The 72,089-nt window shown below is 38.3% G+C and overlaps 5 long non-coding RNA genes across 5 annotated transcripts; all 5 read right to left on the reverse strand.

The window, feature by feature from the left end:
* Positions 1–21,526: 21,526 nt before the first annotated feature.
* LOC139686671 (uncharacterized) lies at positions 21,527–26,675 on the reverse strand. Its single transcript, XR_011700525.1, has 3 exons — positions 26,539–26,675; positions 25,597–25,790; positions 21,527–21,639 (listed from the first exon to the last, which is right to left on the reverse strand). It is a non-coding gene; the product is annotated as an uncharacterized lncRNA (long non-coding RNA).
* Positions 26,676–28,335: 1,660 nt separating this feature from the next.
* Positions 28,336–31,988, reverse strand: LOC139686672 (uncharacterized). The gene is made up of 2 exons (XR_011700526.1): positions 29,032–31,988; positions 28,336–28,895 (listed from the first exon to the last, which is right to left on the reverse strand). It is a non-coding gene; the product is annotated as an uncharacterized lncRNA (long non-coding RNA).
* Positions 31,989–32,013: 25 nt separating this feature from the next.
* LOC139686673 (uncharacterized) lies at positions 32,014–37,162 on the reverse strand. The gene is made up of 3 exons (XR_011700527.1): positions 37,026–37,162; positions 36,084–36,277; positions 32,014–32,126 (listed from the first exon to the last, which is right to left on the reverse strand). It is a non-coding gene; the product is annotated as an uncharacterized lncRNA (long non-coding RNA).
* A 1,664-nt stretch (positions 37,163–38,826) lies between these two features.
* Positions 38,827–47,642, reverse strand: LOC139686674 (uncharacterized). The gene is made up of 4 exons (XR_011700528.1): positions 47,506–47,642; positions 46,563–46,756; positions 39,523–42,604; positions 38,827–39,386 (listed from the first exon to the last, which is right to left on the reverse strand). It is a non-coding gene; the product is annotated as an uncharacterized lncRNA (long non-coding RNA).
* Positions 47,643–50,001: 2,359 nt separating this feature from the next.
* LOC139686680 (uncharacterized) lies at positions 50,002–58,130 on the reverse strand. Its single transcript, XR_011700529.1, has 3 exons — positions 57,994–58,130; positions 57,052–57,245; positions 50,002–53,093 (listed from the first exon to the last, which is right to left on the reverse strand). It is a non-coding gene; the product is annotated as an uncharacterized lncRNA (long non-coding RNA).
* Between the last annotated feature and the right edge of the window lie 13,959 nt (positions 58,131–72,089).

Here is a 72,089-nt window from a genome sequence, read left to right on the forward strand (position 1 = left end):
ATGTTTTCCATTCCACAAGTCACATAGAAATAATAACACTAGTTCAGTTAATTATAAAAAACACTTCCTTGAGGTGTCACTCCCTCAAGATGTCATGTAAAGTGGAATCAGAAATATTAACATAGTTCCTATTGATTGAACTATATAAAATTGTATAAAATGTTTTCCTACATCTCTCGTTTTATATGTACCATTGACTATAATCAATAGTCCACCATTTTCATGATAAAAAACACATTTTTAAAACCTCCAATCATTAGCACATCGACACAATTTCCGAGGACAGAACAAAGCCTCAAATGAAACTCATTATTTCACTCTTTGCAAACAGAAGTCCTTCTTACATATAAAAAATCCCTTCTCCTTAAGATGTTCCATTTACATTATTATAAACATGTGATAAGCATATTAAGCGTTTAAGAAAATACTTAATATATTTCCTAAAAACTTGAGCAAAAAATATTGTGTAATGGAGAAAGGTCCTAATTTAGATTATATTATAAAATAGTCCTTCTTTTGGTTTAATAATCTGATGTTCTTAACCACCAGTAGGTAAACATTCTCTGCATTTTTATATAAAATACTTCATTTCCTTCGTCTGTAAGAGTAATAGAAAATTTTCAGTCTTATCAAAATACTTTTCCCATTCCTTCAAATATTGGTCCGTTCTACCTTAAACACAAACAACCAGTTTCTCTACTTATTAATTTCCAAATGAAAAAGGAGAGAAAGAGCCAATTTCTTTTCTTCTATGATGTTCATACAAACATTTATGGACTAAATTTCATCCACTCATTCCCCTATGAATATTACATGACAATTAAAATCAGTGGAGAGCATTGCTCGGTAAATAAAGAGTTTATAAAAAGTACAATTAACTTACTAATGCCAATTTATTCTGTTCTAATGTCTCAGTTCAAACAATATCAGTACTCTTCATGAGACAGGAGGGTAGGTCGTTGAGTAAGTGAAACAAACATTAGATTATCCCCTCCCTTTTTTCATTTAAACTTTCATTTGCATTATCAACAGGCTGCAGCACTTCTTTTTCCTTTTCATTGACACAATGTTTACATCTAGCACCTGCCATCAGTGTAAGATGTCCAGTGATTTGCATTAATATACACAAGAAGACAGTCCAAGTAATTGTACACAAATAGAATAGCTTTCAGAGACATTTGATTGGGAACTATTGGTACAACACCCACCGTACTTGGTCGTGCCTTAGCCCCCAGTGATTCTCATCTGCTAGAGTCCCCAAGGAATCATTTTAATCCCCATAGAGGTTACCTATTGGATACAAAGGCCAAACAAAGACTTCTCTACGGCTGCATATCCAGGTATTATAAAGGGATAGGATGAATGTGTCTGAGTTAAGATGGTGGACAATGGGAAATGATAAAATATGCTTTTTGGGAATTTTCTTAAATTATTAAAGGCTCTGTCCAGTGATGTGTTTTATTCATTGAATTAACCTCACGTATATATTTCATCATATTTCAGGTTTGTCTATTTTTTCAATCATAAATTAGCTAATGATCAATTCACATATCATGATATAAATTATATTTGGGCGTGATACGTGATGTGACCCGCTTTCTCAGATAGTTCTGAATTATCTTCTTCTCTTGCCACCCTTTCACCGAAATTCATCGTTAAGTCAATGAATTTCAGATTGAGCACTTCCTGTTTGATAACCTTTATTGAGTGATCCACATCATTTATTTGCTCCTGAACAAACTCCATGCAATCCGTAAATCTTTTATCAGTTTCAATTCCGAGTCGAAACTTCTCAATTGCCTTGGAGAATTTATCCTTCGCGCTCTCAAGTTTTACCTTTGCTAATTCATAACTCTCTTTCTCTCTCAGCTCCTTTGCATCTCTCAAATATTCCAGCCCTCTCATTTGGTACTCCAAGCCTTTATTGAAAAGCTCATTGCCTTCCTCTTTCAACAGCACAAGTCTTTCGTATCGTTTTAGACTTGGATCATCGGGACATATCCTTAAACCCTCCCTGACTTTACAGAAGACTCTCCCAAAGGTTTCCTTGGCCTCTTCCGATCTGTCGTTTTCCTCCACATCATTCTCTATATCCCAACCAGCTTTCCAAAGATCCCCAACTGCAGATAAGATGTTTATAATAGTCTCTGCTTTCTCCTTGTTCATTGCATGCAAGCTCTTCTCTTTCGAAATTTTACATATTTTGCATGCGGCCTCATATTTCTCCAGAGCTGCCTCGTACTGCCATTTAGCAAACAGCTCGTCTCCCAGAGACTTCAATCTCATCGCTTCTACCTCACTCTTTGCCTCGCTTAGTCTGCTGCAGTATTTGTTCTTCATTTTGCTCACTTGGGACTTTGAATGGGCCGTCTGATACTGGACCAATGCCTCACTATACCTCCCTTCATTCGACAGCTCTTCACCGCATTGACATGCAATCATTGCCTCTAATTCCGTTTGTGCTTTCAAAATATTGTCTTGGTGCAGCGTTCCCTCTTCTTTACTTTTCTCACGAGCAAGAGTGTAATTCTCCAGGGCCTCTCCGTACTTCCCCTCTGAAAATGCAACAGCACCTATTGCACTCAGAGCAACACACATCCTATGCCTGCTATCCCCACTTTGCGCACTTACACTTAAAGCCATCTCAAACTTCAGTACCGCGTGTTTATATTTCATTATTTTCAAATCAACATCTGCTTCTCCATCGCCTTCAACCATTAATTGACAGCCGTCCTCATGATGTATTCTTGCCTGAATTAATTCACCACTCTTCTTGTATTGTTCACGCTGACTTTCTACCTCAGACTTTTCAAATGCTTCTTTAATACTACTTGCGGCCTCCGCTAACTTACCCTGTTTGAGCAGATTTTTAGCCTTGTCACTCAAAGCAATGGCATCCACTTCGACCTGAGCTCTGCACACATTTCTTCTGTACTCATGCGGAGCAGTAAGGAGTCGCATTATGAAATTATCACCCATCTTGGCAATGTTGGAAGTGTGCCATGCCTTTTCGTATTTTTCCTTTGCTTTTGCAAATTCAGCAGCCGCAAATAAAGCATTTCCCTCTTCGTTGAACGCTGCAGCATCCAACTCTGCCTGCGCCTTTTCAATACACCACCGATAGTGCTCTTTTTTCACTTTCGAAGCATTCATTGCATCTTTATATTTATTCATTGCTTCCGAATAATTCCCTGCAACATATAACTTCTCACCTTGCTCGTACATCTGCTTTGCTTTTATCTCCACTTGGGCTTCCCTCATTGATTTTTCATAAATACATTTCTCATTTATAAGCTTGGACTTTCCATGAGCTGCCTGAAAATGTTTCAAAGCCCTACTATACTCTCCGATCCAAAATAATTCCTTGCCAGCCTCATGCGCTCTTTGAGCCTCCAACTCATTCTGGGCTTGATTCTTGCAAGTCTCATATCTCATTCTAAGAATTTCAATTCTTGATTTACCAAAGGCTTCTTGATATTTCCTCATGGCACTGTCATATTTACCCTCACTATAATCCTTATCTCCTTCTCCTTTCAAACCAATTGCATCTAGTTCGCATTGGCATTTCTCTGATTTTTGTGCAAAACATTTCTCATTTCTATACCAAACGGTGCATTTTTTATCAGCTTCCTTGAATTTTATTTTTGCTCCTGCATAATTACCTTGTTTATATAAAATTTCTCCCAACGAATTAAAGGTCTCTGCAAGATTATTCTTGGCATGGTCATAATTGCTGTCAATTGCTAATGCCTTGTCAAATAACTCTATCGCTCTTGCATAATTGCCTTGCATCCTGTGGCAATTGCCTTCATTGCAGAGATAACATTTTTCTAAATCTTTCCTATCGCTAGTGCATTTATTATATGCCTCTCTGTATTTCTCGGCGGCCTCTGAATACTTGTGTTTTACCCACAGTTCATGTCCTTGCTGGTTCAAATCCCCAGCCCAATCATTGAATGTGTTGTCTCGATTATTCTTGGCGTAGTCATAATTGCTGTCAATTGCTAATGCCTTGTCAAATAACTCTATCGCCTTTGAATAATTGCCTTGCATCCTGTGGCAATTGCCTTCATTGCAGAGATAACATTTTACTAAATCTTTCCTATCGCTAGTGCATGTTTTGTATGCTTTTCTGTATTTCTCGGCAGCCTCCGAATATCTGTCTTTTTCCCACAGTTCATTTCCTTGCTTGTTCAAGTCACCAGCCCATTTGTTTTTTGCATTATCTCTATCACGCATAAATCTTGACTCGTTGCAATATCCACTGCTGCACGTTGAGTAGGCTTCTTTGAATTTTTCATACGCTTCTGCATATTTTCCTTGTTCGAGCAACCTATTACCATCTCTACTCATGTCGTCAGCTCGTCTATTCTTACTTTTCCTATCCATAGCTTCACTAAAAGATATCTCTTTTTCACTGTGGGCATCAAAATAATGCGTTCCTTCCCTGGTACATAAATCACCGTCATTGAATACTTGATCTCCAATGTAAAGTAGACCTGGAATCACCGTCAATCCACTTAAAAATGCCATTGTTTTTTTAATGTCGATACGATAGTGAATTCGAATTACGCCGTATTCCGTACTACGTTCATATTTTGTCACATCGTGACCAACGGAGTCGTGATTACTCATCCTTGATTTTATTGCGTCCTTGCTGTAATAACTGATATCGCTCATTTTCCTTTACACGTATTTCCAACTTCACAGGAACCGCCCTGAGTATTCGCGTTTTGAGCTTTGTGCCTTCGCCGTCACACTTGGTTACTTGCCTTGAACCGAAGCACCGGGTGTGGCCAGATGCGCGTTTAAATGTATGTTGCTTCACTATTCGCAGTCGCCAACCGAGTGAGCTTTTTTCGGAGATTTTTCAAGGTCTCTCGTATCGCATGAGGATTACGAACCACGACTGATAAGCGGAGTGAGGTGTATCTAAAAAGTGCGATTTAAGATCGGTAAGTCTCTTTTCTATTGGCGCATGAGATGAGGAAATGAAGAGTATTTTCGACGTCATATAAAATATAATGGAAAGTTCCATCGTTTAAATCAATGCCTTACCCACTTACACAACTCCTCATGATGAAAATCATTCGGCTCTTCTCATGAGATTTCTTCCTTGGTATATCTCTTACAATGTTGTGCCCGTGTCTGGGTTGGGAATGCAAGAATTTGGGATTTCATAATTTTTTTAAAATGTTTATTTTAATAATCCAAATTAGGGCAACAAATATTAACAGAAGAGAAGTCCTCTGCCACCTCTTTACGGCGTTTTTTTTAATGAAGGATAGTGTGCCCTTTTTAGATATGCTGACATTCAGCAGTTTATTTTGCAAAATCTTTGTACAGACATAAATGTAAACAATACAATCCGCCAAACCTCCCGCTGATAATGTGGAAAAACAAGAGAAAAACGATATTCGCAACGTGTTTATACTTCTCGATGCTTGAATGAATGGCGGAATATGATAAAGTCTTCTTTATAAGACAAATGCATTATGTGCTAGCAAATTAAGTATAATTAGCGAAGGCTCAGCCGAAGATTATTGATATGGATATTTGTGAAGAACACGCTAATATCAATTTCGCTATTGATGTTGCAATATGAGATTTACTTCGATTTCTTGTAGGAGGTTCTAAACTTCTTCCTCAAGAATTTAGTAACTACTGCTCAGAATTATCGTTTTGTGACAGTGAATTGATAACCTAACTATGAACGTCAACCTTCTTCTGTATTAATTCTCTCCACATGCACCCTGACTTAGAGAGAATACAAATTTCCCTCAACATATTTATGCAAGCGCGTGCCGCAAAGAGTTGCCAGAAAGTGAAATTCTAACGAGGAAAATGTATGTTTCTCAAAGATGGATATTGAATTATTTGTTACTTCAAAATTATTTTCGAATGGGAATACAAATTATGCTATTCCAAGTTTGGGCGTTCCAAAGACATTAACAAAACTGAGAGGGCAGTGATTACGATTTATTGGGTTTAGGAAGAAATAGCGACTTGTCTGAAGATAATAGAGATTCATTACAGGCATTGAGTGCCAACCTTGAGTAATCTCATCTTCATGAAGAAGAAACGGGTTGTTCTAATTTATAAGGTAGACACGGAAAATGGCTTTCGTAGGGATAATATGCATGTCTTCATTCAATTTCTTAGGTATTTAAAGCAGTTGTGATCAATTACACGTACAGAAGAGTTGTTTTCATCAACATGACCCCATTGGATAGATGAACTTTATTATTCCGTGAGACCTTGCTCAATATCGCAGGCCCTCGGTAAGTACTTCTCGTATTCTCAGTGTGCGTTGGTTGATATCATTGCCGAACGATGTTCGTTTGCCTTTGAACTGTCACCCCTAATGTTTAGAATCAACAATACGATCTCCGCGATTTACGGTGGATTTCGATGCGTATCGATATACAACATCATTAGTATGCTATGGGCGAAGGGAGCGTTATCCCATTTTAAAGAAACACTTCCTCTGCCAGGGACGAGAGTAAACACTCCTACCTCCGATGAGTGACATTCGCGGATCATCCCACAGCAGCCCTGTAGTTCCCTTGGTGGGGGAATTCCCAAGCGTTGCCAGCTCTTCCTTAACCATACATCTGGCAACGTGGTCATTGTGGGAATTGTAAAATGTCACTCCTCTATTACCAGGCAGCACACAATTAACGGAGGTTTGGGATAAACAAATCATGACAAGTGCTATCAAAAGCGATTAGGGAAATATATTTTATTTTTCACTCTACAAACGCTGTAAGAATATTAATATTATCACTGTGCAGGGTAATCAAGAAAAGCTGAGCTCAAATGTGTAACGCAATGGACCATTTTAAATGCCTCACATACACACAAAATATGCACACGCATTTTGGTATGTTATTGGAAGAACATTGACACAAGGATGCTCAATATAAGAGGAAATTATGTACAAAGTTATAAAACAAAATTCACAAAAGAAATGTGAATACATGGGGCACAATTACATAGATCTATCAATTGAGGTAACGTGAAGGGGAACGTGCTTTGTGGTTATTTCACGAGATTCCATCCATTGCCAAATTTAATCTTCACCGTGTACATATATGCAAGGACTGGCAATGCAGGGCACTGTCTGAAATAACCACAAGGCAACACAATCTCCACTGAAACTTCATAAAAACACAAATACCTTAAACATATTCTAACAGTAACTAAATTCAGTCACCCAATAGAAACACCATTTCCCAACCCTTGTCTCCGAAGGAACTTCATCAGTGGCCGTGTCATGAAAAAAACACTCACTAAGCAGTCACACGGAACTTAAGAGAGCCTTAGGATGAGAAGGCATAGGATGTGCGTTGATCTGAGTGCAATAGGTGGTGTTATGTTTCCAGATGGGAGATACGAAGAGGCCCTGGAGAATTACACTCTTGCTCATGGGAATAGAAGAGAGGACGGAAAGTTGCACCATGGCAATGTTTTAAAAGCACAAACAGAATTAGCGGCAATGATTGCTTGTCAATGCGGTGATAAGCTGTCGAATGAAGGGAGGTATAGTGAGGCGTTAGTCCAGTATGAGGCGGCTCATTCAAAGTCCCGAGTGAACAAAATGAAGGACAAATACGGCAGCAGACTAAGCGAGGCAAAGAGTGAGGTGGAAGCGATGAAATTGATGTCTATGGGAGAAGAGCAGTTTGCTAGATGGCAGTATGTGGCAGCTCTGGAGAAATATGAGGCCGCATGCAAAAGATCTAAAATTTCAAAAGAGAAGAGCTTGCATGTAATGAACAAAGAGAAAGCAGAGACTATTATAAACATGTTATCTTCAGTTCGGGATCTTTGGATAGCTGGTTGGGATATAGAGAATGATGTGGAGGAAAACGACAGATCGGAAGAGGCCAAGGAAACCTTTGGGAGAGTCTTGTGCAAAGTCAGGGAGGGTTTAAGAATATGTCCCGATGATCCAAGTCTAAAACGATACGAAAGACTTGTGCTGTTGAAAGAGGAAGGCAATGAGCTTTTCAATAAAGGCTTGGAGTATCAAGAGAGAGGGCTGGAATTGATGAGTGATGCAAAAGAGCTTAGAGAGAAACAGAGTTGTGAAATAGCCAACGAAAAATTTGAGAGTGCAAAGGATAAATTCTCCAAGGCGATTCAGAAGTTTCGACTCGGAATTGAAACTGATAAAAGATTTAAGGATTGATTGGAGTTTGTTGAGGAGCAAATTAAAAAGGTCGATAACTCAATAAAGGTCATCGAACAGGAAGTGCTCAATCTGAAATTCATTGACTTGAAGATGATTTTCAGTGAAAGGAGGGACAGAGATGATGAATTTCCTGAACTTGGTGGAATTGGGAAGCATTTCACGTATCAGGCACAAATATAATTTATTTAACGTTATTCAAATGATTATTTGTTGAATAATATTACAAAGATATAAACACGCCTAAATTATTATTCAACTGAATAAGTAACATCCCTGGACAGAGGCAATAATAATTAAATTAATATCCTGAAATATAATATACATATAACGTTTCCACTTGTCCACCGAGTACACTCAGAGACACTCCTCCCATCTCTGTAAGATTCCTCGATAGACAGGAAAATTCAAATGCAGACAATAACTACCCAACCAATTCATATTTATTTCATTTCATATAAAAAATATAATATTATCACCCCAGAAAATAAATACATAGTCACTCCGGCTAATTTAATTACAAAAGAAATAGGATATTACAAATTGTAGTATTACATGTCATGTAAGTAATTTAATATTACAAGTGTCAATGCAGCATACATTACTTTGTACTTTAATCACAATTGTACAACCTGCTGCTGTTCATTTGACTTTAACAAATGTCAATTAATTTTGATATTTAAAAATATATTCTATAATTGTTAGATATATTAAATGATACATTTGTTATTTGTTTATGATGCCATACATTTTATTAATAGTTGATGCAAAAAAGTATGAAAAATAATGTCATTTACTATACATATGGAAAATTAACAAATATATTTACTACATTTGAGAAAAATACAAATATAACCTTTTGATACTCAACAAATTTAGTCATCTCTGCTAATTAATGTTTACTTACAAAAGTTGTAGTTGCAGAGGATATTTGTTATCGAATGGAAGAAACAATTCTTCAGCTGAAGAATGGCAATAGAGACAGGAGAAGCACTCGGGGTCAAAAGTCTCGGAATACTTTTACTCACGACTGAGGGCAGTGACGAGAGATCACTGAAATGAGAGCAAACCAAGGGATTACAGCATTGCAACTATTGGCGGGAAAGAATCAACATTTGCGCAAGGCACGCAACAGTTAATTGCCTTGTATGAGCCAGACAAGGTCTTCATTCCACTGTAGAGGTGTCTGTTGCGTTTATGTTCCCCAGAGAACAAGAAAGGTCATTGTGGGTGAGATCCAGTGACTGCAAGATGTCAAATCTTTGAAGTTCTCTCCATGAGGGTCCGCCCTATCGATTGGGGGCCAATGGCAGTGACCTGGGTGCCAAGTGTGGTTCATCTGGAATGGAGTAAGTGACCATTAATGAAGACACATACGTAGACTATGGACAGCGTCCAGGAGCAACCCCGAGGGAGGCTGCCCTTGACAGAGTCCAGAGAGACGAAATGAGGATAGTCACTTACTCTTTCCGTTCCAGGAAGATCAAGGAGAGTAGGTTGCTGCCCCTTTGCTCCGTCAATGAGATACTGGTACTGATGACTGGCCCTGTGTAATTCCAGCCTGGTGTTCTCCAGGAGGCGCTGGAAGGTGACCTGGAGATCCAGCTGAAGCCATAGCGAAAGCTCGCCGGGAGGGAAGCAGGAACGAATGGTCGTCCAGGTTCACGCTGAGTGCTGGCTGTGTGTTCTTCTCGGGACGAGAGAGCGTGTTCCTTGTCTCTTGCGTTGCCGTGTGCTCATTCCTCCAGGAAGTGAATGCATTCAGACAGAGTGCACCGTGGGCATAATGTGGACGTCTGGACGTAGACGTGGATTGGATCAAGGGAGGGGGAGACTATAAGCAGAGTCCTCTTGTCCCCTCGCCTAAATGATACCTCAGGGACTTCGGGACTTGGACATTGAACAGTGGAAGATCCTGAAGAGATACTGTATCTTTCACACAAGACTGGATCTGCTATTAAAATGAATTAGTCATCCGTGAAGGTGGTATGAAGTTTAGGTACATGCTTGAAGCACAGCATTTGTGTCTGAGAGCTGGACCGCCATGTCTCTACACTCATTCAAGGTTCAGTGACATCCAAATTGCTTCTTTTGGTAATCTGACGTTTGAGTGGAAACCTGTGCCTATTGTGTACCTTTTGAAACACAGAAATTGTTGAAGTTTATAGGGATGAGCAGTCGTTCTTGGCTTTTAAGACAATCTGTCATTCTGGCAGAGGTCACTAAGAGTCATGCAGAGTAGGGATTATCAACCATTCCACACTTCTTGTCAAGAAGAATACTGCTCACAGATAGATTCCTCCTTTGGAGCAGATGGAGGATGATCACTTCGGTGGGTTGGAGTTGACACATTCACTCACAGATATCACTCCATCCACTGCCAAGGGGATAGATGCAACCATGAAATGGTAATTGGTAGAGGGATATTGACAGGGCTATCAATCACAGGAGGTTCCAAACGTGAACTGTCCACAGAGTGACACTAAGGGCCCTTTATTGCATGGGAAATTGTTGGTGCCGGCTGATGGAATGGTACTAACACTCACAGGAACAACACTGGCACATTGTCAACTGTTCACCAAGAGTCTTCTCTGGAGATTGACCCAGAGGTCGCACTGATTTCGGAGAAGTCCAGGGCATTGCAGTCACAGGAAGCATTAAGTGGAGGAGTATTTATTGTAGAAAACCTTTCCTTCGCACCTTGACCTCACTCGGTCAAGGTTGAAAGGAAATTATGAACTGGAAGATACATTAGATCTCCTAATGATGATTTCCAAGGGCATCTCAACTCTCTCCTTCCAACCGATTCCATCAAAGCCTCTTTGCCTCCATTCCCTCTCCCTCTCTTCATTCCTTGACCCAACTCCAATCATAAATGCAGTTTACTCATTCAGTTCCCCAGTCTTCACTCGAGGATGAGACTGAATGCTCAGACATGCATTGAATCACAGTTATTATTACATTACACTTGCAACATACAACAGTTTCATGATGCTTTTTGGTACTTCACAAACACTATGAACAATATACTTGTCTTACACATGTCTTAATACCATCCGTGTGATAACTCTGGATTTTGTGACCAAGACTGAATACATTTCAAAGAAAACCAAAGCATTTCAAACATTTTAGTTCCTAAAAAAGTATATACCAAGGGTTATTACACAAAAATATTTCGAGGTGTATATTATTAATACAAATTTTACATCCTGGGAGAACAATATCAGTGATTATTCACAAAATGAATCTCCTTGTAATCATATGACCCGGAGTATAAAGTTTCTATCAAGTTATTTCCATTTTTCAATTCACGTTTAGTTTCCAACAAATATCTTAAAGCATGTAAACAAACAATATATATAAACATACAAATCTGATCATCAACATTGCATTTTGAAATTTCACATATGTTAATTCATATACTGTATCATCACAATATTATAAATAATATAATAATATTAAATACAAACAAAGAGTCTCTCAAATACAAGTGTGCAGTGGGCCGTAAGAACACACTGTGTATTATCTGTTAGGCCTTAGGTCAGCACAGAATGCATTGGAATGTTAGGACTAATGCCCTAAAATTATAATTATAAAAAACAACAGAGGTCGTGGCGAGACTAACTTTTGAAAGAATCTTCCGAGAATAAGGATTACATTGCAATGACATCAAAGCGTAGAAATCATTTGCATTGATTGGGGTCATCGGAATAATTGGCCCATCCTTGTCAAGCGATAGGATTTGTACGCTTTGTAATCATTGCAATGTTTACATAAACAACTCGCACAATTTGTCTCAATTTGGACCAAAAGACAGATTGCATTTCATTCATTTGTTTTAAATCAATCAGATTATGGAATACAACGCTAAATGCATTTTATTAAAAATATATATCTTTCAAGAAGACTCAATAGACACAAAGAATGTCATTCCGTCACCACACTGTAAGTATATACATGGCCATAGTCTATAAAGTAAAGAGAAAAGGTTATCTGGAATACATTTCCTCCAAACGTTCACACTTTGTGTCCTTGTAGACTTAATTGCCCCAATGGAATCCATCATCCAGCGGCCATGGCCACCAAAAGTGAAAATGGAAGCACTTTTTGGAAAGATATATATTTTATTCTCCAATTAAAAAACGTTGTAAGACTAATACTATTCTCACTTTGCAGGGCATTCAAGAAAAGCTGAGCTCAAATGTGAAATGCAATGGGCCATCTGAAATGCATCACAGACACACCAAATACCTAAACACATGTTGGTATCTTATTGGAAGAACAGTGACACAATGATTCTGAATTACTGAATACATGGGGAAATGTTGTACAAAGTAAAAACTATAATTCACAAAGGAAATAGGAATACATTGGGCACAATTACATACCAACGAACAATAAAACACTGAGCTCTGCAATTACATTAAGGGCAAGGCACTCAATTAACTCGTTATCAATCGAATTTATGTTTCCCAATTCAGCACAGGTAACTTTGATATATTAATAACATGGTACAAACTTTATAAAACTATTCTATATATAGAATCAGAATCATTTGTTTACTTTCTATTGATTAAATGATATCAAAATGTACCCAAACTTTATCCTACACCTTTTTATTTATAGGAATGATTGATTATAATCAATAGTCTACCGTGGTCATGAATAAAACCAATTCTTTGCCCTCCAATCGTGAGCCAACGAACAAAGTCACTCAGGAAAGAGCAAAGCCTTGAATTAAACCCATCATTTCACTCTTGGCAAACAGCAATAGTTCTTATTTATATAAAACCCCTCCTTCTTTAGCAACGCTCCATTTATATTATTATCAAAATGCGATTAAGGCATCATATGTTTCAGAAAATATGAATTGAATCTGCTGAACAATTCTGCAATCAATATTATCTAACGGAGGAAGGTCCTTATTTAGAATATATTAGAAAATAGTCCATCTTTTTGTTAATTAGTCTGAACTACTTAATTAACAGTAAGTAAACATTCTATGCATTTTAATTTGAAATACTTAATTTCCCTAATATGTAAGAGAATTACAAAACTATCAAAATACCTTTCCCGTCCCTTCTAATGTACGCCCATTCTACATTACACACAAATAAACACTTCCTCCACTTGGATTTACAATTAAAAATGAGACCAAGGGCCCATTTCTTTCCTTTTAAGTCAGTCCTAAAAAAATATAACATCCACTTTCGCCCGATCTTTATTCCCGAGCATCGGATGTCAATTGAATCTCTTGAGAGCATTGCTCTGTCAATAAACAGTTTACAACATGTAATAATTATTTAAATAATGCCAATTTATCCTTTTCTGATGACTCTATGCAAACAATATCATTACTCTTCATCAGATAAGAGATTAATCCATTGATAGGTCACTAAAGTCAGATTACTTCACACCATGTTTGTACCAAATGTCAAGACATTATGCCAGCAGAGCACAGCTTATCTTTTTCTTTACATTAGAGGCTCCATTGGAATATTGCATTGCATGACAGTATTTTGAATTAATGCACACAAGAAGCGCAGTGTACGTAATTTTACACAGGAGGAACAGCCGTCACTATCATTCGATTGGGAACTGTCTGTACAAAACCCACCGTACTTAGTCCCAAATTGACTCCCAGTGATTCTAATCCATCTAGGCCGCTATTAAAACATTTGGATGGCCATACAGGCCAATTCAAACCAAAGACTTCTCTGCTGCAGTCCATTGAGGACTCGTTAAGAGATGCGACGAGTGTGTCAGATCGTACTGGGTGGACAAGTGGATATGTTATATACATATCACATTTCAGGAATTTACTTTTATCATTACAGCCTCCATCCAGGGATGCGACTTATTCAATGAATCAACTTCCCATACATATTATTATAACTCAGGTTTGTCTATTTTTTCATTTATTAATTAGCTGATATTCATTTTAAACAATATGAAATTAATTATATTTGCGCATGATACGTGACATGTTTCCCAACTCCACCAAGTTCAGGAAATTCATCGTCTCTGTCCCTCCTTTCACTGAAATTCATCTTCAAGTCAATGAATTTCAGATTGAGCACTTCCCGTTCGATAACCTTTATTGAGTTATCGACCTTCTTAATTTGCTTCTCAACAAACTCCAAGCAATCCTTAAATCTAGCATCGGTTTCAATTCCGATTTGAAACTTCTCAATCGCCTTGAAGAATTCAACCTTAGCGCACTTTAATTTTTCTTTTGCTAATTCATACTTCTGTTTATCTCTATGCTCTTTCGCATCTCTCATCAATTCCAGCCCTCTCTCTTGATACTCCAAGCCTTTATTGAAAAGCTCATTGCCTTCCTCTTTCCACAGCACAAGTCTTTCGTATCGTTTTAGACTTGGATCATCGGGACATATCCTTAAACCCTCCCTGACTTTGCACAAGACTCTCCCAAAGGTTTCCTTGGCCTCTTCCGATCTGTCGTTTTCCTCCACATCATTCTCTATATCCCAACCAGCTTTCCAAAGATCCCCAACTGAAGATAAGATGAATATAATAGTCTCTGCTTTCTCTTTGTTCATTGCATGCAAGCTCTTCTCTTTTGAATTCTTAGACGTTTTGCATGCCGCCTCATATATCTCCAGAGCTGCCTCGTACTGCCAATTAGCAAACAGCTTGTCTCCCAGAGACTTCAATCTCATCGCTTCTACCTCACTCTTTGCCTCGCTTAGGCTGCTGCAGTATTTGTTCTTCATTTTGATCACTTGGGACTGTGAATGAGCCGCCTGAAACTGTTCCAAAGCCATACCATACTCTCCTTTCCTGAATAATTCCATGCCAGCCAAATGCGCTCTTTGAGCGTCCAACTCATCCTGGGCTTTGTTAATGCTGGCCTCATATCCTTTCCTGAGAAATTCATCTCCAGATTTACAAAAGGCTTCTTGATATTTTCTCTTGGCACTCTCAAATTTGCCTTTTTTGTAATTCTTATTCCCTTTTCTTTCCAAACGATATGCATCTAGTTCGCATTGGCATTTCTGAGCATTCTGTGAAAATATCTCCTTATTTACGTAGCTGGCGGTGCATTTTTCAAAGGCTTCATTGAATTTTATTATCGCTCCTCCATAATCACTAAAGGTTAAAAAGATGTCTCCCAAAGAATTCAACGTCTCTGCTAGATTATTCTTGGCATGGTCATAATTGCTGTCAATTGCTAATGCCTTCTCAAATAGTTCAACCGCCCTTGAATAATTACCTTGCATCCTGTAAGAATTTCCTTCATTGGAGAGATAATGTTTTTCTAAATCTTTCCTATCACCAGTGCACATTGAATAACTAGTGCATGTTTCGTATGCCTCTCTGTATTTCTCGGCAGCCTCCGAATATTTCTTTTGTTCCAGTAGTTTATTCCCTTGCTCGTTCAGGTCTTCAGCCCATCTGATTCGGGCATTATGTTTTCCAGTAATAAATTCTGACATTTTGATATATCCACTGGTGCACGATATGCTGGCTTGATTGAATTTCGTATAGGCTTCTTCATATCTCCCTTCGAACATCAACCGATAACCTTGTCTACTCATGTTCTCGGCCTCACCATTTCTACTGCCTATTTCATTAGCTTCATAAATAGATATCTCTCGGCCACTACTAGCATCAAAATAGTGCGTTTTTTTGGTAGTACAGATGTCACCGTCAAATAATGCCTTATCTACCAAGTAAAAGAAACCTGGAACGATGAGGAGTGCGGCGAATGCTTTCATTGTGTCTTTTATTTCGATACGATAATGAATTTTAACCACGCCGTACTCCGTACTACGCTCATAAGTCGTCAGTTCATGACCAATGGCTTGGCGTGGACTCATCCTTGATCTAATTGCATACTCGCTGTAGTAACTTATATGATTCATCTTCCTTCACACGTATTTCCAACTTCAAAGGAACCACTCAAATAATTCGGGTTTTCACAACTCACCGATCAAATTTGGGAACTTACCTAAAACCAAAGCACTGGGAATGGACGGATACAAGATATAAATATATGTGCCGCTTCCCAATTAACAGTCGCGAACCGAGTCAGCTTTTGCCGGTTATTATTCAAGGTCTCTCGTATCGCACCGCTATCACGAACCACGACTTATAAGCTGGGTGGTCTGATGTTCAGTAGAGTGACAATCACTATCACTTCGCCTAGTTGCCATTTGCATATGTAAAAGGAGAGAAATCATTATTAGTCTACATCGGCATGTGTCATCAGATTTTCTTACTTTCATTATTACTTAATACTTTATTCGTTTTGAGAAAATGATAGAACCATAAACTATACAAACATGCGATAACTAATACTACCAGAGCATGCCGAGATAGGTATTCTTAATGCACAATATAATTACAACGGAAATATTTGTAATATCCACAATAACCTTAATAATTTTGAAACTATAGATTCGCTTTGACCCTCGTGGTGTATTTACGGACGTGTGATCTTCATTGGTGAGTTTCTAGATTAATATCCTCATGAATTAGACGCTTGGAGATAAATAAACTAATACATTCATGGTTCCATACCTCATAAATAAAGGTTTGTAGGAATCGCGAGGTGGTAAATTATTAACAAGTGAGTGAATAGCTCTCTTTTGGTACAGAACATTTGTGTAACCAATGGGGAAACACACCATTACTCATCACCATACTTTTAATGACATTGAAAGAAGGCATGGTAGTGTTAAATGAAACTCATTTGAAATGAAACTGCAGAGCTTTCTTAAAATATAAACAGGATTAATAATATTCCATTTAAATTATTCCGAGGAAGATTCTACAGCATATTGCCAATTTTGGCAGCGTCAACGTTTTGAGAGAACAAATTTCCTTCAACAGCGTCAAAGATAAAAATATTTAGTGTCTGGAGTAAAAGGTAGAATTTGTTTTGCATTACCTAATGAGACAATATGAGAGAATTCCTCGGTCAACCCCGTCAGACGTTTTCTTTAGGACGGAGGAAATGTCTCTTCCTTAAAATACAGAGTATTCCGCAGGATTTTCCGCAAAATGTGCACAGAGAACTGTGTCTTATTGCGTCGTTCCGTACGCCAAATATTCCACCATTACTGTTTACAAAAAGTGAGCATCGATATTCGCACCTGGGTGTTATTTTGTGATACGTGGCGCGGAGTATGAGAAAGTATTGCTTCGGAACTTGTATGATTATATTTATTGTTTGCTTAATTATCGTTTCGTCAAGGTGACATGCTAACTTTGTTAAAAATAGTCGGCTCTCAAAAGTCTGCAATTGATTCAAATAAAAGTGAAGGTCTATGAGTGGGTCACATGCGAAAAAATATTTCTATTACTGAACTCCGTCAAAGCAAGAATTCCATATTTCAACCATCATATTACATGTTGAATTTACATATATTAATGGTCCTTGATCAATATTTGTTCTTTTTAGTTGTTTAATTAGCCTGGCAGCGCGATTGGTTTGGCTTTCCAATGGGAATGCATTCTGCTCTTTCACTTCTTATGATGAATGTTTGTTCTTATTAAAATATGATAATTTTTCTAATTCTTTCCTAAAAATATGTGAAGAATGAAGTAGACAATATACCATACCATGAGTTATGTGTATTGGTAGAATCGATTCTGATTCAAATTATTATTTGTTGAATAATATTATAAAAAGTGTAAACAAACATAAATTATTATTCAATTGAATAAGTGGCATCCCTGGACAGAGGCAATAGAAATTAAATTAATATCCTGAAATATGATATACATATAACATTTCCACTTGTCCACCGAGTACCCTCGGAGACACTCATCCCATCTATTTATGATTCCTCCATAGATGGAAAAATTCAAATGCACACAATAACTACCCAACCAATTTATATTTATTTCTTCTCGTAAAAAATATAATGTTATCACACCAGAAAATAAATACATAGTCACTCCGGCTAATTTAATTACAAAAGAAATTGGATATTACAAATTATAGTGATACATGTCATGTAAGTAATTTAATATTAATTTAATTGCATGCTCTGCATAAGCAGGAATGGTCTTCATTCCACGATAGAGGTGTCTGTTGCGTTTATGACGCCCAGAGAACAAGCAAGGTCATCGTGGGTGAGATCCGGTGACTACCAGATGTCAAATCTGTGATGTTCTCTTCATGAGGATCCGCCCTATCGATTGGGGGCCAATGGCGTTGGCCTTGGTGCCAGGTGTGGTTCATCTGGAATGGAGTATGTGATTATTAATGAAGACACATATGCAGACGATGGACAGTGTGCAGGGGCAACCCTGAGGGAGGCTCCCCTTGACAGAGTCCGGAGAGACGTAATGAAGACCAGATGAGGAGGGTCACTTACTCTTTCCGTTCCTGGAAGATCAAGCAGAGTAGGTTGCTGCCCCTTTGCTCCGTCAATGAGATACTGGCACTGATGACTGGACCTGTCCCATTCCAGCCTGGTGTACTCCAGGAGGCCCAGGAAGGTGACATGTAGATCTAGTTGGAGCCATAGCGAGAGAGCCCAGGGAGGGAAGCAGGAACGGAATGGTCGTCCAGGTTCACGCTGAGTGCTGGCTGAGTGTCCTTCTCGGGACGAGAGAGGGTGCTCCTTGTCTCTTGCGTTGCGGTGTGCTCATTCCTCCAGGCATGTCTCCAGGAAGTGAATACATTCAGACAGAGTGCACCATGGGCAAGAAGTGGACGTCTGGACGTAGACGTAGATAGGATCAAGGGAGGGGGAGACTATAAGCAGAGTCCTCTCTTCCCCTCGCCTAATTGATACCTCAGGGACTTCGGGACTTGGACATTGAACAGTGGAAGATCCTGAAGAGATACTGTATCTTTCACACCAGACTGGATGTACTATTAAAATGAATTAGTCATCCGTGAAGGTGGTATGAAGTTTTGGTACTTGCAGGAATTAAAGCATTTATGTCTGAGAGCTGGACCGCCATGTCTCTACACTCATTCAAGATTGTCGCTTACATCCAAATTGCTTCTTTTGGAAATCTGACGTTTGAGTGGAAACCTTTGCCAATCATGTCCCTTTTTAAACACAGAAAGTGATGAAGTTTACAGGGATGAGCAGTCGTTCTTGGCTTTTAAGACAATCTGTCATTCTGGCAGAGGTCACTAAGAGTCATGCAGAGTAGGGATTATCAACCATTCCACACTTCTTGTCAAGAAGAATACTGCTCACAGATAGATTCCTCCTTTGGAGCAGATGGAGGATGATCACTTCGGTGGGTTGGAGTTGACACATTCACTCACAGATATCACTCCATGCACTGCCAAGGGGATAGATGCAACCATGAAATGGTAATTGGTAGAGGGATATTGACAGGGCTATCAATCACAGGAGGTTCCAAACGTGAACTGTCCACAGAGTGACACTAAGGGCCCTTTATTGCATGGGAAATTGTTGGTGCCGGCTGATGGAATGGTACTAACACTCACAGGAACAACACTGGCACATTGTCAACTGTTCACCAAGAGTCTTCTCTGGAGATTGACCCAGAGGTCGCACTGATTTCGGAGAAGTCCAGGGCATTGCAGTCACAGGAAGCATTAAGTGGAGGAGTATTTATTCTAGAAAACCTTTCCTTTGTACCTTGACCTCACTTGGTCAAGGTTGAAAGGAAATTGGGAACTGGAAGATACATTAGATCTCCTAATGATGATTTCCAAGGGCATCTCCACTCTCTCCTTCCAACCGATTCCATCAAAGCGTCTTTGCCTCCATTCCCTCACCCTCTCTTCATTCCTCGACCCAATTCCAATCATAAATACAGTTCACTCATTGAGTTCCCCAGTCTTCACTTGAGGAAGACACTGATTGCTCAGACATGCATTGAATCACAGATATTATTACATTACACTTGCAATATACCACAGTTCAATGATGCTTTTTGGTACTTCACAAACACTATGAACAATATTAATTGCCTTAAAACATTCCGTGTGATAAATCTTGATTTTGTGACCACGACAGAATACATTTCAAAGAAAACCAAAGCATTTCAAACATTTTAGTTCCTAAAAAAGTATATACCAAGGGTTATTACACAAAAATATTTCGAGGTGTATATTATTAATATAAATTTTACATCCTGGGAGAACAATATCAGTGATTATTCACAAAATGAATCACCTTGTAAGCGTATGACCTGGAGTGTACAGTTTCTATCAAGTAATTTCCACTTACATTAAATTCACGTTTAGTGTCCCAACATATATCTAAAAACATGTACAACAACAATAAATATAAACATACAAACCTGAACATCAACATTGCAATTTGAAATTTCACATATGTTAATTCATATACCGTTTCATCACAATATTATAAATAATATAATAATATTAAATACAAACAAAGAGTCTCTCAAATACAAGTGTGCAGTTGGCCGTAAGGACACACTGTGTATTATGTGTTAGGCCTTAGGTCAGCACAGAATGCATTGGACTAATGCCTTAAAATTACAAGTTAAAAAAAACAGCGGAGGTTGTGGTGAGAGTAACTTTCGACAGAGTCTTCCGCAATTATGGATTACAATGCAATGAAATCAAAGCGTAGAAATCATTTGCATTGATTGGGGTCATCGGAATAATTGGCCCATCTTTAGCAAGCGATAGGATTTCTACGCTTTGGAATCATTGCAATGTTTACACTTACAACTCGCACAATTTGTCTCAATTTGGACCAAAAGACAGATTGCATTTCATTCATTTGGTTTAAATTAAACATATTTTGGAATACAACGCTAACTGAATTTTATTAAAAATATAAATCTTTCAAGAAGACTCAATAGACACAAAGAATGTCTTTCCGTCACCATACTTTAAGTACGAGCCATACCCTTGGTTTTGTGCTCATCTGTAAGCTTGCGAGGGACCCATCTTGCACCAATTTTTTCATAATGCAGATGGTGTTTAACAATTTCATGAACAATTGTTCGAGAAACATTGGGAAAATGCTCACAGATGTCATCAATTGTGACGCGCCGATCGTTCCTCACGAATTCGTCAACTGAGCTCACCAGTTGGTCTGTAATGACAGACGGTCTCCCCGAACGCTTATCGTCGTTTGTGTACCCCCTCCCCATGTTGAAGTTGCGACACCACCGCCGAACAGACGACTCGTCCATTACATTGTCTCCATACACCTCCTTTAATTGGCGATGAATATCACGTGGGCGAACGTTTCTTGCATTGAGGAATTTAATCACTGCCCTCACTTCACAACTGGTGGCGTTCTCAATTTTTTTAAACATTGTAAACAATCACAGAAACAACACAGGCAATGCTAGCGTCACGCAACTTGGCTCAGAAAAGGCAGACAAGCTACTGAAGCTATCTGACCTCGTCCAGCGGCTACTCGCGTCGTCAGCACTTCATGCGGCACGAACGGGTACTACTTTCCGGATGACCCTCGTATATCCATGGCCATAGTCTATAAAGTAAAGAGAAAAGGTTATCTGGAATACATTTCCTCCAAACATTCACACTTTGGGTCCTTGTAGACTTAATTGCACGAATGAAATCAATCATCCAGCGGCCATGGCCACCAAAAGTGTAAATGGAAGCAATTTTTGGAAAGATATATATATTTTATTCTCCATTCAAGTGACGTTGTAAGACTAATGCTATTCTCACTTTGCAGGGCATTCAAGAACAGCTGAGCTCACATGTGAAATGCAATGGGCCATCTGAAATGCATCACAGACACAGCAAATACCTAAACACATGTTGGTATCTGATTGGAAGAACAGTGACACAATGATTCTGAATTACTGAATACATGGGGGAATGTTGTACAAAGTAAAAACTATAATTCACAAAGGAAATAGGAATACATTGGGCACAATTACATACCAACGAACAATAAAACACTGAGCTCTGCAATTACATTAAGGGCAAGGCACTCAATTAACTTGTTTTCAATCGAATATATGTTTTTTAATTCAGTACAGGTAACTTTGATATATTAATAACATGGTACAAACTTTATAAAACTATTCTATATATAGAATCAGAATCATTTGTTTACTTTCTATTGATTAAATGATATCAAAATGTACCCAAACTTTATCCTACACCTTTTTATTTATAGGAATGATTGATTATAATCAATAGTCTACCGTGGTCATGAATAAAACCAATTCTTTGCCCTCCAATCGTGAGCCAACGAACAAAGTCACTCAGGAAAGAGCAAAGCCTTGAATTAAACCCATCATTTCACTCTTGGCAAACAGCAATAGTTCTTATTTATATAAAACCCCTCCTTCTTTAGCAACGTTCCATTTATATTATTATCAAAATGCGATTAAGGCATCATATGTTTCAGAAAATATGAATTGAATCTGCTGAACAATTCTGCAATCAATATTATGTAACGGAGGAAGGTCCTTATTTAGAATATATTAGAAAATAGTCCATCTATTTGTTAATTAGTCTGAACTACTTATCAACAGTAAGTAAACATTCTATGCATTTTAATTTGAAATACTTAATTTCCCTAATATGTAAGAGAATTACAAAACTATCAAAATACCTTTCCCGTCCCTTCTAACATACGTCCATTCTACATTACACACAAATAAACACTTCCTCCACTTGGATTTACAATTAAAAATGAGACCAAGGGCCCATTTCTTTCCTTTTAAGTCAGTCCTAAAAAAATATAACATCCACTTTCGCCCGATCTTTATTCTCAAGCATCGGATGTCAATTGAATCTCTTGAGAGCATTGCTCTGTTAATTAACAGTTTACAACATGTCATAATTATTTAAATAATGCCAATTTATCCTTCTCTGATAACTCTATGCAAACAATATTAGTACTCTTCATCAGATAAGAGATTAATCCATTGATAGGTCACTAAAGTCAGATTACTTCACACCATGTTTGTATCAAATGTCAAGACATTATCACAGCAGAGCACAGCTTATCTTTTTCTTTACATTAGAGGCTCCATTGGAATATTGCATTGCATGACAGTGTTTTGAATTAATGCACACAAGAAGTGCAGTGTACGTAACTTTACACAGGAGGAACAGCCGTCACTATCATTCGATTGGGAACTGTCTGTACAAAACCCTACGTACTTGGTCCCAAATTGACTCCCAGCGATTCTAATGCGTCTAGGCCGCTATTAAAACATTTGGATGGCCATAGAGGCCAAGTCAAACCAAAGACTTCTCTGCTGCAGTCCATAGAGGACTCGTTAAGAGATGCGAGGAGTGTGTTAGACCGAACTGGGTGGACAAGTGGATATGTTATATACATATCACATTCAGGAATTTACTTTTATCATTACAGCCTCTGTCCAGGGATGCGACTTATTCAATGAATCAACTTCCCATATATATTATTATAACAACTCAGGTTTGTCTATTTTTTCATTTATTAATTAGCTGATATTCATTTGAAACAATATGAAATTAATTATATGAGTGCATGATACGTGACATGTTTCCCAACTCCACCAAGTTCAGGAAATTCATCGTCTCTGTCCCTCCTTTCACTGAAACTCATCTTCAGATCAATGAATTTCAGATTGAGCACTTCCTGTTCGATAACCTTTATTGAGTTATCGACCTTCTTAATTTGCTCCTCAACAAACTCCAAGCAATCCTTAAATCTAGCATCGGTTTCAATTCCGATTTGAAACTTCTCCATCGCCTTGAAGAATTCGACCTTAGCGCACTCAAATTTTTCGTTGGCTAATTCAAAATTTTGTTTCCCTCTAAGCTCTTTTGCATCACTCATCAATTCCAGCCCTCTCTCTTGATACTCCAAGCCTTTATTGAAAAGCTCATTGCCTTCCTCTTTCCACAGCACAAGTCTTTCGTATCGTTTTAGACTTGGATCATCGGGACATATTCTTAAACCCTCCCTGACTTTGCACAAGACTCTCCCAAAGGTTTCCTTGGCCTCTTCCGATCTGTCGTTTTCCTCCACATCATTCTCGATATCCCAACCGGCTTTCCAAAGATCCCCAACTACAGATAAGATGTTTATAATAGTATCTGCTTTCTCCTTGTTCATTGCATGCAAGCTCTTCTCTTTTAAAATCTGAGAAATTTTGCATGCGGCCTCATATTTCTCAAGAGCTGCCTCGTACTGCCATTTAGCAAACAGCTCGTCTCACAAAGACATCATTCTCATCGCTTATACCTCACTCTTTGCCTCGCTTAGTCTGCTGCCGTATTTGTTCTTCATTTTGATCACTTGGGACTTTGCAAGAGCCGCCTGAAACTGTTCCAAATCCAACGCGTCCAACTCATTCTGTGCTTTGTTCAAGCTGGCCTCATATCCTTTCCTGTGAAATTCAACTCCAGATTTACAAAAGGCTTCTTGATATTTCCTCATGGCACTCTCATATTTGCCTTCGCTGTAATCCTCATCCCCTTCTCTTTCCAAACCGTTTGCATCTAGTTCGCATTGGCATTTCTCAGCATTCTGTGAAAATATCTCCTTATTTTTGTAGCTGGCGGTGCATTGTTCAAAGGCTTCATTGAATTTTATCATCGCTCCTCCATAATCACTAAAGGTTAAAAAGATGTCTCCCAAAGAATTCAACGTCTCTGCTAGATTATTCTTGGCATGGCCATAATTGCTGTCAATTGCTAATGCCTTCTCAAATAGTTCAACTGCCCTTGAATAATTACCTTGCATCCTGTAACAATTTCCTTCATTGAAGAGATAACGTTTTTCCAAATCTTTCCTATCACCAGTGCACATTGAAAAACTAGTGCGTTTCATATGCCTCTCTGTATTTCTCGGCGGCCTCCAAATACTTATTTTGTTTCAGAAGTTCATTCCCTTGCTCGTTCAGGTCTTCAGCCCATCTGATTCGGGCATTATGTTTTCCAGTAATAAATTCTGACATTTTGATATATCCACTGGTGCACGATATACAGGCTTGATTGAATTTCCTATAGGCTTCTTCATATTTCCCTTCTAACATCAACCAATAACCTTGACTACTCATGTTCTCAGCCTCACTATTTCTACTCCACATTTCATCAGCTTCATCAATAGATATCTCTTCGCCACTACTAGCATCAAAATAGTGCGTTTTTTCGCTAGTACAGAACTTCCCGTCATTTAATAAATGATCAAGATAGTAGAAGGCACCTGGAACGATGAGGAGTGCGGCGAATGCTTTCATTGTGTCTTTTATTTCGATACGATAATGAATTTTAACCACGCCGTACTCCGTACTACGCTCATAAGTCGTCAGTTCATGACCAATGGCTTGGCGTGGACTCATCCTTGATCTAATTGCATACTCGCTGTAGTAACTTATATGATTCATCTTCCTTCACACGTATTTCCAACTTCAAAGGAACCACTCAAATAATTCGGGTTTTCACAACTCACCGATCAAATTTGGGAACTTACCTAAAACCAAAGCACTGGGAATGGACGGATACAAGATATAAATATATGTGCCGCTTCCCAATTAACAGTCGCGAACCGAGTCAGCTTTTGCCGGTTATTATTCAAGGTCTCTCGTATCGCACCGCTATCACGAACCACGACTTATAAGCTGGGTGGTCTGATGTTCAGTAGAGTGACAATCACTATCACTTCGCCTAGTTGCCATTTGCATATGTAAAAGGAGAGAAATCATTATTAGTCTACATCGGCATGTGTCATCAGATTTTCTTACTTTCATTATTACTTAATACTTTATTCGTTTTGAGAAAATGATAGAACCATAAACTATACAAACATGCGATAACTAATACTACCAGAGCATGCCGAGATAGGTATTCTTAATGCACAATATAATTACAACGGAAATATTTGTAATATCCACAATAACCTTAATAATTTTGAAATTATAGATTCGCTTTGACCCTCGTGGTGTATTTACGGACGTGTGATCTTCATTGGTGAGTTTCTAGATTAATATCCTCATGATTTAGACGCTTAGAGATAAATAAACTAATACATTCATGGTTCCATACCTCATAAATAAAGGTTTGTAGGAATCGCGAGGTGGTAAATTATTAACAAGTGAGTGCATAGCTCTCTTTTGGTACAGAACATTTGTGTAACCAATGGGGAAACACACCATTACTCATCACCATACTTTTAATGACATTGAAAGAAGGCATGGTAGTGTTAAATGAAACTCATTTGAAATGAAACTGCAGAGCTTTCTTAAAATATAAACAGGATTAATAATATTCCATTTAAATTATTCCGAGGAATATTCTACAGCATATTGCCAATTTTGGCAGCGTCAACGTTTTGAGAGAACAAATTTCCTTCAACAGCGTCAAAGATAAAAATATTTAGTGTCTGGAGTAAAAGGTAGAATTTGTTTTGCATTACCTAATGAGACAATTCCTCGGTCAACTCTTTCAGACGTTTTCTATAGGACGAAGGAAGTGTCACGTCTTTAAAATACAGAGTTTTCCGCAAAATTTGCACAAAGAATGCCGTCTTGTTGCGTCGTTCCGTACGCCATAGATTCCACCATCACTGTTTGGTAAATGTGAGCATCGATATTCGCACCTGGGTGTTATTTGCGATACGTGGCGCGGACTATGAGAAAGTATTGCTTTGGAACTTGTATGTTTATATTTATTGTTTGCTTAATTATCGTTTCGTGAAGGAGACATGCTAACTTTGTTAAAATTAGTCGGCTCTCAAAAGTCTACAATTGATTCAAATAAAGGTGACATTCTATGTTTATGGTCTATGAGCGGGTCACATGCGAAAAAATATTTCCGTTACTGGACACTGTCAAAGCAAGAATTCCATATTTCAACCATTATATAATATGTTGAATATATATATATGTGGTTCTTGATAAATATTTATTCTTTTCAGGCGATTCTGTTTTGCCTGGCAGCGCGATTAGTTTGGCTTTCCGAGGGGAATACATTCTGCTCTTTCGCTTCATACGATGATTGTTTGTTCTTATTAAAATGATAATTTCATCCTTTCGTAAAAATATGTGAAGAATAAAGTAGACAATATACCATACCATGAGTTGTGTGTAGAATCGATTCTGATTAAAATGACTACTTGTTGAATAATATTATAAAAAATATGAACAAACCTAAATTATTATTCAACTTAATAAATGGCATCCCTGGACCGAGGGAATAATAATTAAATTAATATCTTGAAATATAATATACATATAATATTTCCACTTGTCCACAGAGTACACTCGGAGACATTCCTCCCATCTCTTTACGATTCCTCCTTTGACGGAAAAATTTAAATGCACACAATAACTACCCAACCAATTCATATTTATTTCATTTCGTATAAAAAATATAATATTATCACACCAGAAAATAAATACATAGTCACTCCGGCTAATTTAATTACAAAAGAAATAGGATATTACAAATTGTAGTACTACATGTCATGTAAATAATTTAATATTAAAACTATCAGTGCAGCATACATTACTTTGTACTTTAATCACAATTGTACAACCTGTTGCTGTTCATTTGACTTTAACAATAGTCAATTAATTTTGATATATAACAATATATAAAATAGTTGTAGATATTTAAATGATACATTTGTTATTTGTTTATTATATCATACATTTTATTAATAGTTGACGCAAAAAAGTATGAAAAATAATGTCATTTACTATACATAAAAAAATTAACAAATATATTTACTATATTTGAGAAAAATACAAATATAACCTTTCGATACTCAACAAATTTAGTCTTCTCCGCTAATTAATGTTCACTTACAAAAGTTGTAGTTGCAGAGGATATTTGTTATCGAATGGAAGAAACATTTCTTCAGCTGAAGAATGGCAATAGAGACAAGAGAAGCACTCGCGGTCAAAAGTCTCGGAATACTTTTACTCACGACTGAGGGCAATGAGGAGTTATCATTACACTATTACACCTGGAGGTTGTATTGCAACTTGGTCACAGTTAAATTAGCAGAGAGAAAAATGAATCAGCACAACAGTCAAAGGCAAGAAAGATATCTTGCATAAGCCTTTCAATAATTGTTGACGCAAGTTAAATTCCTTCGCTCTTATCTGTGAAAGAATTACACTACAATCAGTGCATCTGTTGAGAAGATGCACTCATTCTAATCAAAACCAACAATTTCAGATCCATACTAAAAGGAAAGAAAGACTCGTACCTTTCCAAAGATTTATTATATGGTACAACGCGTTTCACCGACTTGCGGCATCATCAGGTACAAATTTGCAAAACAGACAGAGCAAGCATATATACCCTCAGGACAGAGTGGTGGCGGGAAAGGTTGGAAGGATTTGAGAGGGGTGGGGGCTCGCAGGTGCGTTGATGGATTGTTTTGACCATTTCTAGAAAACCAGTTCCAAAAAACTCTATAGAGCTAGCCCGAAAATTGAAAGATATTGATGCCCCGGAAAAAGCGAGGCTAGTCTCCTTCGACATTAGCAATTTATTTACTTGCGTACCAATATCAGAAACTTTGCTTAGGGTGGAAGAACTACTCAAGGATTCCACCATTTGCGTGCCTTGTTTATGCCAGCAATGGTCTTGACTCCACTGCGGAGGTGTCTGTTGCATTTATGTTCCCCAGAGAACAAGCAAGGTCATCTTGGGTGAGATCCTATGACTGACAGATGTCAAATCTGTAACATTCTCTCCATGAGGATCCGCCCTATCGATTGGGGGCCAATGGCGGTGGCCTTGGTGCCAGGTGTGGTTCATCTGGAATGGAGTAAGTGATTATTAATGAAGACACATATGCAGACGATGGACAGTGTGCAGGGGCAACCCTGAGGGAGGCTCCCCTTGAAAGAGTCCGGAGAGACGAAATGAGGACCAGATGAGGAGGGTCACTTACTCTTTCCGTTCCAGGAAGATCAAGTAGAGTAGGTTGCTGCCCCTTTGCTCCGTCAATGAGATACTGGCACTGATGACTGGCCCTGTCCCATTCCAGCCTGGTGTACTCTAGGAGGCCCAGGAAGGTGACCTGGAGATCCAGCTGGAGCCATAACGAAAGCTCGCAGGGAGGGAAGCAGGAACGGAATGGTCGTCCAGGTTCACGCTGCGTGCTGGCTGTGTGTTCTTTTTGGACGAGAGAGAGTGCTCCTTGTCTCTTGCGTTGCGGTGTGCTCATTCCTCAAGGCATGTCTCCAGGAAGTGAATGCATTCAGACAGAGTGCACCGTGGGTATGGTGTGGACGTCTGGACGTAGACATAGATAGGATCAAGGGAGGGGAAGACTATAAGCAGAGTCCTCTCTTCCCCTCGCCTAATTGATACCTCAGGGATTTCAGGACTTGGACATTGAAGAGTGGAAGATCCTGAAGAGATACTGTATCTTTCACACCAGACTGGATGTACTATTAAAATGAATCAGGCATCCGTGAAGATGGTATGAAGGTTTGGTACTTGCAGGAGTTACAGCATTTTTGTCTGAGAGCTGGACCGCCATGTCTCTACACTCATTCAAGTTTGTCAGTGACATCCAAATTGCTTCTTTTGGAAATCTGACGTTTGAGTGGAAACCTGTGCCTATCATGTCCCTTTTGAAACACAGAAATTGATGAAGTTTGCAGGGATGAGCAGTCGTTCTTGGCTTTTAAGACAATCTGTCATTCTGGCAGAGGTCACTAAGAGTCGTGCATAGTCGGGATTATCAACCATTCCACACTTCTTGTCAAGAAGAATACTGCTCACAGATAGATTCCTCCTTTGGAGTAGATGGAGGATGATCACTTCGGTGGGTTGGAGTTGACACATTCAGTCACAGATATCACTCCATCCACTGCCAAGGGGATATATGCAACCATGAAATGGTAATTGGCAGAGGGATTTCAACAGGGCTATCAATCACAGGAAGTTCCAAACGTGAACTGTCCACAGAGTGACACTAACGACCCCTAATTGCATGGGAAAATGTTGGTGCTGGCTGATGGAATGGTACTAACCCTCACAGGAACAACACTGGCACGTTGTCAACTGTCCACCAAGAGTCTTCTCCGGAGATGGACCCAGAGGTAAAACTGACTTGGGAGAAGTCCAGGGCATTGCAGTCACAGGAAGCATTAAGTCTAGGAGTATTCATTGTAGAAGACTTTTCCTTTGTACTTTGACGTCACTCGTTCAAGGTTGAAAGGAAATTGGGAACTGGAAGATACATTAGATCTCCTAATGATGATTTCCAAGGGCATCTCAACTATCCCCTTCCAACCGATTCCATCAAAGCGTCTTTGCCTCCATTCCCTCTCCCTCTCTTCACTCCTCGACCCAACTCCAATCATAAATACAGTTTACTCATTGAGTTCCCCAGTCTTCACTCGACAAAGACACTCTTTGCTCAGACATACATTGAATCACAGTTATTATTACATTACATTCGCAACACACAATAGTTCAACGATGCTTTTTGGTACTTCACAAACACTATGAACAATATTATTGGCTTAATACATTCCGTGTGATAAATCTTGATTTTGTGACCAAGACTGAATACATTTCCAAGAAAACCAAAGCATTTCAAACATTTTATGCTTAAAAAAGTATATACCTAAGGTTATTACCTAAAAATATTTCGAGATTTATATTATTGATAAAATTTTTACATCCTGGGTAGACAATATTAGTGATTATTCACAAAATTAATCTCCTAATAAGCATATGACCCAGAGTATAAAGTTTCTATCAAGTTATTTCCATTTTTCAATTCACGTTTAGTTTCCAACAAATATCTTAAAGCATGTACAACAACAATATATATAAACATACAAATCTGAACATCAACATTGCAATTTAAAATTTCACTAATTTTAAGCCATATACCATATCATCGCAAAATTATAAAATAATTTAATAATTTTAAATGTAAACAAAGAGTCTCTGAAATACAAGTGTGCAGTGGGCCGTAAGAACACACTGTGTATAATGTGTTAGGCCTTAGGTCAGCACAGAATGCATTGGAATGTTAGGATTAATATCATAAAATTACAATTTCAAAAAAAAGCATAGGTTGTGGCGAGAGTAACTTTTGAAAGAGTCTTCCGCAATTATGGATTACAATGCAATGAAATCAAAGCGTAGAAATCATTTGCATTGATTGGGGTCATCGGAATAATTGGCCCATCTTTAGCAAGCGATAGGATTTCTACGCTTTGGAATCATTGCAATGTTTACACTTACAACTCGCACAATTTGTCTCAATTTGGACCAAAAGACAGATTGCATTTCATTCATTTGGTTTAAATTAAACATATTTTGGAATACAACGCTAACTGAATTTTATTAAAAATATAAATCTTTCAAGAAGACTCAATAGACACAAAGAATGTCTTTCCGTCACCATACTTTAAGTACGAGCCATACCCTTGGTTTTGTGCTCATCTGTAAGCTTGCGAGGGACCCATCTTGCACCAATTTTTTCATAATGCAGATGGTGTTTAACAATTTCATGAACAATTGTTCGAGAAACATTGGGAAAATGCTCACAGATGTCATCAATTGTGACGCGCCGATCGTTCCTCACGAATTCGTCAACTGAGCTCACCAGTTGGTCTGTAATGACAGACGGTCTCCCCGAACGCTTATCGTCGTGTGTGTACCCCCTCCCCATGTTGAAGTTGCGACACCACCGCCGAACAGACGACTCGTCCATTACATTGTCTCCATACACCTCCTTTAATTGGCGATGAATATCACGTGGGCGAACGTTTCTTGCATTGAGGAATTTAATCACTGCCCTCACTTCACAACTGGTGGCGTTCTCAATTTTTTTAAACATTGTAAACAATCACAGAAACAACACAGGCAATGCTAGCGTCACGCAACTTGGCTCAGAAAAGGCAGACAAGCTACTGAAGCTATCTGACCTCGTCCAGCGGCTACTCGCGTCGTCAGCACTTCATGCGGCACGAACGGGTACTACTTTCCGGATGACCCTCGTATATCCATGGCCATAGTCTATAAAGTAAAGAGAAAAGGTTATCTGGAATACATTTCCTCCAAACATTCACACTTTGGGTCCTTGTAGACTTAATTGCACGAATGAAATCAATCATCCAGCGGCCATGGCCACCAAAAGTGTAAATGGAAGCAATTTTTGGAAAGATATATATATTTTATTCTCCATTCAAGTGACGTTGTAAGACTAATGCTATTCTCACTTTGCAGGGCATTCAAGAACAGCTGAGCTCACATGTGAAATGCAATGGGCCATCTGAAATGCATCACAGACACAGCAAATACCTAAACACATGTTGGTATCTGATTGGAAGAACAGTGACACAATGATTCTGAATTACTGAATACATGGGGGAATGTTGTACAAAGTAAAAACTATAATTCACAAAGGAAATAGGAATACATTGGGCACAATTACATACCAACGAACAATAAAACACTGAGCTCTGCAATTACATTAAGGGCAAGGCACTCAATTAACTTGTTTTCAATCGAATATATGTTTTTTAATTCAGCACAGGTAACTTTGATATATTAATAACATGGTACAAACTTTATAAAACTATTCTATATATAGAATCAGAATCATTTGTTTACTTTCTATTGATTAAATGATATCAAAATGTACCCAAACTTTATCCTACACCTTTTTATTTATAGGAATGATTGATTATAATCAATAGTCTACCGTGGTCATGAATAAAACCAATTCTTTGCCCTCCAATCGTGAGCCAACGAACAAAGTCACTCAGGAAAGAGCAAAGCCTTGAATTAAACCCATCATTTCACTCTTGGCAAACAGCAATAGTTCTTATTTATATAAAACCCCTCCTTCTTTAGCAACGTTCCATTTATATTATTATCAAAATGCGATTAAGGCATCATATGTTTCAGAAAATATGAATTGAATCTGCTGAACAATTCTGCAATCAATATTATGTAACGGAGGAAGGTCCTTATTTAGAATATATTAGAAAATAGTCCATCTATTTGTTAATTAGTCTGAACTACTTATCAACAGTAAGTAAACATTCTATGCATTTTAATTTGAAATACTTAATTTCCCTAATATGTAAGAGAATTACAAAACTATCAAAATACCTTTCCCGTCCCTTCTAACATACGTCCATTCTACATTACACACAAATAAACACTTCCTCCACTTGGATTTACAATTAAAAATGAGACCAAGGGCCCATTTCTTTCCTTTTAAGTCAGTCCTAAAAAAATATAACATCCACTTTCGCCCGATCTTTATTCTCAAGCATCGGATGTCAATTGAATCTCTTGAGAGCATTGCTCTGTTAATTAACAGTTTACAACATGTCATAATTATTTAAATAATGCCAATTTATCCTTCTCTGATAACTCTATGCAAACAATATTAGTACTCTTCATCAGATAAGAGATTAATCCATTGATAGGTCACTAAAGTCAGATTACTTCACACCATGTTTGTATCAAATGTCAAGACATTATCACAGCAGAGCACAGCTTATCTTTTTCTTTACATTAGAGGCTCCATTGGAATATTGCATTGCATGACAGTGTTTTGAATTAATGCACACAAGAAGTGCAGTGTACGTAACTTTACACAGGAGGAACAGCCGTCACTATCATTCGATTGGGAACTGTCTGTACAAAACCCTACGTACTTGGTCCCAAATTGACTCCCAGCGATTCTAATGCGTCTAGGCCGCTATTAAAACATTTGGATGGCCATAGAGGCCAAGTCAAACCAAAGACTTCTCTGCTGCAGTCCATAGAGGACTCGTTAAGAGATGCGAGGAGTGTGTTAGACCGAACTGGGTGGACAAGTGGATATGTTATATACATATCACATTCAGGAATTTACTTTTATCATTACAGCCTCTGTCCAGGGATGCGACTTATTCAATGAATCAACTTCCCATATATATTATTATAACAACTCAGGTTTGTCTATTTTTTCATTTATTAATTAGCTGATATTCATTTGAAACAATATGAAATTAATTATATGAGTGCATGATACGTGACATGTTTCCCAACTCCACCAAGTTCAGGAAATTCATCGTCTCTGTCCCTCCTTTCACTGAAACTCATCTTCAGGTCAATGAATTTCAGATTGAGCACTTCCTGTTCGATAACCTTTATTGAGTTATCGACCTTCTTAATTTGCTCCTCAACAAACTCCAAGCAATCCTTAAATCTAGCATCGGTTTCAATTCCGATTTGAAACTTCTCCATCGCCTTGAAGAATTCGACCTTAGCGCACTCAAATTTTTCGTTGGCTAATTCAAAATTTTGTTTCCCTCTAAGCTCTTTTGCATCACTCATCAATTCCAGCCCTCTCTCTTGATACTCCAAGCCTTTATTGAAAAGCTCATTGCCTTCCTCTTTCCACAGCACAAGTCTTTCGTATCGTTTTAGACTTGGATCATCGGGACATATTCTTAAACCCTCCCTGACTTTGCACAAGACTCTCCCAAAGGTTTCCTTGGCCTCTTCCGATCTGTCGTTTTCCTCCACATCATTCTCGATATCCCAACCGGCTTTCCAAAGATCCCCAACTACAGATAAGATGTTTATAATAGTATCTGCTTTCTCCTTGTTCATTGCATGCAAGCTCTTCTCTTTTAAAATCTGAGAAATTTTGCATGCGGCCTCATATTTCTCAAGAGCTGCCTCGTACTGCCATTTAGCAAACAGCTCGTCTCACAAAGACATCATTCTCATCGCTTATACCTCACTCTTTGCCTCGCTTAGTCTGCTGCCGTATTTGTTCTTCATTTTGATCACTTGGGACTTTGCAAGAGCCGCCTGAAACTGTTCCAAATCCAACGCGTCCAACTCATTCTGTGCTTTGTTCAAGCTGGCCTCATATCCTTTCCTGTGAAATTCAACTCCAGATTTACAAAAGGCTTCTTGATATTTCCTCATGGCACTCTCATATTTGCCTTCGCTGTAATCCTCATCCCCTTCTCTTTCCAAACCGTTTGCATCTAGTTCGCATTGGCATTTCTCAGCATTCTGTGAAAATATCTCCTTATTTTTGTAGCTGGCGGTGCATTGTTCAAAGGCTTCATTGAATTTTATCATCGCTCCTCCATAATCACTAAAGGTTAAAAAGATGTCTCCCAAAGAATTCAACGTCTCTGCTAGATTATTCTTGGCATGGCCATAATTGCTGTCAATTGCTAATGCCTTCTCAAATAGTTCAACTGCCCTTGAATAATTACCTTGCATCCTGTAACAATTTCCTTCATTGAAGAGATAACGTTTTTCCAAATCTTTCCTATCACCAGTGCACATTGAAAAACTAGTGCGTTTCATATGCCTCTCTGTATTTCTCGGCGGCCTCCAAATACTTATTTTGTTTCAGAAGTTCATTCCCTTGCTCGTTCAGGTCTTCAGCCCATCTGATTCGGGCATTATGTTTTCCAGTAATAAATTCTGACATTTTGAAATATCCACTGGTGCACGATATACAGGCTTGATTGAATTTCCTATAGGCTTCTTCATATTTCCCTTCTAACATCAACCAATAACCTTGACTACTCATGTTCTCAGCCTCACTATTTCTACTCCACATTTCATCAGCTTCATCAATAGATATCTCTTCGCCACTACTAGCATCAAAATAGTGCGTTTTTTCGCTAGTACAGAACTTCCCGTCATTTAATAAATGATCAAGATAGTAGAAGGCACCTGGAACGATGAGGAGTGCGGCGAATGCTTTCATTGTGTCTTTTATTTCGATACGATAATGAATTTTAACCACGCCGTACTCCGTACTACGCTCATAAGTCGTCAGTTCATGACCAATGGCTTGGCGTGGACTCATCCTTGATCTAATTGCATACTCGCTGTAGTAACTTATATGATTCATCTTCCTTCACACGTATTTCCAACTTCAAAGGAACCACTCAAATAATTCGGGTTTTCACAACTCACCGATCAAATTTGGGAACTTACCTAAAACCAAAGCACTGGGAATGGACGGATACAAGATATAAATATATGTGCCGCTTCCCAATTAACAGTCGCGAACCGAGTCAGCTTTTGCCGGTTATTATTCAAGGTCTCTCGTATCGCACCGCTATCACGAACCACGACTTATAAGCTGGGTGGTCTGATGTTCAGTAGAGTGACAATCACTATCACTTCGCCTAGTTGCCATTTGCATATGTAAAAGGAGAGAAATCATTATTAGTCTACATCGGCATGTGTCATCAGATTTTCTTACTTTCATTATTACTTAATACTTTATTCGTTTTGAGAAAATGATAGAACCATAAACTATACAAACATGCGATAACTAATACTACCAGAGCATGCCGAGATAGGTATTCTTAATGCACAATATAATTACAACGGAAATAATTGTAATATCCACAATAACCTTAATAATTTTGAAATTATAGATTCGCTTTGACCCTCGTGGTGTATTTACGGACGTGTGATCTTCATTGGTGAGTTTCTAGATTAATATCCTCATGATTTAGACGCTTAGAGATAAATAAACTAATACATTCATGGTTCCATACCTCATAAATAAAGGTTTGTAGGAATCGCGAGGTGGTAAATTATTAACAAGTGAGTGAATAGCTCTCTTTTGGTACAGAACATTTGTGTAACCAATGGGGAAACACACCATTACTCATCACCATACTTTTAATGACATTGAAAGAAGGCATGGTAGTGTTAAATGAAACTCATTTGAAATGAAACTGCAGAGCTTTCTTAAAATATAAACAGGATTAATAATATTCCATTTAAATTATTCCGAGGAATATTCTACAGCATATTGCCAATTTTGGCAGCGTCAACGTTTTGAGAGAACAAATTTCCTTCAACAGCGTCAAAGATAAAAATATTTAGTGTCTGGAGTAAAAGGTAGAATTTGTTTTGCATTACCTAATGAGACAATTCCTCGGTCAACTCTTTCAGACGTTTTCTATAGGACGAAGGAAGTGTCACGTCTTTAAAATACAGAGTTTTCCGCAAAATTTGCACAAAGAATGCCGTCTTGTTGCGTCGTTCCGTACGCCATAGATTCCACCATCACTGTTTGGTAAATGTGAGCATCGATATTCGCACCTGGGTGTTATTTGCGATACGTGGCGCGGACTATGAGAAAGTATTGCTTTGGAACTTGTATGTTTATATTTATTGTTTGCTTAATTATCGTTTCGTGAAGGTGACATGCTAACTTTGTTAAAAATAGTCGGCTCTCAAAAGTCTACAATTGATTCAAATAAAGGTGACATTCTATGTTTATGGTCTATGAGCGGGTCACATGCGAAAAAATATTTCCGTTACTGGACACTGTCAAAGCAAGAATTCCATATTTCAACCATTATATAATATGTTGAATATATATATATATATGTGGTTCTTGATAAATATTTATTCTCTTCAGGCGATTCTGTTTTGCCTGGCAGCGCGATTAGTTTGGCTTTCCGAGGGGAATACATTCTGCTCTTTCGCTTCATACGATGATTGTTTGTTCTTATTAAAATGATAATTTCATCCTTTCGTAAAAATATGTGAAGAATAAAGTAGACAATATACCATACCATGAGTTGTGTGTAGAATCGATTCTGATTAAAATGACTACTTGTTGAATAATATTATAAAAAATATGAACAAACCTAAATTATTATTCAACTTAATAAATGGCATCCCTGGACCGAGGGAATAATAATTAAATTAATATCTTGAAATATAATATACATATAATATTTCCACTTGTCCACCGAGTACACTCGGAGACATTCCTCCCATCTCTTTACGATTCCTCCTTTGACGGAAAAATTTAAATGCACACAATAACTACCCAACCAATTCATATTTATTTCATTTCGTATAAAAAATATAATATTATCACACCAGAAAATAAATACATAGTCACTCCGGCTAATTTAATTACAAAAGAAATAGGATATTACAAATTGTAGTACTACATGTCATGTAAATAATTTAATATTAAAACTATCAGTGCAGCATACATTACTTTGTACTTTAATCACAATTGTACAACCTGTTGCTGTTCATTTGACTTTAACAATAGTCAATTAATTTTGATATATAACAATATATAAAATAGTTGTAGATATTTAAATGATACATTTGTTATTTGTTTATTATATCATACATTTTATTAATAGTTGACGCAAAAAAGTATGAAAAATAATGTCATTTACTATACATAAAAAAATTAACAAATATATTTACTATATTTGAGAAAAATACAAATATAACCTTTCGATACTCAACAAATTTAGTCTTCTCCGCTAATTAATGTTCACTTACAAAAGTTGTAGTTGCAGAGGATATTTGTTATCGAATGGAAGAAACATTTCTTCAGCTGAAGAATGGCAATAGAGACAAGAGAAGCACTCGCGGTCAAAAGTCTCGGAATACTTTTACTCACGACTGAGGGCAATGAGGAGTTATCATTACACTATTACACCTGGAGGTTGTATTGCAACTTGGTCACAGTTAAATTAGCAGAGAGAAAAATGAATCAGCACAACAGTCAAAGGCAAGAAAGATATCTTGCATAAGCCTTTCAATAATTGTTGACGCAAGTTAAATTCCTTCGCTCTTATCTGTGAAAGAATTACACTACAATCAGTGCATCTGTTGAGAAGATGCACTCATTCTAATCAAAACCAACAATTTCAGATCCATACTAAAAGGAAAGAAAGACTCGTACCTTTCCAAAGATTTATTATATGGTACAACGCGTTTCACCGACTTGCGGCATCATCAGGTACAAATTTGCAAAACAGACAGAGCAAGCATATATACCCTCAGGACAGAGTGGTGGCGGGAAAGGTTGGAAGGATTTGAGAGGGGTGGGGGCTCGCAGGTGCGTTGATGGATTGTTTTGACCATTTCTAGAAAACCAGTTCCAAAAAACTCTATAGAGCTAGCCCGAAAATTGAAAGATATTGATGCCCCGGAAAAAGTGAGGCTAGTCTCCTTCGACATTAGCAATTTATTTACTTGCGTACCAATATCAGAAACTTTGCTTAGGGTGGAAGAACTACTCAAGGATTCCACCATTTGCGTGCCTTGTTTATGCCAGCAATGGTCTTGACTCCACTGCGGAGGTGTCTGTTGCATTTATGTTCCCCAGAGAACAAGCAAGGTCATCTTGGGTGAGATCCTATGACTGCCAGATGTCAAATCTGTAACATTCTCTCCATGAGGATCCGCCCTATCGATTGGGGGCCAATGGCGGTGGCCTTGGTGCCAGGTGTGGTTCATCTGGAATGGAGTAAGTGATTATTAATGAAGACACATATGCAGACGATGGACAGTGTGCAGGGGCAACCCTGAGGGAGGCTCCCCTTGAAAGAGTCCGGAGAGACGAAATGAGGACCAGATGAGGAGGGTCACTTACTCTTTCCGTTCCAGGAAGATCAAGTAGAGTAGGTTGCTGCCCCTTTGCTCCGTCAATGAGATACTGGCACTGATGACTGGCCCTGTCCCATTCCAGCCTGGTGTACTCTAGGAGGCCCAGGAAGGTGACCTGGAGATCCAGCTGGAGCCATAGCGAAAGCTCGCAGGGAGGGAAGCAGGAACGGAATGGTCGTCCAGGTTCACGCTGCGTGCTGGCTGTGTGTTCTTCTTTGGACGAGAGAGAGTGCTCCTTGTCTCTTGCGTTGCGGTGTGCTCATTCCTCAAGGCATGTCTCCAGGAAGTGAATGCATTCAGACAGAGTGCACCGTGGGTATGGTGTGGACGTAGACGTAGATAGGATCAAGGGAGGGGAAGACTATAAGCAGAGTCCTCTCTTCCCCTCGCCTAATTGATACCTCAGGGATTTCAGGACTTGGACATTGAAGAGTGGAAGATCCTGAAGAGATACTGTATCTTTCACACCAGACTGGATGTACTATTAAAATGAATCAGGCATCCGTGAAGATGGTATGAAGGTTTGGTACTTGCAGGAATTACAGCATTTTTGTCTGAGAGCTGGACTGCCATGTCTCTACACTCATTCAAGTTTGTCAGTGACATCCAAATTGCTTCTTTTGGAAATCTGACGTTTGAGTGGAAACCTGTGCCTATCATGTCCCTTTTGAAACACAGAAATTGATGAAGTTTGCAGGGATGAGCAGTCGTTCTTGGCTTTTAAGACAATCTGTCATTCTGGCAGAGGTCACTAAGAGTCGTGCATAGTCGGGATTATCAACCATTCCACACTTCTTGTCAAGAAGAATACTGCTCACAGATAGATTCCTCCTTTGGAGTAGATGGAGGATGATCACTTCGGTGGGTTGGAGTTGACACATTCAGTCACAGATATCACTCCATCCACTGCCAAGGGGATATATGCAACCATGAAATGGTAATTGGCAGAGGGATTTCAACAGGGCTATCAATCACAGGAAGTTCCAAACGTGAACTGTCCACAGAGTGACACTAACGACCCCTAATTGCATGGGAAAATGTTGGTGCTGGCTGATGGAATGGTACTAACCCTCACAGGAACAACACTGGCACGTTGTCAACTGTCCACCAAGAGTCTTCTCCGGAGATGGACCCAGAGGTAAAACTGACTTGGGAGAAGTCCAGGGCATTGCAGTCACAGGAAGCATTAAGTCTAGGAGTATTCATTGTAGAAGACTTTTCCTTTGTACTTTGACGTCACTCGTTCAAGGTTGAAAGGAAATTGGGAACTGGAAGATACATTAGATCTCCTAATGATGATTTCCAAGGGCATCTCAACTATCCCCTTCCAACCGATTCCATCAAAGCGTCTTTGCCTCCATTCCCTCTCCCTCTCTTCACTCCTCGACCCAACTCCAATCATAAATACAGTTTACTCATTGAGTTCCCCAGTCTTCACTCGACAAAGACGCTGATTGCTCAGACATACATTGAATCACAGTTATTATTACATTACAACATACAACAGTTAAATGATGCTTTTTGGCACTTCACAAACACTATGAACAATATTATTGGCTTAATACATTCCGTGTGATAAATCTTGATTTTGTGACCAAGACTGAATACATTTCCAAGAAAACCAAAGCATTTCAAACATTTTATGCTTAAAAAAGTATATACCTAAGGTTATTACCTAAAAATATTTCGAGATTTATATTATTGATAAAATTTTTACATCCTGGGTAGACAATATTAGTGATTATTCACAAAATTAATCTCCTAATAAGCATATGACCCAGAGTATAAAGTTTCTATCAAGTTATTTCCATTTTTCAATTCACGTTTAGTTTCCAACAAATATCTTAAAGCATGTACAACAACAATATATATAAACATACAAATCTGAACATCAACATTGCAATTTAAAATTTCACTAATTTTAAGCCATATACCATATCATCGCAAAATTATAAAATAATTTAATAATTTTAAATGTAAACAAAGAGTCTCTGAAATACAAGTGTGCAGTGGGCCGTAAGAACACACTGTGTATAATGTGTTAGGCCTTAGGTCAGCACAGAATGCATTGGAATGTTAGGATTAATATCATAAAATTACAATTTCAAAAAAAAGCATAGGTTGTGGCGAGAGTAACTTTTGAAAGAGTCTTCCGCAATTATGGATTACAATGCAATGAAATCAAAGCGTAGAAATCATTTGCATTGATTGGGGTCATCGGAATAATTGGCCCATCTTTAGCAAGCGATAGGATTTCTACGCTTTGGAATCATTGCAATGTTTACACTTACAACTCGCACAATTTGTCTCAATTTGGACCAAAAGACAGATTGCATTTCATTCATTTGGTTTAAATTAAACATATTTTGGAATACAACGCTAACTGAATTTTATTAAAAATATAAATCTTTCAAGAAGACTCAATAGACACAAAGAATGTCTTTCCGTCACCATACTTTAAGTACGAGCCATACCCTTGGTTTTGTGCTCATCTGTAAGCTTGCGAGGGACCCATCTTGCACCAATTTTTTCATAATGCAGATGGTGTTTAACAATTTCATGAACAATTGTTCGAGAAACATTGGGAAAATGCTCACAGATGTCATCAATTGTGACGCGCCGATCGTTCCTCACGAATTCGTCAACTGAGCTCACCAGTTGGTCTGTAATGACAGACGGTCTCCCCGAACGCTTATCGTCGTGTGTGTACCCCCTCCCCATGTTGAAGTTGCGACACCACCGCCGAACAGACGACTCGTCCATTACATTGTCTCCATACACCTCCTTTAATTGGCGATGAATATCACGTGGGCGAACGTTTCTTGCATTGAGGAATTTAATCACTGCCCTCACTTCACAACTGGTGGCGTTCTCAATTTTTTTAAACATTGTAAACAATCACAGAAACAACACAGGCAATGCTAGCGTCACGCAACTTGGCTCAGAGAAGGCAGACAAGCTACTGAAGCTATCTGACCTCGTCCAGCGGCTACTCGCGTCGTCAGCACTTCATGCGGCACGAACGGGTACTACTTTCCGGATGACCCTCGTATATCCATGGCCATAGTCTATAAAGTAAAGAGAAAAGGTTATCTGGAATACATTTCCTCCAAACATTCACACTTTGGGTCCTTGTAGACTTAATTGCACGAATGAAATCAATCATCCAGCGGCCATGGCCACCAAAAGTGTAAATGGAAGCAATTTTTGGAAAGATATATATTTTATTCTCCATTCAAGTGACGTTGTAAGACTAATGCTATTCTCACTTTGCAGGGCATTCAAGAACAGCTGAGCTCACATGTGAAATGCAATGGGCCATCTGAAATGCATCACAGACACAGCAAATACCTAAACACATGTTGGTATCTGATTGGAAGAACAGTGACACAATGATTCTGAATTACTGAATACATGGGGGAATGTTGTACAAAGTAAAAACTATAATTCACAAAGGAAATAGGAATACATTGGGCACAATTACATACCAACGAACAATAAAACACTGAGCTCTGCAATTACATTAAGGGCAAGGCACTCAATTAACTCGTTATCAATCGAATTTATGTTTCCCAATTCAGCACAGGTAACTTAGATATATTAATAACATGGTACAAACTTTATAAAACTATTCTATATATAGAATCAGAATCATTTGTTTACTTTCTATTGATTAAATGATATCAAAATGTACCCAAACTTTATCCTACACCTTTTTATTTATAGGAATGATTGATTATAATCAATAGTCTACCGTGGTCATGAATAAAACCAATTCTTTGCCCTCCAATCGTGAGCCAACGAACAAAGTCACTCAGGAAAGAGCAAAGCCTTGAATTAAACCCTTCATTTCACTCTTTGCAAACAGCAATAGTTCTTATTTATATAAAACCCCTCCTTCTTTAGCAACGTTCCATTTATATTATTATCAAAATGCGATTAAGGCATCATATGTTTCAGAAAATATGAATTGAATCTGCTGAACAATTCTGCAATCAATATTATCTAACGGAGGAAGGTCCTTATTTAGAATATATTAGAAAATAGTCCATCTTTTTGTTAATTAGTCTGAACTACTTAATTAACAGTAAGTAAACATTCTATGCATTTTAATTTGAAATACTTAATTTCCCTAATATGTAAGAGAATTACAAAACTATCAAAATACCTTTCCCGTCCCTTCTAACATACGTCCATTCTACATTACACACAAATAAACACTTCCTCCACTTGGATTTACAATTAAAAATGAGACCAAGGGCCCATTTCTTTCCTTTTAAGTCAGTCCTAAAAAAATATAACATCCACTTTCGCCCGATCTTTATTCCCGAACATCGGATGTCAATTGAATCTCTTGAGAGCATTGCTCTGTTAATAAACAGTTTACAACATGTAATAATTATTTAAATAATGCCAATTTATCCTTTTCTGATGACTCTATGCAAACAATATTAGTACTCTTCATCAGATAAGAGATTAATCCATTGATAGGTCACTAAAGTCAGATTACTTCACACCATGTTTGTATCAAATGTCAAGACATTATGACAGCAGAGCACAGCTTATCTTTTTCTTTACATTAGAGGCTCCATTGGAATATTGCATTGCATGACAGTGTTTTGAATTAATGCACACAAGAAGTGCAGTGTACGTAACTTTACACAGGAGGAACAGCCGTCACTATCATTCGATTGGGAACTGTCTGTACAAAACCCTACGTACTTGGTCCCAAATTGACTCCCAGCGATTCTAATGCGTCTAGGCCGCTATTAAAACATTTGGATGGCCATAGAGGCCAAGTCAAACCAAAGACTTCTCTGCTGCAGTCCATAGAGGACTCGTTAAGAGATGCGAGGAGTGTGTTAGACCGAACTGGGTGGACAAGTGGATATGTTATATACATATCACATTCAGGAATTTACTTTTATCATTACAGCCTCTGTCCAGGGATGCGACTTATTCAATGAATCAACTTCCCATATATATTATTATAACAACTCAGGTTTGTCTATTTTTTCATTTATTAATTAGCTGATATTCATTTGAAACAATATGAAATTAATTATATGAGTGCATGATACGTGACATGTTTCCCAACTCCACCAAGTTCAGGAAATTCATCGTCTCTGTCCCTCCTTTCACTGAAACTCATCTTCAGGTCAATGAATTTCAGATTGAGCACTTCCTGTTCGATAACCTTTATTGAGTTATCGACCTTCTTAATTTGCTCCTCAACAAACTCCAAGCAATCCTTAAATCTAGCATCGGTTTCAATTCCGATTTGAAACTTCTCCATCGCCTTGAAGAATTCGACCTTAGCGCACTCAAATTTTTCGTTGGCTAATTCAAAATTTTGTTTCCCTCTAAGCTCTTTTGCATCACTCATCAATTCCAGCCCTCTCTCTTGATACTCCAAGCCTTTATTGAAAAGCTCATTGCCTTCCTCTTTCCACAGCACAAGTCTTTCGTATCGTTTTAGACTTGGATCATCGGGACATATTCTTAAACCCTCCCTGACTTTGCACAAGACTCTCCCAAAGGTTTCCTTGGCCTCTTCCGATCTGTCGTTTTCCTCCACATCATTCTCGATATCCCAACCGGCTTTCCAAAGATCCCCAACTGCAGATAAGATGTTTATAATAGTATCTGCTTTCTCCTTGTTCATTGCATGCAAGCTCTTCTCTTTTAAAATCTGAGAAATTTTGCATGCGGCCTCATATTTCTCAAGAGCTGCCTCGTACTGCCATTTAGCAAACAGCTCGTCTCCCAAAGACATCATTCTCATCGCTTATACCTCACTCTTTGCCTCGCTTAGTCTGCTGCCGTATTTGTTCTTCATTTTGATCACTTGGGACTTTGCAAGAGCCGCCTGAAACTGTTCCAAATCCAACGCGTCCAACTCATTCTGTGCTTTGTTCAAGCTGGCCTCATATCCTTTCCTGTGAAATTCAACTCCCGATTTACAAAAGGCTTCTTGATATTTCCTCATGGCACTCTCATATTTGCCTTCGCTGTAATCCTCATCCCCTTCTCTTTCCAAACCGTTTGCATCTAGTTCGCATTGGCATTTCTCAGCATTCTGTGAAAATATCTCCTTATTTTTGTAGCTGGCGGTGCATTGTTCAAAGGCTTCATTGAATTTTATCATCGCTCCTCCATAATCACTAAAGGTTAAAAAGATGTCTCCCAAAGAATTCAACGTCTCTGCTAGATTATTCTTGGCATGGCCATAATTGCTGTCAATTGCTAATGCCTTCTCAAATAGTTCAACTGCCCTTGAATAATTACCTTGCATCCTGTAACAATTTCCTTCATTGAAGAGATAACGTTTTTCCAAATCTTTCCTATCACCAGTGCACATTGAAAAACTAGTGCATGTTTCATATGCCTCTCTGTATTTCTCGGCGGCCTCCAAATACTTATTTTGTTTCAGAAGTTCATTCCCTTGCTCGTTCAGGTCTTCAGCCCATCTGATTCGGGCATTATGTTTTCCAGTAATAAATTCTGACATTTTGAAATATCCACTGGTGCACGATATACAGGCTTGATTGAATTTCCTATAGGCTTCTTCATATTTCCCTTCTAACATCAACCAATAACCTTGACTACTCATGTTCTCAGCCTCACTATTTCTACTCCACATTTCATCAGCTTCATCAATAGATATCTCTTCGCCACTACTAGCATCAAAATAGTGCGTTTTTTCGCTAGTACAGAACTTCCCGTCATTTAATAAATGATCAAGATAGTAGAAGGCACCTGGAACGATGAGGAGTGCGGCGAATGCTTTCATTGTGTCTTTTATTTCGATACGATAATGAATTTTAACCACGCCGTACTCCGTACTACGCTCATAAGTCGTCAGTTCATGACCAATGGCTTGGCGTGGACTCATCCTTGATCTAATTGCATACTCGCTGTAGTAACTTATATGATTCATCTTCCTTCACACGTATTTCCAACTTCAAAGGAACCACTCAAATAATTCGGGTTTTCACAACTCACCGATCAAATTTGGGAACTTACCTAAAACCAAAGCACTGGGAATGGACGGATACAAGATATAAATATATGTGCCGCTTCCCAATTAACAGTCGCGAACCGAGTCAGCTTTTGCCGGTTATTATTCAAGGTCTCTCGTATCGCACCGCTATCACGAACCACGACTTATAAGCTGGGTGGTCTGATGTTCAGTAGAGTGACAATCACTATCACTTCGCCTAGTTGCCATTTGCATATGTAAAAGGAGAGAAATCATTATTAGTCTACATCGGCATGTGTCATCAGATTTTCTTACTTTCATTATTACTTAATACTTTATTCGTTTTGAGAAAATGATAGAACCATAAACTATACAAACATGCGATAACTAATACTACCAGAGCATGCCGAGATAGGTATTCTTAATGCACAATATAATTACAACGGAAATATTTGTAATATCCACAATAACCTTAATAATTTTGAAATTATAGATTCGCTTTGACCCTCGTGGTGTATTTACGGACGTGTGATCTTCATTGGTGAGTTTCTAGATTAATATCCTCATGATTTAGACGCTTAGAGATAAATAAACTAATACATTCATGGTTCCATACCTCATAAATAAAGGTTTGTAGGAATCGCGAGGTGGTAAATTATTAACAAGTGAGTGAATAGCTCTCTTTTGGTACAGAACATTTGTGTAACCAATGGGGAAACACACCATTACTCATCACCATACTTTTAATGACATTGAAAGAAGGCATGGTAGTGTTAAATGAAACTCATTTGAAATGAAACTGCAGAGCTTTCTTAAAATATAAACAGGATTAATAATATTCCATTTAAATTATTCCGAGGAATATTCTACAGCATATTGCCAATTTTGGCAGCGTCAACGTTTTGAGAGAACAAATTTCCTTCAACAGCGTCAAAGATAAAAATATTTAAGTGTCTGGAGTAAAAGGTAGAATTTGTTTTGCATTACCTAATGAGACAATTCCTCGGTCAACTCTTTCAGACGTTTTCTATAGGACGAAGGAAGTGTCACGTCTTTAAAATACAGAGTTTTCCGCAAAATTTGCACAAAGAATGCCGTCTTGTTGCGTCGTTCCGTACGCCATAGATTCCACCATCACTGTTTGGTAAATGTGAGCATCGATATTCGCACCTGGGTGTTATTTGCGATACGTGGCGCGGACTATGAGAAAGTATTGCTTTGGAACTTGTATGTTTATATTTATTGTTTGCTTAATTATCGTTTCGTGAAGGTGACATGCTAACTTTGTTAAAAATAGTCGGCTCTCAAAAGTCTACAATTGATTCAAATAAAGGTGACATTCTATGTTTATGGTCTATGAGCGGGTCACATGCGAAAAAATATTTCCGTTACTGGACACTGTCAAAGCAAGAATTCCATATTTCAACCATTATATAATATGTTGAATATATATATATATATATGTGGTTCTTGATAAATATTTATTCTTTTCAGGCGATTCTGTTTTGCCTGGCAGCGCGATTAGTTTGGCTTTCCGAGGGGAATACATTCTGCTCTTTCGCTTCATACGATGATTGTTTGTTCTTATTAAAATGATAATTTCATCCTTTCGTAAAAATATGTGAAGAATAAAGTAGACAATATACCATACCATGAGTTGTGTGTAGAATCGATTCTGATTAAAATGACTACTTGTTGAATAATATTATAAAAAATATGAACAAACCTAAATTATTATTCAACTTAATAAATGGCATCCCTGGACCGAGGGACTAATAATTAAATTAATATCTTGAAATATAATATACATATAATATTTCCACTTGTCCACCGAGTACACTCGGAGACATTCCTCCCATCTCTTTACGATTCCTCCATTGACGGAAAAATTTAAATGCACACAATAACTACCCAACCAATTCATATTTATTTCATTTCGTATAAAAAATATAATATTATCACACCAGAAAATAAATACATAGTCACTCCGGCTAATTTAATTACAAAAGAAATAGGATATTACAAATTGTAGTACTACATGTCATGTAAATAATTTAATATTAAAACTATCAGTGCAGCATACATTACTTTGTACTTTAATCACAATTGTACAACCTGTTGCTGTTCATTTGACTTTAACAATAGTCAATTAATTTTGATATATAACAATATATAAAATAGTTGTAGATATTTAAATGATACATTTGTTATTTGTTTATTATATCATACATTTTATTAATAGTTGACGCAAAAAAGTATGAAAAATAATGTCATTTACTATACATAAAAAAATTAACAAATATATTTACTATATTTGAGAAAAATACAAATATAACCTTTCGATACTCAACAAATTTAGTCTTCTCCGCTAATTAATGTTCACTTACAAAAGTTGTAGTTGCAGAGGATATTTGTTATCGAATGGAAGAAACATTTCTTCAGCTGAAGAATGGCAATAGAGACAAGAGAAGCACTCGCGGTCAAAAGTCTCGGAATACTTTTACTCACGACTGAGGGCAATGAGGAGTTATCATTACACTATTACACCTGGAGGTTGTATTGCAACTTGGTCACAGTTAAATTAGCAGAGAGAAAAATGAATCAGCACAACAGTCAAAGGCAAGAAAGATATCTTGCATAAGCCTTTCAATAATTGTTGACGCAAGTTAAATTCCTTCGCTCTTATCTGTGAAAGAATTACACTACAATCAGTGCATCTGTTGAGAAGATGCACTCATTCTAATCAAAACCAACAATTTCAGATCCATACTAAAAGGAAAGAAAGACTCGTACCTTTCCAAAGATTTATTATATGGTACAACGCGTTTCACCGACTTGCGGCATCATCAGGTACAAATTTGCAAAACAGACAGAGCAAGCATATATACCCTCAGGACAGAGTGGTGGCGGGAAAGGTTGGAAGGATTTGAGAGGGGTGGGGGCTCGCAGGTGCGTTGATGGATTGTTTTGACCATTTCTAGAAAACCAGTTCCAAAAAACTCTATAGAGCTAGCCCGAAAATTGAAAGATATTGATGCCCCGGAAAAAGCGAGGCTAGTCTCCTTCGACATTAGCAATTTATTTACTTGCGTACCAATATCAGAAACTTTGCTTAGGGTGGAAGAACTACTCAAGGATTCCACCATTTGCGTGCCTTGTTTATGCCAGCAATGGTCTTGACTCCACTGCGGAGGTGTCTGTTGCATTTATGTTCCCCAGAGAACAAGCAAGGTCATCTTGGGTGAGATCCTATGACTGCCAGATGTCAAATCTGTAACATTCTCTCCATGAGGATCCGCCCTATCGATTGGGGGCCAATGGCGTTGGCCTTGGTGTGGTTCATCTGGAATGGAGTAAGTGATTATTAATGAAGACACATATGCAGACGATGGACAGTGTGCAGGGGCAACCCTGAGGGAGGCTCCCCTTGAAAGAGTCCGGAGAGACGAAATGAGGACCAGATGAGGAGGGTCACTTACTCTTTCCGTTCCAGGAAGATCAAGTAGAGTAGGTTGCTGCCCCTTTGCTCCGTCAATGAGATACTGGCACTGATGACTGGCCCTGTCCCATTCCAGCCTGGTGTACTCTAGGAGGCCCAGGAAGGTGACCTGGAGATCCAGCTGGAGCCATAGCGAAAGCTCGCAGGGAGGGAAGCAGGAACGGAATGGTCGTCCAGGTTCACGCTGCGTGCTGGCTGTGTGTTCTTCTTTGGACGAGAGAGAGTGCTCCTTGTCTCTTGCGTTGCGGTGTGCTCATTCCTCAAGGCATGTCTCCAGGAAGTGAATGCATTCAGACAGAGTGCACCGTGGGTATGGTGTGGACGTCTGGACGTAGACGTAGATAGGATCAAGGGAGGGGAAGACTATAAGCAGAGTCCTCTCTTCCCCTCGCCTAATTGATACCTCAGGGATTTCAGGACTTGGACATTGAAGAGTGGAAGATCCTGAAGAGATACTGTATCTTTCACACCAGACTGGATGTACTATTAAAATGAATCAGGCATCCGTGAAGATGGTATGAAGGTTTGGTACTTGCAGGAATTACAGCATTTTTGTCTGAGAGCTGGACCGCCATGTCTCTACACTCATTCAAGTTTGTCAGTGACATCCAAATTGCTTCTTTTGGAAATCTGACGTTTGAGTGGAAACCTGTGCCTATCATGTCCCTTTTGAAACACAGAAATTGATGAAGTTTGCAGGGATGAGCAGTCGTTCTTGGCTTTTAAGACAATCTGTCATTCTGGCAGAGGTCACTAAGAGTCGTGCATAGTCGGGATTATCAACCATTCCACACTTCTTGTCAAGAAGAATACTGCTCACAGATAGATTCCTCCTTTGGAGTAGATGGAGGATGATCACTTCGGTGGGTTGGAGTTGACACATTCAGTCACAGATATCACTCCATCCACTGCCAAGGGGATATATGCAACCATGAAATGGTAATTGGCAGAGGGATTTCAACAGGGCTATCAATCACAGGAAGTTCCAAACGTGAACTGTCCACAGAGTGACACTAACGACCCCTAATTGCATGGGAAAATGTTGGTGCTGGCTGATGGAATGGTACTAACCCTCACAGGAACAACACTGGCACGTTGTCAACTGTCCACCAAGAGTCTTCTCCGGAGATGGACCCAGAGGTAAAACTGACTTGGGAGAAGTCCAGGGCATTGCAGTCACAGGAAGCATTAAGTCTAGGAGTATTCATTGTAGAAGACTTTTCCTTTGTACTTTGACGTCACTCGTTCAAGGTTGAAAGGAAATTGGGAACTGGAAGATACATTAGATCTCCTAATGATGATTTCCAAGGGCATCTCAACTATCCCCTTCCAACCGATTCCATCAAAGCGTCTTTGCCTCCATTCCCTCTCCCTCTCTTCACTCCTCGACCCAACTCCAATCATAAATGCAGTTTACTCATTGAGTTCCCCAGTCTTCACTCGACAAAGACACTCTTTGCTCAGACATACATTGAATCACAGTTATTATTACATTACATTCGCAACACACAATAGTTCAACGATGCTTTTTGGTACTTCACAAACACTATGAACAATATTATTGGCTTAATACATTCCGTGTGATAAATCTTGATTTTGTGACCAAGACTGAATACATTTCCAAGAAAACCAAAGCATTTCAAACATTTTATGCTTAAAAAAGTATATACCTAAGGTTATTACCTAAAAATATTTCGAGATTTATATTATTGATAAAATTTTTACATCCTGGGTAGACAATATTAGTGATTATTCACAAAATTAATCTCCTAATAAGCATATGACCCAGAGTATAAAGTTTCTATCAAGTTATTTCCATTTTTCAATTCACGTTTAGTTTCCAACAAATATCTTAAAGCATGTACAACAACAATATATATAAACATACAAATCTGAACATCAACATTGCAATTTAAAATTTCACTAATTTTAAGCCATATACCATATCATCGCAAAATTATAAAATAATTTAATAATTTTAAATGTAAACAAAGAGTCTCTGAAATACAAGTGTGCAGTGGGCCGTAAGAACACACTGTGTATAATGTGTTAGGCCTTAGGTCAGCACAGAATGCATTGGAATGTTAGGATTAATATCATAAAATTACAATTTCAAAAAAAAGCATAGGTTGTGGCGAGAGTAACTTTTGAAAGAGTCTTCCGCAATTATGGATTACAATGCAATGAAATCAAAGCGTAGAAATCATTTGCATTGATTGGGGTCATCGGAATAATTGGCCCATCTTTAGCAAGCGATAGGATTTCTACGCTTTGGAATCATTGCAATGTTTACACTTACAACTCGCACAATTTGTCTCAATTTGGACCAAAAGACAGATTGCATTTCATTCATTTGGTTTAAATTAAACATATTTTGGAATACAACGCTAACTGAATTTTATTAAAAATATAAATCTTTCAAGAAGACTCAATAGACACAAAGAATGTCTTTCCGTCACCATACTTTAAGTACGAGCCATACCCTTGGTTTTGTGCTCATCTGTAAGCTTGCGAGGGACCCATCTTGCACCAATTTTTTCATAATGCAGATGGTGTTTAACAATTTCATGAACAATTGTTCGAGAAACATTGGGAAAATGCTCACAGATGTCATCAATTGTGACGCGCCGATCGTTCCTCACGAATTCGTCAACTGAGCTCACCAGTTGGTCTGTAATGACAGACGGTCTCCCCGAACGCTTATCGTCGTGTGTGTACCCCCTCCCCATGTTGAAGTTGCGACACCACCGCCGAACAGACGACTCGTCCATTACATTGTCTCCATACACCTCCTTTAATTGGCGATGAATATCACGTGGGCGAACGTTTCTTGCATTGAGGAATTTAATCACTGCCCTCACTTCACAACTGGTGGCGTTCTCAATTTTTTTAAACATTGTAAACAATCACAGAAACAACACAGGCAATGCTAGCGTCACGCAACTTGGCTCAGAGAAGGCAGACAAGCTACTGAAGCTATCTGACCTCGTCCAGCGGCTACTCGCGTCGTCAGCACTTCATGCGGCACGAACGGGTACTACTTTCCGGATGACCCTCGTATATCCATGGCCATAGTCTATAAAGTAAAGAGAAAAGGTTATCTGGAATACATTTCCTCCAAACATTCACACTTTGGGTCCTTGTAGACTTAATTGCACGAATGAAATCAATCATCCAGCGGCCATGGCCACCAAAAGTGTAAATGGAAGCAATTTTTGGAAAGATATATATTTTATTCTCCATTCAAGTGACGTTGTAAGACTAATGCTATTCTCACTTTGCAGGGCATTCAAGAACAGCTGAGCTCACATGTGAAATGCAATGGGCCATCTGAAATGCATCACAGACACACGAAATGCCTAAACACATGTTGGTATCTGATTGGAAGAACAGTGACACAATGATTCTGAATTACTGAATACATGGGGGAATGTTGTACAAAGTAAAAACTATAATTCACAAAGGAAATAGGAATACATTGGGCACAATTACATACCAACGAACAATAAAACACTGAGCTCTGCAATTACATTAAGGGCAAGGCACTCAATTAACTTGTTTTCAATCGAATATATGTTTTTTAATTCAGTACAGGTAACTTTGATATATTAATAACATGGTACAAACTTTATAAAACTATTCTATATATAGAATCAGAATCATTTGTTTACTTTCTATTGATTAAATGATATCAAAATGTACCCAAACTTTATCCTACACCTTTTTATTTATAGGAATGATTGATTATAATCAATAGTCTACCGTGGTCATGAATAAAACCAATTCTTTGCCCTCCAATCGTGAGCCAACGAACAAAGTCACTCAGGAAAGAGCAAAGCCTTGAATTAAACCCTTCATTTCACTCTTTGCAAACAGCAATAGTTCTTATTTATATAAAACCCCTCCTTCTTTAGCAACGTTCCATTTATATTATTATCAAAACGCGATTAAGGCATCATATGTTTCAGAAAATATGAATTGAATCTGCTGAACAATTCTGCAATCAATATTATCTAACGGAGGAAGGTCCTTATTTAGAATATATTAGAAAATAGTCCATCCTTTTGTAAATTACTCCGATCTACTTAATTAACAGTAAGTAAACATTCAATGCATTTTAATTTGAAATACTTAATTTCCCTAATATGTAAGAGAATTACAAAACTATCAAAATACCTTTCCCGTCCCTTCTAATATACGCCCATTCTACATTACACACAAATAAACACCTCCTCCACTTGGATTTACAATTAAAAATGAGACAAAGGGCCCATTTCTTTCCTTTTAAGTCAGTCCTAAAAAAATATAACATCCACTTTCGCCCGATCTTTATTCCCGAGCATCGGATGTCAATTGAATCTCTTGAGAGCATTGCTCTGTCAATAAACAGTTTACAACATGTAATAATTATTTAAATAATGCCAATTTATCCTTTTCTGATAACTCTATGCAAACAATATCATTACTCTTCATCAGATAAGAGATTAATCCATTGATAGGTCACTAAAGTCAGATTACTTCACACCATGTTTGTATCAAATGTCAAGACATTATGACAGCAGAGCACAGCTTATCTTTTTCTTTACATTAGAGGCTCCATTGTAATATTTCATTGCATGACAGTGTTTTGAATTAATGCACACAAGAAGTGCAGTGTACGTAACTTTACACAGGAGGAACAGCCGTCACTATCATTCGATTGGGAACTGTCTGTACAAAACCCTACGTACTTGGTCCCAAATTGACTCCCAGCGATTCTAATGCGTCTAGGCCGCTATTAAAACATTTGGATGGCCATAGAGGCCAAGTCAAACCAAAGACTTCTCTGCTGCAGTCCATAGAGGACTCGTTAAGAGATGCGAGGAGTGTGTTAGACCGAACTGGGTGGACAAGTGGATATGTTATATACATATCACATTCAGGAATTTACTTTTATCATTACAGCCTCTGTCCAGGGATGCGACTTATTCAATGAATCAACTTCCCATATATATTATTATAACAACTCAGGTTTGTCTATTTTTTCATTTATTAATTAGCTGATATTCATTTGAAACAATATGAAATTAATTATATGAGTGCATGATACGTGACATGTTTCCCAACTCCACCAAGTTCAGGAAATTCATCGTCTCTGTCCCTCCTTTCACTGAAACTCATCTTCAGGTCAATGAATTTCAGATTGAGCACTTCCTGTTCGATAACCTTTATTGAGTTATCGACCTTCTTAATTTGCTCCTCAACAAACTCCAAGCAATCCTTAAATCTAGCATCGGTTTCAATTCCGATTTGAAACTTCTCCATCGCCTTGAAGAATTCGACCTTAGCGCACTCAAATTTTTCGTTGGCTAATTCAAAATTTTGTTTCCCTCTAAGCTCTTTTGCATCACTCATCAATTCCAGCCCTCTCTCTTGATACTCCAAGCCTTTATTGAAAAGCTCATTGCCTTCCTCTTTCCACAGCACAAGTCTTTCGTATCGTTTTAGACTTGGATCATCGGGACATATTCTTAAACCCTCCCTGACTTTGCACAAGACTCTCCCAAAGGTTTCCTTGGCCTCTTCCGATCTGTCGTTTTCCTCCACATCATTCTCGATATCCCAACCGGCTTTCCAAAGATCCCCAACTACAGATAAGATGTTTATAATAGTATCTGCTTTCTCCTTGTTCATTGCATGCAAGCTCTTCTCTTTTCAAATCTGAGAAATTTTGCATGCGGCCTCATATTTCTCAAGAGCTGCCTCGTACTGCCATTTAGCAAACAGCTCGTCTCACAAAGACATCATTCTCATCGCTTATACCTCACTCTTTGCCTCGCTTAGTCTGCTGCCGTATTTGTTCTTCATTTTGATCACTTGGGACTTTGCAAGAGCCGCCTGAAACTGTTCCAAATCCAACGCGTCCAACTCATTCTGTGCTTTGTTCAAGCTGGCCTCATATCCTTTCCTGTGAAATTCAACTCCAGATTTACAAAAGGCTTCTTGATATTTCCTCATGGCACTCTCATATTTGCCTTCGCTGTAATCCTCATCCCCTTCTCTTTCCAAACCGTTTGCATCTAGTTCGCATTGGCATTTCTCAGCATTCTGTGAAAATATCTCCTTATTTTTGTAGCTGGCGGTGCATTGTTCAAAGGCTTCATTGAATTTTATCATCGCTCCTCCATAATCACTAAAGGTTAAAAAGATGTCTCCCAAAGAATTCAACGTCTCTGCTAGATTATTCTTGGCATGGCCATAATTGCTGTCAATTGCTAATGCCTTCTCAAATAGTTCAACTGCCCTTGAATAATTACCTTGCATCCTGTAACAATTTCCTTCATTGAAGAGATAACGTTTTTCCAAATCTTTCCTATCACCAGTGCACATTGAAAAACTAGTGCATGTTTCATATGCCTCTCTGTATTTCTCGGCGGCCTCCAAATACTTATTTTGTTTCAGAAGTTCATTCCCTTGCTCGTTCAGGTCTTCAGCCCATCTGATTCGGGCATTATGTTTTCCAGTAATAAATTCTGACATTTTGAAATATCCACTGGTGCACGATATACAGGCTTGATTGAATTTCCTATAGGCTTCTTCATATTTCCCTTCTAACATCAACCAATAACCTTGACTACTCATGTTCTCAGCCTCACTATTTCTACTCCACATTTCATCAGCTTCATCAATAGATATCTCTTCGCCACTACTAGCATCAAAATAGTGCGTTTTTTCGCTAGTACAGAACTTCCCGTCATTTAATAAATGATCAAGATAGTAGAAGGCACCTGGAACGATGAGGAGTGCGGCGAATGCTTTCATTGTGTCTTTTATTTCGATACGATAATGAATTTTAACCACGCCGTACTCCGTACTACGCTCATAAGTCGTCAGTTCATGACCAATGGCTTGGCGTGGACTCATCCTTGATCTAATTGCATACTCGCTGTAGTAACTTATATGATTCATCTTCCTTCACACGTATTTCCAACTTCAAAGGAACCACTCAAATAATTCGGGTTTTCACAACTCACCGATCAAATTTGGGAACTTACCTAAAACCAAAGCACTGGGAATGGACGGATACAAGATATAAATATATGTGCCGCTTCCCAATTAACAGTCGCGAACCGAGTCAGCTTTTGCCGGTTATTATTCAAGGTCTCTCGTATCGCACCGCTATCACGAACCACGACTTATAAGCTGGGTGGTCTGATGTTCAGTAGAGTGACAATCACTATCACTTCGCCTAGTTGCCATTTGCATATGTAAAAGGAGAGAAATCATTATTAGTCTACATCGGCATGTGTCATCAGATTTTCTTACTTTCATTATTACTTAATACTTTATTCGTTTTGAGAAAATGATAGAACCATAAACTATACAAACATGCGATAACTAATACTACCAGAGCATGCCGAGATAGGTATTCTTAATGCACAATATAATTACAACGGAAATATTTGTAATATCCACAATAACCTTAATAATTTTGAAATTATAGATTCGCTTTGACCCTCGTGGTGTATTTACGGACGTGTGATCTTCATTGGTGAGTTTCTAGATTAATATCCTCATGATTTAGACGCTTAGAGATAAATAAACTAATACATTCATGGTTCCATACCTCATAAATAAAGGTTTGTAGGAATCGCGAGGTGGTAAATTATTAACAAGTGAGTGAATAGCTCTCTTTTGGTACAGAACATTTGTGTAACCAATGGGGAAACACACCATTACTCATCACCATACTTTTAATGACATTGAAAGAAGGCATGGTAGTGTTAAATGAAACTCATTTGAAATGAAACTGCAGAGCTTTCTTAAAATATAAACAGGATTAATAATATTCCATTTAAATTATTCCGAGGAATATTCTACAGCATATTGCCAATTTTGGCAGCGTCAACGTTTTGAGAGAACAAATTTCCTTCAACAGCGTCAAAGATAAAAATATTTAGTGTCTGGAGTAAAAGGTAGAATTTGTTTTGCATTACCTAATGAGACAATTCCTCGGTCAACTCTTTCAGACGTTTTCTATAGGACGAAGGAAGTGTCACGTCTTTAAAATACAGAGTTTTCCGCAAAATTTGCACAAAGAATGCCGTCTTGTTGCGTCGTTCCGTACGCCATAGATTCCACCATCACTGTTTGGTAAATGTGAGCATCGATATTCTCACCTGGGTGTTATTTGCGATACGTGGCGCGGACTATGAGAAAGTATTGCTTTGGAACTTGTATGTTTATATTTATTGTTTGCTTAATTATCGTTTCGTGAAGGAGACATGCTAACTTTGTTAAAATTAGTCGGCTCTCAAAAGTCTACAATTGATTCAAATAAAGGTGACATTCTATGTTTATGGTCTATGAGCGGGTCACATGCGAAAAAATATTTCCGTTACTGGACACTGTCAAAGCAAGAATTCCATATTTCAACCATTATATAATATGTTGAATATATATATATATATATGTGGTTCTTGATAAATATTTATTCTTTTCAGGCGATTCTGTTTTGCCTGGCAGCGCGATTAGTTTGGCTTTCCGAGGGGAATACATTCTGCTCTTTCGCTTCATACGATGATTGTTTGTTCTTATTAAAATGATAATTTCATCCTTTCGTAAAAATATGTGAAGAATAAAGTAGACAATATACCATACCATGAGTTGTGTGTAGAATCGATTCTGATTAAAATGACTACTTGTTGAATAATATTATAAAAAATATGAACAAACCTAAATTATTATTCAACTTAATAAATGGCATCCCTGGACCGAGGGAATAATAATTAAATTAATATCTTGAAATATAATATACATATAATATTTCCACTTGTCCACCGAGTACACTCGGAGACATTCCTCCCATCTCTTTACGATTCCTCCTTTGACGGAAAAATTTAAATGCACACAATAACTACCCAACCAATTCATATTTATTTCATTTCGTATAAAAAATATAATATTATCACACCAGAAAATAAATACATAGTCACTCCGGCTAATTTAATTACAAAAGAAATAGGATATTACAAATTGTAGTACTACATGTCATGTAAATAATTTAATATTAAAACTATCAGTGCAGCATACATTACTTTGTACTTTAATCACAATTGTACAACCTGTTGCTGTTCATTTGACTTTAACAATAGTCAATTAATTTTGATATATAACAATATATAAAATAGTTGTAGATATTTAAATGATACATTTGTTATTTGTTTATTATATCATACATTTTATTAATAGTTGACGCAAAAAAGTATGAAAAATAATGTCATTTACTATACATAAAAAAATTAACAAATATATTTACTATATTTGAGAAAAATACAAATATAACCTTTCGATACTCAACAAATTTAGTCTTCTCCGCTAATTAATGTTCACTTACAAAAGTTGTAGTTGCAGAGGATATTTGTTATCGAATGGAAGAAACATTTCTTCAGCTGAAGAATGGCAATAGAGACAAGAGAAGCACTCGCGGTCAAAAGTCTCGGAATACTTTTACTCACGACTGAGGGCAATGAGGAGTTATCATTACACTATTACACCTGGAGGTTGTATTGCAACTTGGTCACAGTTAAATTAGCAGAGAGAAAAATGAATCAGCACAACAGTCAAAGGCAAGAAAGATATCTTGCATAAGCCTTTCAATAATTGTTGACGCAAGTTAAATTCCTTCGCTCTTATCTGTGAAAGAATTACACTACAATCAGTGCATCTGTTGAGAAGATGCACTCATTCTAATCAAAACCAACAATTTCAGATCCATACTAAAAGGAAAGAAAGACTCGTACCTTTCCAAAGATTTATTATATGGTACAACGCGTTTCACCGACTTGCGGCATCATCAGGTACAAATTTGCAAAACAGACAGAGCAAGCATATATACCCTCAGGACAGAGTGGTGGCGGGAAAGGTTGGAAGGATTTGAGAGGGGTGGGGGCTCGCAGGTGCGTTGATGGATTGTTTTGACCATTTCTAGAAAACCAGTTCCAAAAAACTCTATAGAGCTAGCCCGAAAATTGAAAGATATTGATGCCCCCGAAAAAGCGAGGCTAGTCTCCTTCGACATTAGCAATTTATTTACTTGCGTACCAATATCAGAAACTTTGCTTAGGGTGGAAGAACTACTCAAGGATTCCACCATTTGCGTGCCTTGTTTATGCCAGCAATGGTCTTGACTCCACTGCGGAGGTGTCTGTTGCATTTATGTTCCCCAGAGAACAAGCAAGGTCATCTTGGGTGAGATCCTATGACTGCCAGATGTCAAATCTGTAACATTCTCTCCATGAGGATCCGCCCTATCGATTGGGGGCCAATGGCGTTGGCCTTGGTGTGGTTCATCTGGAATGGAGTAAGTGATTATTAATGAAGACACATATGCAGACGATGGACAGTGTGCAGGGGCAACCCTGAGGGAGGCTCCCCTTGAAAGAGTCCGGAGAGACGAAATGAGGACCAGATGAGGAGGGTCACTTACTCTTTCCGTTCCAGGAAGATCAAGTAGAGTAGGTTGCTGCCCCTTTGCTCCGTCAATGAGATACTGGCACTGATGACTGGCCCTGTCCCATTCCAGCCTGGTGTACTCTAGGAGGCCCAGGAAGGTGACCTGGAGATCCAGCTGGAGCCATAGCGAAAGCTCGCAGGGAGGGAAGCAGGAACGGAATGGTCGTCCAGGTTCACGCTGCGTGCTGGCTGTGTGTTCTTCTTTGGACGAGAGAGAGTGCTCCTTGTCTCTTGCGTTGCGGTGTGCTCATTCCTCAAGGCATGTCTCCAGGAAGTGAATGCATTCAGACAGAGTGCACCGTGGGTATGGTGTGGACATCTGGACGTAGACGTAGATAGGATCAAGGGAGGGGAAGACTATAAGCAGAGTCCTCTCTTCCCCTCGCCTAATTGATACCTCAGGGATTTCAGGACTTGGACATTGAAGAGTGGAAGATCCTGAAGAGATACTGTATCTTTCACACCAGACTGGATGTACTATTAAAATGAATCAGGCATCCGTGAAGATGGTATGAAGGTTTGGTACTTGCAGGAATTACAGCATTTTTGTCTGAGAGCTGGACCGCCATGTCTCTACACTCATTCAAGTTTGTCAGTGACATCCAAATTGCTTCTTTTGGAAATCTGACGTTTGAGTGGAAACCTGTGCCTATCATGTCCCTTTTGAAACACAGAAATTGATGAAGTTTGCAGGGATGAGCAGTCGTTCTTGGCTTTTAAGACAATCTGTCATTCTGGCAGAGGTCACTAAGAGTCGTGCATAGTCGGGATTATCAACCATTCCACACTTCTTGTCAAGAAGAATACTGCTCACAGATAGATTCCTCCTTTGGAGTAGATGGAGGATGATCACTTCGGTGGGTTGGAGTTGACACATTCAGTCACAGATATCACTCCATCCACTGCCAAGGGGATATATGCAACCATGAAATGGTAATTGGCAGAGGGATTTCAACAGGGCTATCAATCACAGGAAGTTCCAAACGTGAACTGTCCACAGATTGACACTAACGACCCCTAATTGCATGGGAAAATGTTGGTGCTGGCTGATGGAATGGTACTAACCCTCACAGGAACAACACTGGCACGTTGTCAACTGTCCACCAAGAGTCTTCTCCGGAGATGGACCCAGAGGTAAAACTGACTTGGGAGAAGTCCAGGGCATTGCAGTCACAGGAAGCATTAAGTCTAGGAGTATTCATTGTAGAAGACTTTTCCTTTGTACTTTGACGTCACTCGTTCAAGGTTGAAAGGAAATTGGGAACTGGAAGATACATTAGATCTCCTAATGATGATTTCCAAGGGCATCTCAACTATCCCCTTCCAACCGATTCCATCAAAGCGTCTTTGCCTCCATTCCCTCTCCCTCTCTTCACTCCTCGACCCAACTCCAATCATAAATACAGTTTACTCATTGAGTTCCCCAGTCTTCACTCGACAAAGACACTCTTTGCTCAGACATACATTGAATCACAGTTATTATTACATTACATTCGCAACACACAATAGTTCAATGATGCTTTTTGGTACTTCACAAACACTATGAACAATATTATTGGCTTAATACATTCCGTGTGATAAATCTTGATTTTGTGACCACGACAGAATACATTTCAAAGAAAACCAAAGCATTTCAAACATTTTATGCTTAAAAAAGTATATACCTAAGGTTATTACCTAAAAATATTTCGAGATTTATATTATTGATAAAATTTTTACATCCTGGGTAGACAATATTAGTGATTATTCACAAAATTAATCTCCTAATAAGCATATGACCCAGAGTATAAAGTTTCTATCAAGTTATTTCCATTTTTCAATTCACGTTTAGTTTCCAACAAATATCTTAAAGCATGTACAACAACAATATATATAAACATACAAATCTGAACATCAACATTGCAATTTAAAATTTCACTAATTTTAAGCCATATACCATATCATCGCAAAATTATAAAATAATTTAATAATTTTAAATGTAAACAAAGAGTCTCTGAAATACAAGTGTGCAGTGGGCCGTAAGAACACACTGTGTATAATGTGTTAGGCCTTAGGTCAGCACAGAATGCATTGGAATGTTAGGATTAATATCATAAAATTACAATTTCAAAAAAAAGCATAGGTTGTGGCGAGAGTAACTTTTGAAAGAGTCTTCCGCAATTATGGATTACAATGCAATGAAATCAAAGCGTAGAAATCATTTGCATTGATTGGGGTCATCGGAATAATTGGCCCATCTTTAGCAAGCGATAGGATTTCTACGCTTTGGAATCATTGCAATGTTTACACTTACAACTCGCACAATTTGTCTCAATTTGGACCAAAAGACAGATTGCATTTCATTCATTTGGTTTAAATTAAACATATTTTGGAATACAACGCTAACTGAATTTTATTAAAAATATAAATCTTTCAAGAAGACTCAATAGACACAAAGAATGTCTTTCCGTCACCATACTTTAAGTACGAGCCATACCCTTGGTTTTGTGCTCATCTGTAAGCTTGCGAGGGACCCATCTTGCACCAATTTTTTCATAATGCAGATGGTGTTTAACAATTTCATGAACAATTGTTCGAGAAACATTGGGAAAATGCTCACAGATGTCATCAATTGTGACGCGCCGATCGTTCCTCACGAATTCGTCAACTGAGCTCACCAGTTGGTCTGTAATGACAGACGGTCTCCCCGAACGCTTATCGTCGTGTGTGTACCCCCTCCCCATGTTGAAGTTGCGACACCACCGCCGAACAGACGACTCGTCCATTACATTGTCTCCATACACCTCCTTTAATTGGCGATGAATATCACGTGGGCGAACGTTTCTTGCATTGAGGAATTTAATCACTGCCCTCACTTCACAACTGGTGGCGTTCTCAATTTTTTTAAACATTGTAAACAATCACAGAAACAACACAGGCAATGCTAGCGTCACGCAACTTGGCTCAGAGAAGGCAGACAAGCTACTGAAGCTATCTGACCTCGTCCAGCGGCTACTCGCGTCGTCAGCACTTCATGCGGCACGAACGGGTACTACTTTCCGGATGACCCTCGTATATCCATGGCCATAGTCTATAAAGTAAAGAGAAAAGGTTATCTGGAATACATTTCCTCCAAACATTCACACTTTGGGTCCTTGTAGACTTAATTGCACGAATGAAATCAATCATCCAGCGGCCATGGCCACCAAAAGTGTAAATGGAAGCAATTTTTGGAAAGATATATATTTTATTCTCCATTCAAGTGACGTTGTAAGACTAATGCTATTCTCACTTTGCAGGGCATTCAAGAACAGCTGAGCTCACATGTGAAATGCAATGGGCCATCTGAAATGCATCACAGACACAGCAAATACCTAAACACATGTTGGTATCTGATTGGAAGAACAGTGACACAATGATTCTGAATTACTGAATACATGGGGGAATGTTGTACAAAGTAAAAACTATAATTCACAAAGGAAATAGGAATACATTGGGCACAATTACATACCAACGAACAATAAAACACTGAGCTCTGCAATTACATTAAGGGCAAGGCACTCAATTAACTCGTTATCAATCGAATTTATGTTTCCCAATTCAGCACAGGTAACTTAGATATATTAATAACATGGTACAAACTTTATAAAACTATTCTATATATAGAATCAGAATCATTTGTTTACTTTCTATTGATTAAATGATATCAAAATGTACCCAAACTTTATCCTACACCTTTTTATTTATAGGAATGATTGATTATAATCAATAGTCTACCGTGGTCATGAATAAAACCAATTCTTTGCCCTCCAATCGTGAGCCAACGAACAAAGTCACTCAGGAAAGAGCAAAGCCTTGAATTAAACCCTTCATTTCACTCTTTGCAAACAGCAATAGTTCTTATTTATATAAAACCCCTCCTTCTTTAGCAACGTTCCATTTATATTATTATCAAAATGCGATTAAGGCATCATATGTTTCAGAAAATATGAATTGAATCTGCTGAACAATTCTGCAATCAATATTATCTAACGGAGGAAGGTCCTTATTTAGAATATATTAGAAAATAGTCCATCTATTTGTTAATTAGTCTGAACTACTTAATTAACAGTAAGTAAACATTCTATGCATTTTAATTTGAAATACTTAATTTCCCTAATATGTAAGAGAATTACAAAACTATCAAAATACCTTTCCCGTCCCTTCTAACATACGCCCATTCTACATTACACACAAATAAACACTTCCTCCACTTGGATTTACAATTAAAAATGAGACCAAGGGCCCATTTCTTTCCTTTTAAGTCAGTCCTAAAAAAATATAACATCCACTTTCGCCCGATCTTTATTCCCGAACATCGGATGTCAATTGAATCTCTTGAGAGCATTGCTCTGTTAATAAACAGTTTACAACATGTAATAATTATTTAAATAATGCCAATTTATCCTTTTCTGATGACTCTATGCAAACAATATTAGTACTCTTCATCAGATAAGAGATTAATCCATTGATAGGTCACTAAAGTCAGATTACTTCACACCATGTTTGTATCAAATGTCAAGACATTATGACAGCAGAGCACAGCTTATCTTTTTCTTTACATTAGAGGCTCCATTGGAATATTGCATTGCATGACAGTGTTTTGAATTAATGCACACAAGAAGTGCAGTGTACGTAACTTTACACAGGAGGAACAGCCGTCACTATCATTCGATTGGGAACTGTCTGTACAAAACCCTACGTACTTGGTCCCAAATTGACTCCCAGCGATTCTAATGCGTCTAGGCCGCTATTAAAACATTTGGATGGCCATAGAGGCCAAGTCAAACCAAAGACTTCTCTGCTGCAGTCCATAGAGGACTCGTTAAGAGATGCGAGGAGTGTGTTAGACCGAACTGGGTGGACAAGTGGATATGTTATATACATATCACATTCAGGAATTTACTTTTATCATTACAGCCTCTGTCCAGGGATGCGACTTATTCAATGAATCAACTTCCCATATATATTATTATAACAACTCAGGTTTGTCTATTTTTTCATTTATTAATTAGCTGATATTCATTTGAAACAATATGAAATTAATTATATGAGTGCATGATACGTGACATGTTTCCCAACTCCACCAAGTTCAGGAAATTCATCGTCTCTGTCCCTCCTTTCACTGAAACTCATCTTCAGGTCAATGAATTTCAGATTGAGCACTTCCTGTTCGATAACCTTTATTGAGTTATCGACCTTCTTAATTTGCTCCTCAACAAACTCCAAGCAATCCTTAAATCTAGCATCGGTTTCAATTCCGATTTGAAACTTCTCCATCGCCTTGAAGAATTCGACCTTAGCGCACTCAAATTTTTCGTTGGCTAATTCAAAATTTTGTTTCCCTCTAAGCTCTTTTGCATCACTCATCAATTCCAGCCCTCTCTCTTGATACTCCAAGCCTTTATTGAAAAGCTCATTGCCTTCCTCTTTCCACAGCACAAGTCTTTCGTATCGTTTTAGACTTGGATCATCGGGACATATCCTTAAACCCTCCCTGACTTTGCACAAGACTCTCCCAAAGGTTTCCTTGGCCTCTTCCGATCTGTCATTTTCCTCCACATCATTCTCTATATCCCAACCAGCTTTCCAAAGATCCCCAACTGAAGATAAGATGAATATAATAGTCTCTGCTTTCTCTTTGTTCATTGCATGCAAGCTCTTCTCTTTTGAAATCTGAGAAATTTTGCATGCGGCCTCATATTTCTCCAGAGCTGCCTCGTACTGCCAATTAGCAAACAGCTTGTCTCCCAGAGACTTCAATCTCATCGCTTCCATCTCACTCTTTGCCTCGCTTAGTCTGCTGCAGTATTTGTTCTTCATTTTCATCACTCGGGACTTTGTAAGAGCCGCCTGAAACTGTTCCAAAGCCATAGCCCTATCACCAGTGCACATTGAATAACTAGTGCATGTTTCATATGCCTCTCTGTATTTCTCGGCAGCCTCCGAATATTTCTTTTGTTCCAGTAGTTTATTCCCTTGCTCGTTCAGGTCTTCAGCCCATCTGATTCGGGCATTATTTTTTCCAGTAATAAATTCTGACATTTTGATATATCCACTGGTGCACGATATGCAGGCTTGATTGAATTTCCTATAGGCTTCTTCATATCTCCCTTGTAAATTCAACCAATAACCTTGTCTACTCATGTTCTCGGCCTCACAATTTCTACTGCCTATTTCATTAGCTTCATCAATAGATATCTCTCGGCCACTACTAGCATCAAAATAGTGCGTTTTTTTGGTAGTACAGAGGTCACCGTCATTTAATGCATTATCTAGAAAGTAGAAAGCACCTGGAACGATGAGGAGTGCGGCGAATGCTTTCATTGTGTCTTTTATTTCGATACGATAATGGATTTTAACCACGCCGTACTCCGTAGTACAATGATACGTCGTCAGTTCATGACCAATGGCTTGGCGTACACTCATCCTTGATCTAATTGCATCCTCGCTGTAGTAACTTATATGATTCATCTTCCTTCACACGTATTTCCAACTTCAAAGGAGCCACTCAAATAATTCGAGTTTTCACAACTCACCGATCAAATTTGGGAGCTTACCTAAAACCAAAGCACCAAGAATGGACGGATACACGATATAAATATATGTGCCGCTTCCCAATTAACAGTCGCGAACCGAGTCAGCTTTTGCCGGTTATTATTCAAGGTCTCTCGTATCGCACCGCTATCACGAACCACGACTTATTAGCTGGGTGGTCTGATGTTCAGTAGAGTGCCAATCACTATCACTTCGCCTAGTTGCCATTTGCATATGTAAAAGGAGAGAAATCATTATTAGTCTACATCGGCTTGTGTCATCAGATTTTCTTACTTTAATTATTACTTAATACTTTATTCGTTTTGGGAAAATGATAGAACCATAAACTATACAAACATGCGATAACTAATACTACCAGAGCATGCCGAGATAGGTATTCTTAATGCACAATATAATTACAACGGAAATAATTGTAATATCCACAATAACCTTAATAATTTTGAAATTATAGATTCGCTTTGACCCTCGTGGTGTATTTACGGACGTGTGATCTTCATTGGTGAGTTTCTAGATTAATATCCTCATGAATTAGACGCTTAGAGATAAATAAACTAAATACATTCATGGTTCCATACCACATAAATAAAGGTTTGTAGGAATCGCGAGGTGGTATATTATTAACAAGAGAGTGAATAGCTCTCTTTTGGTACAGCAACATTTGTGTAACCAGTGGGGAAACACCCAATTACTCATCACCATACTTTAAATGACATTGAAAGAAGGCATGGTAGTGTTAAATGAAACTCATTTGAAATGAAACTGCTGAGCTTTCTTAAAATATAAACAGGATTAATAATAATCCATTTAAATTATTCGGAGGAAGATTCTACAGCATATTGCCAATTTTGGCAGCGTCAACGTTTTGAGAGAACAAATTTTCTTCAACAGCGTCAAAGATAAAAATATTTAGCGTCTGGAGTAAACGGTAGAATTTGTTTTGCATTACCAAATGAGACAATATGAGAGAATTCCTCGGTCAACTACTTCAGACGTTTTCTTTAGGACGGAGGAAGTGTCTCTTCTTTAAAATAAAGAGTATTCCGCAGGATTTTCCGCAAAATTTGCACAAAGAATGCCGTCTTGTTGCGTCGTTCCGTACGCCAAAGATTCCACCATTACTGTTTACAAAATGTGAGTATCGATATTCGCACCTGGGTGTTATTTTGTGATAGATGGCGCGGAGTATGAGAAAGTGTTGCTTCGGAACTTTTATGTTTATATTTATTGTTTGCTTAATTATCGTTTCGTGAATGTGACATGCTCAATTTGTTAAAAATAGTCGGCTCTCAAAAGTCTACAATTGATTCAAATAAAGGTGACATTCTATGTTTATGGTCTATGAGCGGGTCACATGCGAAAAAATATTTCCGTTACTGGACACTGTCAAAGCAAGAATTCCATATTTCAACCATTATATAATATGTTGAATATATATATGAGTGGTCCTTAATAAATATTTATTCTTTTCAGGCGTTTCTTTTTGCCTGGCAGCGCGATTAGTTTGGCTCTCCGAGGGGAATACATTCTGCTCTTTCGCTTCATACGATGATTGTTTGTTCTTATTAAAATGATAATTTCATCCTTTCGTAAAAATATGTGAAGAATAAAGTAGACAATATACCATACCATGAGTTGTGTGTAGAATCGATTCTGATTAAAATAACTACTTGTTGAATAATATTATAAAAAATATGAACAAACCTAAATTATTATTCAACTTAAAAAATGGCATCCCTGGACCGAGGGAATAATAATTAAATTAATATCCTGAAATATAATATACATATAATATTTCCACTTGTCCACCGAGTACACTCGGAGACATTCCTCCCATCTCTTTACGATTCCTCCATTGACGGAAAAATTTAAATGCACACAATAACTACCCAACCAATTCATATTTATTTCATTTCGTATAAAAAATATAATATTATCACACCAGAAAATAAATACATAGTCACTCCGGCTAATTTAATTACTAAAGAAATTGGATATAACAAATTGTAGTATTACATGTCATGTTAATAATTTTATATGACAACTATCAGTGCAGCATACATTACTTTGTACTTTAATCACAACCTGCTGCTGTTGGTTTGACTTAACAACTGTCAATTAATTTTGATATTTAAAAATATATTCTATAATTGTTAGATATATTAAATGATACATTTGTTATTTGTTTATGATGCCATACATTTTATTAATAGTTGATGCAAAAAAGTATGAAAAATAATGTCATTTACTATACATAAAGAAAATTAACAAATATATTTACTACATTTGAGAAAAATACAAATATAACCTTTCGATACTCAACAAATTTAGTCTTCTCCGCTAATTAATGTTTACTTACAAAAGTCTCCATGTAGGCTTCCGCGGAGATTATTGATGTAGGAAGTGGTTCTTTCGGGTTTTCTTCCGCGTGTATCCATTTTTCGGACGATATTTCGCCAACGTTCAAGTTGGCTTCCTCAGGTCCAATGAAGTGTACCTGAGGAATCCAACTGGAACGTTGGCGAAATATCGTCCGAAAAATGGATACACGCGGAAGAAAACCCGAAAGAACCACTTTTTACTTACAAAAGTTGTAGTTGCAGAGGATATTTGTTATCGAACGGAAGAAGCATTTCTTCAGCTGAAGAATGGCAATAGAGACAGGAGAAGCAGTCGGGGTCAAAAGTCACGGAATACTTTTACTCACGACTGAGGGCAATGAGGAGTTATCATTACACTATTACACCTGGAGGTTGTATTGCAACATGGTCACAGTTAAATTGGCAGAAAGAAAAATGAATCAGCACCACAGTCAAAGGCAAGAAAGATATCTTGCATAAGCCTTTCAAAAATTGTAGACTCAAGTTAAATTCCTTCGCTCTCATCTGCGAGGGAAATGAAGTAGAATCAGTGCATCTGTTGAGAAGATGCGCTCATTCTAATCGAAACCATCAATTTAAGAGTAAATTCACCAAAAATTTGGATTAGTTATCCGACAAAACACTACTGCTCACATTCCAAAGTGCACTTATGAAGTGTAAAATTCAAAAAACCAAATAAATAAAAGATACCACAGCTAATTAGACCAATCCAACTGGATTGGAATATTATTATCTTTTATATTTTTAAGTTTTACTACAAAAACTTAGCAAATAATGAATAAAACTCACAACTCAGACACAAGTAGGCATACCCATAAAGAACATAATACTTCAATCATTGGCCTACATATATTACAGTCCCCTGCTCCCTTTGCGTGCCTTGTTTATGCCAGGAATGGTCTTGACTCCACTGCGGAGGTGTCTGTTGCATTTATCATCCCCAGAGAACAAGCAAGGTCATCTTGGGTGAGATCCTATGACTGCCAGATGTCAAATCTGTAACATTCTCTCCATGAGGATCCACCCTATCGATTGTGGGCCAATGGCGTTGGCCTTGGTGCCAGGTGTGGTTCATCTGGAATAGAGTAAGTGATTATTAATGAAGACACATATGCACACGATGGACAGTGTTCAGGGGCAGCCCTGAGGGAGGCTCCCCTTGACAGAGTCCGGAGAGACGAAATGAGGACCAGATGAGGAGAATCACTTACTCTTTCCGTTCCAGGAAGATCAAGCAGAGTAGGTTGCTGCCCCTTTGCTCCGTCAATGACATACTGGAACTGATGACTGGACCTGTCTCATTCCAGCCTGGTATTCTCAAAAAAGCAGTGGAAGGTGACATGTAGATCTAGTTGGATCCATGGCGAGAGAGCCCAGGGAGGGAAGCAGGAACGGAATGGTCATCCAGGTTCACGCTGACTGCTGGCTGTGGGTCCTTCTTTGGAAGAGAGAGAGTGTTCCTTGTCTCTTGCGTTGCGGTGTGCTCATTCCTCCAGGCATGTCTCCAGGAAGTGAATGCATTCAGATTAAGTGCACCGTGGGCATGATGTGGACGTCTGGACGTAGACGTAGATAGGATCAAGGGAGGGGTAGACTATAAGCAGAGTCTTCTTGTCCCCTCGCCTAATTGATACCCCAGGGATTTCGGGACTTGGATATTGAAGAGTGGAAGATCCTGAAGAGATACTGTATCTTTCACACCAGACTGGATGTACTATTAAAATGAATCAGGCATCCGTGAAGATGGTATGAAGTTTTGGTACTTGCAGGAATTACATCATTTTTGTCTGAGAGCTGGACCGCCATGTCTCTACACTCATTCAAGATTGTCAGTGACATCCAAATTGCTTCTTTTGGAAATCTGACGTTTAAGTGGAAACCTGTGCCTATCATGTACCTTTTGAAACACAGAAATTGTTGAAGTTTAAAGGGATGAGCAGTCGTTCTTGGCTTTAAAGACAATCTGTCATTCTGGCAGAGGTCACTAAGAGTCATGCAGAGTAGGGATTATCAACCATTCCACACTTCTTGTCCAGAAGAATACTGCTCACAGCTAGATTCCTCCTTTGGAGCAGATGGAGGATGTTCACTTCGGTGGGTCGGAGTTGACACATTCAGTCACAGATATCACTCCATCCACTGCCAAGGGTATAGATGCAACAATGAAATTATCATAGCCAGAGGGATATCGACAGGGCTATCAATCACAGGATGTTGCCAAGATAAAGTCAATAGGGTGACAATAATGGCCCTTTATTGCTAGGATAAAGGTTGGTGCTGGCTGACAGAATTCTATCAACCCCCAAAGGAACAACACTGGCACATTGTCAACTGTTCACCAAGAGTCTTCTCTGGAGATTGACCCAGGGGTCGCACTGATTTCGGAGAAGTCCAGGGCATTGCAGTCACAGGAAGCATTAAGTGGAGGGGTATTCATTGTATAAGACCTTTCCTTTGTACTTTGACCTCACTCGTTCCAGGTTGAAAGGAAATTGGGAACTGGAAGATACATTAGATCTCCTAATGATGATTTCCAAGGGCATCTCATCTCTCTCCTTCCAACCGATTCCATCAAAGCGTCTTTGCCTCCATTCCCTCTCCCTCTCTTCATTCCTCCGCCCCAC

Source organism: Hetaerina americana, unplaced genomic scaffold (genome assembly GCF_022747635.1).
Source record: "Hetaerina americana unplaced genomic scaffold, ioHetAmer1.1.p SCAF_147, whole genome shotgun sequence".
NCBI lineage: Eukaryota > Metazoa > Arthropoda > Insecta > Odonata > Calopterygidae > Hetaerina > Hetaerina americana.